General features: G+C 38.0%; 3 protein-coding genes across 3 annotated transcripts; 2 read left to right on the top strand and 1 right to left on the bottom strand.

Moving 5' to 3' along the window:
* The first annotated feature begins 21402 nt into the window (after positions 1-21402).
* On the top strand, positions 21403-29224 carry LOC143555669 (cellulose synthase A catalytic subunit 5 [UDP-forming]-like). The gene is made up of 14 exons (XM_077045211.1): positions 21403-21514; positions 21882-22077; positions 22165-22382; positions 22907-23015; positions 23112-23295; positions 23937-24203; positions 24789-25134; positions 25316-25453; positions 25540-25665; positions 25850-26062; positions 26141-26420; positions 26509-26705; positions 27258-27608; positions 28428-29224. Exons 1-14 carry the CDS (start codon positions 21434-21436, stop codon positions 29007-29009), a joined length of 3288 nt encoding a protein of 1095 aa, XP_076901326.1. The 5' UTR covers positions 21403-21433; the 3' UTR covers positions 29010-29224.
* A 27370-nt stretch (positions 29225-56594) lies between these two features.
* LOC143555585 (large ribosomal subunit protein uL3z-like) lies at positions 56595-58061 on the top strand. The gene is made up of 4 exons (XM_077045133.1): positions 56595-56701; positions 56786-57090; positions 57203-57612; positions 57690-58061. The coding sequence occupies exons 1-4, from the start codon at positions 56662-56664 to the stop codon at positions 57946-57948; spliced, it is 1014 nt and encodes a 337-aa protein (XP_076901248.1). The 5' UTR covers positions 56595-56661; the 3' UTR covers positions 57949-58061.
* Positions 58062-58898: 837 nt separating this feature from the next.
* On the bottom strand, positions 58899-60794 carry LOC143544215 (uncharacterized). Its single transcript, XM_077036385.1, has 8 exons — positions 60672-60794; positions 60438-60518; positions 60181-60269; positions 60001-60075; positions 59813-59874; positions 59621-59718; positions 59410-59520; positions 58899-58967 (listed from the first exon to the last, which is right to left on the bottom strand). The coding sequence occupies exons 1-8, from the start codon at positions 60792-60794 to the stop codon at positions 58899-58901; spliced, it is 708 nt and encodes a 235-aa protein (XP_076892500.1).
* Positions 60795-72089: the final 11295 nt, after the last annotated feature.

The raw sequence follows: 72089 nt of genomic DNA, 5'->3' as shown, positions 1-72089 counted from the left end.
GCATTTCCATTCTCACACCAAAACACCACCACTCACACACACTTAGCATCGAGAAGCGTGCCGACTTCGTAGTGCTTTCCAAGCCCCGAAGTTCTGACGATTTGAGCCTCGATACGCGATAGAAAGTAGAATTGCTGCCCGTACAAACTTAGGCATATAAACTCCAAATACCGCATAAGGTAGGGGTTCTGCCTAAATATTATTTTGTTATTATATTATATGGCTTAGACCATAGTCAGGGGTATAGCCCAAAACCTTGATCATGATTATGTTTATAATAGCTTTATACATGCAAAGGTTATAGTTAAAATAATATTTCTTTATGATTAAGAAACATAAGCTTTTACATATAAGCAGATATAGTAGTTTCTTCACAACTAAGAAATATAAGATTTTATATACCAGGGTTATAGTCAATTCAATGTTTCTTCTTGACGAAGAAACCTATCAATTTATGTTTCTTCATGAAGAAGAAACTCAACACATGATTTGTAAACAAATGAAAAGATTATGAGTCTAAATATTTTATTTAAACAAATGATCAGTCAAGGTTTAAAGCTATAAAAACCAGACTAAAGGTCTGTTGCTGGATCAAGAGACGATCCGAGTATTTATATAAACTTATGTTATTACATACATCAATCAATCATTCACAAGGGTTTTCAAACGAGATCACCACATCATTCAGAAAAGACAATCACAATCACAGGTGAATACGTTAAACCTTTTACAGTCAAATAAACGGGTTGTTTATCTTAAACAGTTAGTCAAATATGAGATTACGTGATCTCTACATTTTTAAGGGATTACGTGATCCCTAAGTCACAAGGTAGAAAATAAAAGCAACTCAGACCAAGTACACATGTGTCTGGATCCAAACATAACTGTCTAGTCTTTCAATCAAGGCTACGTGGCCGCAGGCTAAACAGTCATAACGAAAGTTCTCCAATGGACATTAGTTCTTGGAGAACCATAATTGTGTGTGTATGGCAGTGGCACAAGATCCCAGAAATAAGAGACGTTTCTGCTGAGTTTGATCCAAAACTGTCTTGTCAGTCAAATGTTTTCAGAGTCAACGATTCACCAGTATATCGCTGACTTATTTCCCCCTCATTATAGGAAAGCAAGAATAGCACAGATAGCAAGGGATAGGAGTCACTCTTGGAGATAGATGCTCGCAGATAGAGATGGCTCAGTTTTTAATAAATAAAATATTGTAAACAAGAATAAACAAAGGTTTGTAAATCAAATACTTGAATATTTATTATTCAAGAGGTTTTCAAAATAAATTAAAGACTTCCGCTAATAACCCGCAACTCTGATATATTTTCAAAACAGGTACCAACTACGGGTGTCACGCCTAGGCCCTAAGTCGAGGTGTGACAATGAGCAAAAGGTGAAAGTGACATCTAACAAAACGATTACAAACTACTGATGAAATAATTACAAACAATAGACTAAAGAGAATCCTATGCTAACTACTAATCTTTGCTGAAACAACTAATATTTGACCCATCAGTTGTTAGACTTTGGTTGTTTGGATCTTCAATAGTTTGATCAGTTATTGTGTCTTCAGTTCTTTCATATCAACAGTTTGCAAGATCAGATGTTTGAACCAGTAGTTTACCCAAACTTCATAATGGAGAACAACTGATGTTTGTATCATCAGCTGTTTGGTTTTTGGACATTAGTTCTTTCCAAGGTTCAACAATATTCACCTATGATTTTCCGTTCTGAATGATGTGGTGACCTCGTTTGAAAATCTTTATGAATGAATGATGCTTAACCTATAATAAAATAGGTTCACATAAATAGCCGAATCGTCTCTTGATCCGGCTACAAATCTTTAGTGTGCTTTTGATAGCTTTAAACTTTGGTAGCTTATTTGTTTGAATAAATTATTTAGACCTATAGTCTTTCTGTTTATTTACCAAATCATGTGTTATGTTTCTTCTTTTCTTCTTCAAGAAGAAACATCAATTGACTAAAATAATCCTTGTATGTAAAAGCTTATGTTTCTTAATCATGGAGAAACAATAATTTATCTATAACCTTTGTATATGCAAAGATTAAATTTGACCAAGGTTTGGGTTATACCCCGACTAGGGTTTAAGCCATATAATATACAAAAATAGTAGCTTAAGTGGAACCTCTACTTACACGGTATTTGGAGTTTACACGCCTAAGATTGAACGAACAATACTTCTACTCTATGTCGCGTACTAGAGCTTAAACCGTCAGAACTTCAGGGCTCAGAACTCGTAGCATGCTTTACGATGTCAAGTATGTGCGTGAAAATGGGTTTGGTGTGAGATTTGAAATGAGCCGTGAACCCCCCCCCCCCCCCAATATAGGCTGATTTTGAGCACCTTTGCGTATCGCAGCTGGCTGCTTATCAAGTCATTGCGTAGCGTGATGACTCAGCTTCATCGGATACCGCCACGTGGCTTGATGTCTCGCCACTTGTCACGTCTGCATGGAGGCTAAATGCAAAGTGCGTCATCAAAGTGCCACATTGTGCCTATTGCCCAAGCTCATACCCGTGCCCGTGTGCGTGCACATCGGGTGTTTCGCACCTTGCTAAGGCCACTATGTGTCTTGTCATACAAGAATATTATCTTCTAAAATCGTCTCCTTATAAGGAGCTCACAAGTTTTAAATTCTATCAATGTGGGATAAGTTCTCTCTTTTTTTATACCCATAAAGGATAACTTCACTTTCTTCTTTCTCCAATGTTGGACAACTTTAATTTCTTATTTCACAAAATGCGGGATAAACTCACTTTTTTATTTCCATATTTTCCATCTAATATTATGGGAATATTTTGGTCCCCTATTTTTTTTTTAGTTGTCAAATTTAGACAGGGATTTTTGGGATGATACATGCTTTGAGAAGGATATGGATAAAGAGCATCACTCGAGCCTGTAGTCTTTCCTTTTTCGTTTAGTGTCACCACCACCATTTAGATAAAAGTGATATAAGTTAGCCTGTTTTTGTGCTATCACGACCACAAACTCCCATGTATTTTGGGCTAATTACCTTATTCCAAGCCACAAGAAATATTTGAATTAGGTGAGTTTCCTCTTCAAAGGAAATTTCTTCTTAACCATTCAAGTAGAGCTGTAAGCAAACCGGACGTCCGTTCGACGGGAAGTCTGTTTATGTTCGTCCGTGTAATAAACGAAACGGGATGAACAAAAAAAAATCATTCAATAAGCTTAACGGACGAACACAGACATACACCATGTTCGTTCAATAGTGTTCGTGAACATGCATTAATGTTTGTCACACCCCTGACCTAAGACGGATTATACATTGTGGTGTAACGTTGATTGTTCAAAAGCTCAATGCACTACTAAAAACAATAATAACTATTTAGTTTATTTTAGTCATCTCAAATACACATTGATTATAAACAAAACAAATAATTACAACAATACTTGTTTGTTTGAATTAATTAAAGGTAAACTAGATCTTCTTTTATCTCGATAATTCTCAAACGCTTGTACCTATAGCATATAAATAAAGAGCGTCAACTACAAATAGTTGTTGAGAATACATAAGTTTTGATATATATAGTATTGTGACAAAAATTACAATCCACATTACTTTGAGGGTTAATTTGCAGGCATATATGAATATGTAAACTGGTAACTTGTATCTAGGTGTGTTAATTGGATCTGATAATGGATTATTTGGTTCGGATTTGAAATTTTTTGGACCCTGTTTGAAATCCGATTTGATCCGAATTAGGGGTGTTCCTATCCGATCCGAATTGATTTCGGATGGATTCGGATCGGATTTTGATAATCCGAAATAATCCGAATAACCCAAAATAAACGGTGTAACAAACATTCAAGCAAATGTCATCATATCATCATCATCGTACTCAGTATATCCCACCAATAGCAAAGCTATAGTAGGGTCTGAGGAGGGTAAGATGTAGACAGCCTTACCTCTACCCCATAAGGATAGAGAGGCTGCTTCCGGTGAGACCCCCGGCTCGATAGTAGTTTTGCATCAAGCCTTTGACATAAGGCACATAGCACTCAATCATCGGGACACCGGCTGATCGGTGCATGTACCCTTGTCTTTCGGCTATCAACGCCACTACATGATGCCTGATTAACCGTCCGTCACTTTTAACGTTATTTTCACGAGATTAGTAAAATAACGTCAAAATTAGTGCAATTTCACTTTTGCCCACCCGAGGGTTCACACATATATACATCATATGTGCGCACCGCAAGCAGGGCTACATTCAAGCAAATGTCTAACAAATAAAAATACAAAACTGAAAAATAAAATAAAACATACACAAAGAAAGGTCAAACTTTAAACAAAAGTCGAAATAAATCCATGATCCATCATAATTCTAATATTTAAAACATATACTATTAAATAAAACTTCAAAATAATTAATTCACGTGTTATTTATTCGGATTATTTAGATATCCGAATAATCCGAACTATCAAAAAAAAATTTTTGAAATCCGTATCTGAATTCGATCCAAATTAGTTATTCGGATATTCGGATCGATCCGATCCAAATATCTGAATAAGACTTCTGATCGGATTATTCGGTTTTCGGTTAAGGTTCGGATTTCGATTTTTTTAGAATTCCATATTTCCTGAACACCCCTACTTGTATCACTTGAATATCAAACATGGACCATTTTTGCTTTGGTACAAAGCCAGATTACCAAGGTAGCAACTCAACACTTATATGAGGATGAGGCTTCAACCAAATTTTAACACATAAGCACATAATCATGAGTCATAAACACATATAATAAAAATAATCGTGCATAAACATTGAATTGAATTGTATTTGAATATACGCAACATGAGTACTTTAATAATTATACACATGCTACCCCCAAATATGTAAATGCGGAAAAAAGGGTATGCATACTCACCTTGATAAGAAATGAGTAAAGATACGAAAGTAAAAAATAAATACTTGAAATAAGCGAGCCATCACGACCAAACTCAACAAAACAACCCTAACAATAAATATATAAATAAAAGAATAAATAAAACAAGGACTAAAATAAACACATCTAGAGTATGGTTAAGACAATGGGGTTTATTTTCTAGAGTTTAGAAACATATATATTTTGTTTAAATTAACTATTTTACTCTTTTAGTTAAAATTTATGGATTTAAGTGTAAAAATAAAGATTTAATTATTTTATTAAATTAATTTATTTAACATGTTTGGATAAGTTAAAATAAGCGGTAAAGTGGAAAAAACGAGTTTATATGAGTGTTCAGTTCGTGTTCGGTTCGAATGTCGATATTGAAACAGATTCGGTTGTGACATAACCATAAGATAATATTAATGATAAAAAAAATAAAAAGATCGAAAACTTAAGCGAGTGTGGTTTAATAAATACAAAAAACCCAAACTATCATAGCATAAACCCTAGAAGAAAGTTTTATCCAATTAGATATGAAAATACCCCAATATATTGAAATTGGATGAGGGCTTTCAATCCAATTATGTTTAATAACTAAAAATTAACAAAACTTACCCAGAAAATCATTTAGAAATAGGTTGAACACAAACAGTTAACTTTTGAAAATCAACGAGCCAAGAACTCTTGAATTAAACAAAACATAGTGTATTATGAGTAAATTGATATGTGGTATTGATTGAGCATAGAGTAAGGGTCGTTTAAATATATTAGAGAAGCTTAGAAAACAAAATTCTCGGGTTTTTGGGTTCGGAAATTGAAGGATGTCACAACCTCCATCCGTTTACGTCCGGTATCGTCCATCTAGTTCAGCTTGTTTTTGCCATGTGTAGTATTTTGTGATTAATATGTTTTTATTTATTTGTTTTTCTACCAGATTACCCTAGTATATAAACCGAAACAAACCCTACTATGTTAAATGTTAGGTATTTTTGGATATCATGTGGTGTAATTCTGAATTTGTGGGTGAACTTGTGTGGATTTATGATTATTCTTTGTGAATTAATATGTAATCATTTATGTTTGTTTGTTTGTTAAAGTCGCTTTATGTTTGTTTGTCTGTTAATGTTCATTAGTGTTCTTTAGTGTTTGTTTGCCCGTTCGTTTGTCCGTTAGCGTCTGTTAGCGACCGTTTACAATACTAACAAATGGACACGGACAAACTCAATTCCTTAATGAACGGACACGAATTTTCATTTGATAGAGTGTTCGTGAACCATCCGTTTGTCCGAAAAACACTTAACGGACTAACATGGACAAGGTCTCGCCGGTTTGGTTTGGTTTGGTCCATTTACAGTCCTACTTTCAAGTTTGTCAATAACTATTTTCGGAGCTTTAAATAGTGATAGAAAGTAAGTTGGAAGACATTTAGGGTCTGTTTGGTATAGGGTAATGAAATAAACGAGAGAATGGAATGGACAATAGAATGGAATGGATAAAAGAATGAAATGAATCATTACCATTTCATTGTCTTGTTTGGTTACTACGTAGGAATGAAATGAATCATAACTTTGTTATTATTTTTTTTATTAAATAGTAAGCTATACACACATAATATTTTTATCATTAATGGAACGGAAATAACATGATACGATATAATAATAAAAATATAATAATTATTATAATTTAATAATAGTTATACTATAATAAGATAATAATAATTGTTGATCATTTTTCATTCCATTCCTTGAAGGAATGAAAGAAAAACCACCATTTACTAAGGAATCAAAAATGCTATATAAGGAAGGAATTGCATTCCTTAGGAATGATTCATTCCATTGATGAATGACAACCAAACTTGTTTTATTTCATTCCTTTGGAATGATTTATTCCATTTCACCTATCATTACTTCATACCAAACACTACCTAAAGAACCTCCTTGCACAACGTTAATGTTCCTCCAAATGATAACGTGTTTACTTTCCATATATATAACCTTGCTTGAAATTTATCCGCCATGGTTTCCAGTTTTTGCTAAGCTTCATGTTTAATCCGACCAATAAACTAACGAAAGCAAACAAAAACGAACCGGTTGATAATGAGAATGCTAGCCAATGATTCCACCTGTGCATTTTCCACACCCACCCCGAACACCTTACTTTTCTTGAAATTCACCTCAAGCCTTAATGTTAAAAGGAAACATATCAAGATTCTTGATAAGTTTTGGAAGGTTGAGATGGACCAATCGACCATAAAAAGGACGCCATCTGTATAAAATAAATGTTATAAACCCAACTTGTTATTGGGCATTGATAAACGGTGAATATGTCACGCCCTAACCTACGGCGGATTATGTCGGGACGCGACTATGATTGCTCAAATACATTAAATAAATGAAGTGACAGTAACTAATTCTTTCATTTCAAACCAAAGTACACAAAGCATTCAATACAAGAAAGAAAACAAGTACTAATACATCAGCCAAATAAATAAACAATTGTCTTTTATTATTTTTAAGATAACCTGAAGTTCAAAACTAAATTCTTCTAACTTTCAATCATCCCAAATAGCAACCTGCAATATGCGTAAAAATATATATTTGTCAACAATACATGTAGAATGTGCAACCACGATTTTTGATATAATATACTAGTAATACAAAAATAAACAATTTCATTGCGAATGAGACTTACATCAATTAATCTAAACAAATTATGTTTTTTCACCCGGCATTAGACCAAGTTACTCGGATGGCGTATGATCATACTACGAGGATGATGATGAGATACCAACAACCATTACAATAAACACCTTGTCATTTAGCATATAGCAATTAATCGAGCAGATACATAATACATAATAACTAGAATTGTAGTTGAGGTATTTATAATATAAGTATGGTTTTCATACGCATAAAACCCCCAAAACTAAAGAGGTAAAAAGTGGATGTGATTACTCACCAGTTTATACGAAAATCCCTAAAAATTCAGAACATTAAATTATAATTAAAACTAATAAGAAACGAACCAAAGTTACTGAGAATTATAATGTCTAACTCAATATATAAAGAAACAAGAGATAAGTGAGTGTCGGGTTCGATTGTCAGTATGGGAGCGAAACAGGTCCAACGTGGCCTAAATGAGATAATAAGAACAAAACATAAAAATGTTAGAAGCTAGTTCGGGTCAACTCAATGAGAAATCAAAAAGCCCCAAATTAGTCCAACATAAACCCTAGCGGGTCAAAACAAAATTGAACAACAAAATCTCATCAATCACTAAAATTTATTAAGGGCTTTTGTTTAGGTGATAAAAATGAATAACTTTCATGTTCACATTGAATCGTTGACTCTTGATGGAGCACCAAAATGTTTGCAAAGTGAAATTAGGGTTTGGGTAATGTTAGAGCAGAAGCTAAATGAGGTTTATATAGGAGGAGTTGACTTATGTTCACGAATTCACTAATTTGGAATTTTAGGGCTTCATGATTAAAATTGGGGGAAATCAACCGAAATTATATGCTAATCTTGCAAAATAATCAAGGAATTAAGTCCACAAATCGTCAAAGCTCATGGCTTGGAGGTTAAGGGAGCATTAATGAAGATTTGGGGTGAAAACGGAAGGAATCGGTTGGTTGCTAAGTTGCAGCTGACAGCTTTGCCCGTCGCACGGTGCGACGGACAAGCACAAGTCCCCCACGTAGCGCGGCAGGCCTATGTCGGACGAAACTTGTACTTCGTTGCGCTAAACGATGGTGAAGCCCTTTGCACATCGCGTAGCACGCGGGGAAGGAAACCCAATTTTTGATTTCATTGCAGTTTAGCCCCTGGACTTTGATTAAATGAGATATTAGGCCAAAATAAGCGAGTTTAAGGTTCATTAGCCGATTATACATGACATACAAACACAAAATTAGATAAGCACCATAATTACTCAATAAATACGCGAATTTATTAATGTGAATGATCCGAATAACAAACACGGGTCGTGTATAAAATACAACTACAAGAATCGAAAAAAAAAACCCACATGTTACAAAATAGCAACCCCACTCAGACGATTTTCTTGTGATCATGTGTAATGCGTCCATCACTATGATGAACATAAATGAGTCACCCATAATGAATGTTAAACTCGACAGTTGATAACCTGTTTGCAATGTCGCACATTGGCGGATCTACTTAGGAAATGGGTGGTTCCCCGGAACCACCCGAGTTTTGAAATAACAGTGTATAGTTATATAGAAAATAATAGAGTGAACCACCTTATAAGTAGAAGGGAACCATCTTACTTACATTACAAACAGTTGGTCTAGTGGCTAAGACATTAATTTTGTCAACTGAAGGTCATAGGTTCAATTCCATCAACCTATACTCTTTCTTAAACTTTTTTTTAATGCAACCATTTATGTTTAGCGTTTTATATACAAAATTGTTACAATTATACGACGTGACAGACACCACGCTCTCCCATTGTATTTATATTATGCGTTTTTTAATTTCTAATGGCAGTGTCTTTTTTATTATTATTTTATGGTATTTTTGTTATGTAACGAACTTTGCCCGAACCAGCGAACTGACTCGAAATTTTCATATCCGACTTCGTGAAATTAAAGCATCTAAAAGTAGTGCACCACCTGAAAAAAATTCCTAGATCCGCCACTGATGTCACATGCTCTTGCCGAAGATAAACATCCTACTATCCACTTTCTCTATAGATGAGAGAACCCTCTTTATCTAGTTAAAAAAAAAAAAAAGAAAAAAACACCAATTTAGCATGTAAAACGCCTTCTCGAGACTACTTTAAAATACAAGGCCTTTATATTAAATTGTTTTACCCAAGAACAACTTCATTTATCACCAAAACTTCATCTAAAATGTTACCTGTAATATAGGTTGATTGCTATTCTCTAACCACAAACTTTACAACTCTTTTTTAGTTATTAGCTAAAATTTTAGCAATCACTTTATACAAGCAATCCATTAGGTTAAGGCCTATAATCAAAAAGGTTGGGTGGATCACTTACCTTTGGCACTACGCAAATAAACAAGGAGTTGCAACATATATTGATCTTTCTACTTGCATAAAATTTTCCCAAAATGCAAACAAAGTCATCCTTTAAAGTTTTTAGAAATTTGAAAGCAAACTTGTTAGGTCCCAATCCCAAACGGCTTCCCTGGTTTCATGTTCCACAAACAAAGAAGTAACCGTAGCTAATACCGCCTCGGATAGTTTTTGAATCTATTGTTGAGCAACTTAGGCCTCCATGATACGGGTTCTCCAAATTCTGTTTTGAAGGTGCTAAACACTTCCCTTTTCTTGATGATCGAAATTATTATCCTAGCATCGTTTACTGTCAATCCACCAATTCGACGTATCTTTAAGTTGTTCTTTAAAAATATCATGAAAGGTTGTCGACTTACCAGCATGCTAAGAGATTTTATGAACTGTAACACCTGTGTTGGGATCAAATGGGACATTGGGATTGTGCAAGTCACCATTTGCTGACGTGCTATTTAACTTCTCACCTTCAGTGATAACACCCTTCTGAATTCCCCATCCACGCCCCCAAGCCTTCAAAATAACCCAGTTTTTTATCATCATCATAAAAAAAAGTTTGTCCCAAATTAGGTGCCCAAAAACAGGGTCCTAACCCAGATTGTAAGCACTTGGTTTTTCCATTTAACCTAGGCGTCCACTTTGATTCTCATCCCACACTTAACTAAAATGTCTGCTTTTATCAACAGACTGTCATGATGATTACAGCGGTGAAAAAACTATCCCGAAAGCTTCGCCCAACTTTTCAAAAGTTGGTCCATCCTAAATTTCCAAGGGAACACCCTTTATTAATCCATGCAACCGTTTCCAATGATAAGGACTATCCATTCCATGTCTGCAACGATTTAAACCAATTGGACCATGTTTTCTTACCAAATGTCATCAAAGACTTTCATGTTTCATGGCCTACAACCACATATGGCTCAAAAACTCTTTGTTGAACACGATCAATAACTTTTAATGCTTGTAAGTTGTGCCCTCCGTAAAATTTCATATTTTGCCAATTTAAAATAATGCATATAATAAATTTGACTTATTATTGAGATTTAGCTTGGATATCTATTCATATGACTTCTTACTGCTCACAATATCAATTTTAATGCTTGAACTAACTAATCTTTCATCCATGTAATGAACCACTAATGTGTAGCATCGGATACAATCACTCAATAAAAGTTGTGAGATATAACGTTCTTGCTAAAGCTAGTCAGTAGCTAACCATTAACATATTTAAGTCACGGGTCCTATTTTATAACTCTCCCGATACATCCATTGTAACTCGCTAACTCGTAAGGAATTACCAAAAATATCAGCTTTATATTTTATAATATGACATTGGCATGATGTAAAAAATCATTTAATATGCTACATTTATTGGAAGTTGTTTGAAGATATTCATTGAATATCATCATTCATCACTAGTCATAGTTGGCCATCAGAAAAATTTTTTAAAATAGGAAAGTGGAAGAGTATAAGATGGTTTATAGGAGAGAGAAAGAATGTTGAGTGAATATAGGACATCCGTCATTTGAAATGACGGATGTCAGATTACACATACGGGTTGTCAGTTTTTGTCTGGTGATGTGGCGAGAGCCATGTGTTCCGCCATTTGAAATGACGGATCATGAATATTTTATTAGTGTTCCGTCATTTCAAATGACAGATTTTAGTTGGAAGCTGAACGCCGATCACCTAATATATTTGATTGACATCCGCCATTTCAAATGGCGGATGTGAACAGTAACTTGTACTTCCCCTATGACCCATCTATGTATTGTTTATTATATTTCAATGACATCCGTCATTTGAAATAAAGGATGTGAACAGTAAACCGTACCTCCTATGTCCCACAGATTCCAAGTATTTTATTATATTTCAGTGACATCCGTCATTTCAGATGGCGGATGTCAACAGTAATCCGTACTTGACATGACAACTCCCCTTTAATTTATCTTTTAACAAAAAGGACGGTTTTTTTTTTTAACTGCCAACGGTGCCTGCCAACTATCTAAACAGTGCTCACATAGACTAGCCTTAAATCTACACTTGAATTATTGAAGGACCACAACTATCTCAAGAGTTGTATTATAAATATGGATTTACTCCTTTATCTTTTTTACATTAAAAAAATGACGTTTTTTTTTAAAGTTTCACATCATTTATTAAACACAATGTTTTTTTAAAGTTTTTTTTAAAAGTTTCACATCATTTTAAAAGTTTCATATCTTCAAGATTCTCAACCACCCAAGCATGTGAGCACAGTTGGCATGTTTAAAAAAAACAGAACCCATCCTTTTTGTTCAAAGATTAAGTTATGTTAAAAGATAAAGGGGGAGTTGTCATGTCATACGGATTACTGTTCACATCCGACATTTCAAATGGCGGATGTCACTGATATATAATAAAATACTTAGGCTGAGGGGTGTGGGGCGCTAACCGGGGCGCTAGAGCCCCTCCGCTCGCGCCGGGGCGCTAACCCCACACCACTGGGGCGCGAGCAGGGGCGCGAGCGCGGAAATCCAGGCAGGCGTGAGGCTGGTCGCGGGAGAAGAGAGATAAAAGGTGTCTTGGAGTTCGAAAAAGAGCCGTTGAGTTGTGTGGAATTAATTAAAAAATATATATTAGCTGGAGCCCCTCCACACCAGGGCCAGGGGCTCCAACGGGGGCTCTAACACCCCCCTTATCCAGTTTTTCTCTCTGCCACACGTCATAATATTATTGGCTGGAGCCCCCACTAGAGCCCCCATTAGAGCCCCACACCCCTTAGCCTTAGAATCTGTGGGACATAGGTGGTACGATTTACTGTTCACATCCGCCATTTCAAATGGCGGATGTCACTGAAATATAAATTACATAAGTGGGTCATAGGGGAAGTACGAGTTATTATTCACAACTGCCATTTGAAATGGCGGATGTCAATCAAATATATTAGGTGACCAGTGGTCAGCTTCCAACTGACATCCGTCATTTGAAATGACGGGTCATTAATTAAATATTCATGATCTGCCATTTCAAATAGCGGAACACATGGTTCTCATCCACATCACCAGACATAAACTGACAACCCCTAGCAGATGTCCTATATTCACTCAACATTCTTTCTCTCTCCTGTAAACCATCTTATACTCTTCCACTTTTCTATTTTAAAAATTTTTTCTTGGCCATCACTAGTCATTTAAATTTAATTTAATTGTATTTTTAAACAAAAGCTACACCTCAAGAATTCATGATAACATATTCTTATATAATTCAAGCTACCATTTTGATCTCTCAAAAGGTTATCTACAGGTGAGTCGATCTAAAAATTAAGAGAACGAAATAGATCATTGCTACCAAGTACCAAGATGATCATACTCACGAAGATTGACCCACTTAAGGAAAAATAGCATGCTCGGTTGTAACAAAAGAACACTAGCAGTGTGAGTGATTATGGACAATAGGTTACTTTTATGAGTTTATCATCCATAACATAACAGTCATATAGTAAATTATGTTGGTAACATACAGTATATACTTTCATGCTAGTAGTTAAGAAACACATGATATTTTTTATAAAAGCATGAAAGTTCAAATCTAAATTTACAAAAGATATAAAGGATCATATTCCAAGTTAATATGGTGGTGTGTTAACATGTAGTGCAGATACAGGAATTAATGGCATGATGCCAGCCAAGCTATTGACAAGAATCCGTCCGCACATGTTTTCTTATTTTTTAATAAATAATAATTGCATTTTGTTTTGTCACCGTTTTCTTTATAACCAAAGATTATCCCACCCCCTATCTCCAAACCAAAAATTACACTAAAACTTACTTTATTTTCTCTCTCCATTTCAATTAAATAATACTTTTTATACCTTTTATCATTACCTTTTCACTTTCCTTCACTCACAACCACTTTCAAAATATATTAAAAAATTATATGGGATGAACAGTAACTTTTCAAATATACAGAAAAATCATTACTTTTTCTAAAATATAAAAACTCTTCACTCACAACACCTTGAATCACTCTCTAAATTATAAAAACACCCCTCACATAATATGAGGGGTTGGATGAGAATGCGCTTAGAACATTCTTAAGAGCCTTCTCATTCAGTTCTCTATCCCTATATCCATATATATCATATAATTACAATAAAAAATACTATATTTCTCTCTTGTTTAATTAAATAATATTTTTTATACCTTTTTCATTACAGTTTTGTCTCTCCACCCTATAATTTACAAAAAAAATCACTACCTTTTTCCTAAATTTACAAAAAATCACTACATTTTCTCTCTCCACCATATAATTTACACTCACAACTCCACCCTATAATTTACAAACCCTCCTTACATAATTTTAAGGGATGGGTTGAGAATGCTCTAAAATATATATGTAAATAAATTATTTTAAAAATATTAAACACTCCATGGCCATAGTCATAACTCATAAGTCATGACATGTGGTTTACTTGCTCTTCTATCACCTCACATGCTTCTTCCTGAAATACTTTTGTTATTTTCCTTTTCAAGACAAATTACCTATTATATTATTATTTTTCTAAAAGTTTAATTAATTAATAAAAACAACATGATATAATAATTCAAATGATTGATTTAGCATATAAAATTTGGGGCTTTGATCTAAAAGATTCTGAATTTGGATTTTTATATGTATTCTTTTTTCTAGTCTTAAAAAATCTACAGTTTGTCAAAACACTTACGGCCTAGTTGAGATAAAATGTGTAATTTATCCTTTAATAAAAAATATATGTTTATCACATAGAAGCAAGTTTTAAGCTCTAAGTGTTAGGGTATGATGTATGTTGTAAGATTGCGGTTGATAAAAGTTTTTTTTAGATTTAATTGGTGAAAGAATATGCTGTAAGATGTGACCCTACATCCCTTGACACATTTTGACAAATATTCTGTATTAAAACTAACATTGGAGTATGTCGACTAAAAAGACATAGGCCTACACTACTAGAATATATCTTCAAAAGCATATGTTATGCACTATGATTTGCTATGTTGTGTGCTTGCACACACATAAGTGCCTAATTTATGTTAGTAAACATTCTTAAGGTAATTTGACCATTTAATTGTTGTTAATTAATGATAACTTACATGTTAAATAGTGGCATTCTCATATTTATCTTCTTATGCGAGTTTTTTTTTTTTTTTTTTTAATGTTTGAACTATTGATATTCGTTGCTAGAATTCAAGTGTTTTATGTGCTTTTGTTACATAATTATCTTCATTATGCATTCATTTAAAACGCTATCATGTCAACGAATGATTCCTATTAGTAGGATTTTGAACTGTCTCCTTGTAACATATGCATTTGATGTATTATTTCTATCCGTCACATTAGCAAACCAGGTGTCAAGTAGTGGTACCAATTTCTTACAAGACTCGGAAATAATTAGGTTTCAGTTTGTCATACTTAACTCGTTTTATAAATGGGTCATGCTCAGGTTGGCTATTTAATTAATTAAACACGTCGTTTTCGGGTTGAAATGCTTAACTCGTTTGGTTAAGCATGTTAACCAGCTTAACCTGCTTTACCACCCGCAACCCAATTAACATGTTCACAACCTGATGATTATTTGATTGCTAGTCAACCAGTTTCACATACATAGACAAATGAATTAAGCGGGTTATTTTTTGGGTTACACAATTTAAGTGTACAATTTAAACATGGATATGATAGGGTTATTCTTCTGTGGCACACATAAAAATATATGTCATGTTCAGGTTGACCAATTTTGACCCAAGAACCAAAACTTGTCAGTGCAATGTGATTGACTCTAGACTGTCAATTAGGTAAAAGTAAAATAGTTATAGTTAACCGTTATTTGTAGCTAAAAATCTCTCATTTAACTCGGCGTGGAGCTAAATAAGCTTTAATTAAATAATTTGGGAGTCCTTTAAACCTTTATTTCATTTCATAATTGGAAGTATTATTGCTTTATAGACAATGACAATTTCTTTTATTTTTTATTTTATAATAATTGGCTTTAAGATATGTAATCAACAGAAATGATAGGATTCCCATTGATGCACCGACACAAACGATATGGTTTGTAAATATATTTCAATTCTTTCCTGTGTCTAGTTTTTTTCAACATGTTTCTGAATATTACCACTACGGGTAATATTAACAAAATACCCTCCTGTTTTGTCTTATAACAAATGGGTGGATATCATAAATAATTCTACTTTTCTTTTACTGTTTTTGTGTTTGATTTATTAGCATGTAATTAAACTAGGGACGTTAATTCTTTAAGACGATGTGTAGTGGACAAAGGGAGAAGGGCGTCAATCATCAAGGTGGCTCCAACATGGGGTGGTGGCGGCACCATGGGCATATTAAATGGATATGGTATGGGCAGCAGAAGGGAAGGCGCTACTGCAATACTGCTAAAGGGGCGGAAAGGGGGGGTGTGAGTAGGGACGTGGCAGGTGGTGGCAGCGCTCCGATATGGTGTGGTGGTGGCACCATGGTTAGAGCCCACTACACTCGGTCACTGATTAAACCAACAAACCATGTACGGTTTTTAGCATACTAATTAAATCATAATTTAATTAAAAGTGAAAGTTTATAAACCAGTAATTTTGTAAGCAAATGAATTTGAAATTTAGTTATTTCATAGCTATATGTTCAAGCTATAATCAATCGTTTAATTGACATTATTATTGGATTGAAGATGCTAATATTAACTAATAATGTTGTTATATATAAGCATTTCACTTTTAGTAGGAAAAAGTACATATTACACACCAAAGTAGAATGGACAAAATGGTGGGTGGCAGTCCACCTTATGTTGCATCACATATTGTTTGATTGCTTGTAGAAATAGTGACATTTGATAGTTGTCATGATTTAAGAATTCATTTAATAAATAAATTAATTAAAAAAAAGGCAGTAAAAATTAAATCAGTATAATTAATTTATAGAAAAATGTTGCTACATAGATTTTTTTATTCAATTTATACATATCTTGTTACCATGATAGATGCGTTGTAGTAGCTATAACGTAATACACAAATAATTTAAAGCATATTAATTATTTGTAGGCTAACAAATTGAACCTAACACGCCTCATGAATAGAGGTGCACAAATCGGGTTTTTCAAATACCAGAGTTTAGGTATGGAAACTGGTTTGGGTATGGCCGGGTATTGGAAAATTGGATATCGGTAATACTCGTGTCGGGTTTAGGTTCAGGTTCGGGTATTGTCTCTAAAAACCATACCCTATTCATCAGGTTCAGGTCAGGTATTTGAATACCCTATTCTGAGTATTGAAAAACCCTATTTTTGGGTTTTTTTCGTGTATAGATTGGAATTTTTTTAAGGAGTTGAAATTTTTAGAGGTATTTTCGAGTATTTTTTAGGTATTTTTCAGGTAATTTCAGGTACAGATCGTGTATTTGAAAAACCCGGTTTCAGGTGTTGGAAAAACCCGGTTCTGGTTTTCGGGTATTACTGGGTATAAATCGGGCCTGGTTCCGGGTACAGGTTTTGGTACTGAAATACATACCCTATCCGTACCCTACGGGTGGGTCGGGCACGGGTTCAGGTATTAAAAACCCGGGTATAACAAAAACCAGTTCCGGGTATTTTTTCGGGTCTAGATTCGGGTTTTTTGTACACCTCTACTTATGAACATGCATGAGTTTTCACATGTGAGATAAATCATACACGTCTAACACGGATTTTAATTGAAATAATAACAATTACAAACATATATAAAACTAGTTTTAGAGTCCGTGTTACACACGGGATTATTCAAATTATTAAATTACAAGTAAAGCAAATAATTATATGATGTATATGAAAAAATATATTACATCTATGTTTGTATCTATAGTATGTGTACATAAATTGATTTTATTTATATGACAAAATGATTTTTTTTAAAATGAATTTAATAAAAAAATGCATGTGCAAAAACGTACCCGAAAACACTTTTTCTGTCAACTTTTGATCCATAAAAATCAAATTTAGGTTCCACAAAAAACCCGAAACAACCTTTGATAAAAAAAACTAAGAAAGTAAATACGATAAACTTTGTCATATCTGAAAGTGATTGGTATACATTATCCTTACGTTTTATCATATATATATATATATATATATATATATATAGTTTACTAAATTTATTGAAAAGTAAATGGATAGATGTAAAGCATATATTTATAATTTATAAATTTATATGATAATTTACAATAATAATAATAATAATAGATAAATGGATTGATTTTTAAAAAAATGGATCGACTTCAAAGCATATATTTATAATTTAATGATTTAAAAATTATGTTGTAAAATACAAATATATTCGAGTTTTGTTTTTCTCTACAATCTTTAACAATACACATAGTATAATATGTTAATGATAACATTTGAAATTATATTATTTTAAATCTTTGACAAACATGGTTTCTTGTTGATTTTTTGGATTTTATCAAGTATTTTGGAATATATAGTAAAACAATATGTTAATATTTATTTTTATAAAAATATATAAATATAATACAAGTGTAAAAGAAAAGTGAATAATTATTGATTAAGTGCCAATTAAGATTTTAGTTTTGGAGGAAAAAAGTTGTGAGAATTCACCAAAAGATGACAAGTGTTCACAATTATTTTACTTTATTAGAATAGATAGATGATTATGCTTAAATTATAAAATCCACTTATTTATCTTTTGTCTTCTAAAATTTGCCAGAAAATGTTGAATATGTTTAAGTTACAACATATTAATATATTAATTTTTGAGCTTATAGAAAAACAGATTGAACAAATTAACTCACGAACTAGATTGTGTATTCGGCCCGCTAATTAACCAGAACCTGCCAAAACTAAAATGGCGTATAATAGTACTCGCAAATATCTTTTTATATAGAAAAAAATAATAAAATAAAATTCTTCTTGAAGTAAAACTTTATATAAATTCAATTACGAAACTCCATAATAATAATAAGATCTATAAAACTAAAGCACATGGAGTGCACGTGACCCAACTATGACTCAAGCTCTAACTCTTAGGCTGAGGGGTGTGGAGCGCGAGAAAGGGCGCGTGAGCCCATCCGCTCGCGCCCCGAGGCGCGAGAGGGGCGCGAGCGCGGAAATCCAGGCAGGCGGGGATGGGCTAGCGGCTGGGATAACGCGTAAATGGCCTGGGAATGCGTAAATAGAGCCGTTGGGCTCGTTTTTTATTAAAAAAAAAAAATTTCTCTATATAACCAATATCAAACCCAAACCAACACCAATATCACATACCAATATCACATACCACACCCAAAACCCAAAATCACCCCATCTTCCAAACCTTTTTTTAAAAACATGGCTGGAAATTGGTATCCAAACCTAGATTCAGATTACAGTTACGACGATTTATGGTCGGCACCGGACCAACCGATGTTTTATTCGGGGTCGCAACAATCATCCGGCTTTCAACCATCAAACATACAACCGTCTCCTAACTTTGTAGTTCCGGAGACACAAGAACCAGAAGGTGAAGCTGCGGGACAAAGAAGACGCGTCCACCGGAAAAAACAAGTTGCAACGGACGGGTCGGGTTCGTCTTCGACTGGAAGGACGAAACGGAAAACCACTCCGTGGTCATCGGATGAGAAGGAAGCCCTGTGTCGGGCTTGGATAGTCATTTCTGAGGATCGGCGTTGCGGTAATTGTTTTAACGTTTTTAAAAATGATTTTTAATAAAAAAGTTAAATAAAAAAGTTAAATGACTTACAAATTTATTTATGCATTTTGCAGCGGACTACCAAAAGAGCAAGGTCTTTTGGACAAAGGTTAGGGAGACGTTCTATTCGCTCGTTGGGAGTACAGAGCGGAACGCCGATATGATTTCGGGTCGGTGGACCGAAATCAGAAAATTTGTCGGCTTGTTTACTAATCTGTTCAACAGGAACGCCGGTCGTATGAGACCAAGTGGCAGTGACGATTTGGCGGTTTATAATTTCACAGTCGAAGAGTGGAAGCAGGAGTGCCTGCGGAGGTATGGGACGGTGAAGACGTGGGACGGTGTAAAGGTGTGGGAGAGGTTGAGAAGGTGTTCTAAGTGGGTTGAGCTGGTGGCGCCGGACCTTGATGCGGAAGTAGGGCCGAAACGGACTAAAACTAGTTCGTCTGGAGCGTATAGAACTTCAGCCGGGTCGGATTGCCGGGTTGGATTCGACCTAAACGTTGCGGGGGAGGAAACGTCTTCACCGCCGAGGAGGCGGCCATTGGGAAGGGACGCCAGGGGGAAAAAACCGGCTGAGGGGGAAGCCGTAAACATCAACGATCTTGTTGAATCCCTCAATAAATTCAACAAAACCATGGAGGTGGTCTCTAATGACAAAAAGGAAAAAAAAAGAATGAGAGATTTGGACTTCCTTACAAGAGACTTCAGTAACCTAAATCCGGTCGACCAAATGCTGATGGAAAAACAAAAGGAACGTATCCGGAAGAGGTTGATCGAAGAAGACCAAGCCGAAGAATAAGAATAATGTTTTTTTTTAGTACTTTAATTTTATTTTTAGATATTAATGTGTTTTTTTAATTAATGTGTGTTTTTTTAAATAATTTATGAGTTTTTTTAATAATACGTTTTTTTAATACATTTATAAAAAAATAAAAAAAAAACCGCTCGCGCCCCCTCTCGCGCCCCTCCACACCATGTCCCGGGGCGCGAGCACCACAACCAACACCCATCTTATCAAGTTTCTCTCTCTGCCACACGTTATAATATTATTGGCTGGCGCCCCCACTCGCGCCCCCCACACCCCTCAGCCTTATGTATAATGTTTTCTGATTACAGATTACCTATACATACGTACACATACATACATACATACAATATATTATTATTATATTGACACGCATATGCTTCCCGGTAAAACCCCATCGCCGGCGGCTAAACCATACAACCTAACCTTTATTATTAAACCAACCCCACCGACGGTTTCATAATCCAAATTTACCATTTTACCCCTCCAAAACCCACCGTACATGGTGGACCCCACTTTCTCCAATTTACAACTCATCAAAGCAAACCCCTCATACATACAGGTCCCCATCAAAGCGATCTGTGATATATGGATCGTGTATGTATGTGTTCCTTATGTATTAAGCCAGCCACTCTCTTTATCTCTCTCTCAAATTATAAAGTTTTGATTTTTAAGTCTTTTTAACCAAAACCCAACTCCCCAATTGATTATTATTATTAAATCTTTGTGGGTTTTTATTTCCTTGGTTTTTTATTACGTGTGTTTGCTGTTTACATTTCGTTTTCACTAGTATTTTAATGTGGGTTTGGTTTAAGAAACTGAGGGAACAGAGAAACCAACACATAACACAAGTGTAGAGAGAGAAAGCTTTCATCTTTCTTGATGGGGTTTTGCCAAAAGCTTATCTTGTGAAGTGTGTTTCTTGAGGTGAAATCAGTGTGTGAGGTTCAATGGATACAAAAGGAAGGCTTATTGCAGGTTCACACAACCGGAATGAGTTTGTTCTTATCAATGCTGATGAAGTTGGAAGAGTAAGATATTATTATTATTAATTAAAATTTTCAAATACCCATTTTAAATCTTTGATTTCTGAATTGGGTTTTGAATCTTGCTTCAATTTAATGCCAATTATGCAAAATCTTGAATTCTTGAACCTAAATTATTGATCTTTGGTTTCTGGAATCAGTTAAAGCTTGTTTTTTTATATTTATTTCTGTCGGTGGGTTGAACAGTGTGCAAGAATTTACCTTTTTGGATAATAAATACTGTTCATATGTTAGATTTGGGTTGTATATGACACAAATTCAGTAGATTTAGTTTCATGGGTTAGTTGACTTTAGGTTTGACTTCTTGATCTGAAATTTTGATTTTGTTTTTTTGTTTTTTTTTTATTAACAGGTGACTTCTGTAAAAGAATTAAGTGGTCAGATTTGCCAGATTTGTGGTGATGAGATTGAAATAACAGTTGATGGTGAGCCATTTGTTGCTTGCAATGAATGTGCTTTCCCTATATGCAGACCTTGTTATGAATATGAAAGAAGAGAGGGTAATCAAGCTTGCCCTCAATGCAAAACTCGGTTTAAACGGATTAAAGGTAGTGATAAATTACGATTCTTGTGTTCGATTTTTTTTGTTAAAGTCTAAAGATTTTGTGAAAAATAATAAGTTGAATGATGATTAGGGAGTCCCCGGGTTGATGGTGATGAAGATGAGGACGGATTTGATGATTTGGACCATGAATTTGATCTTGCAAATTCTCATGGTGTTTCCGAGGCGGTTCTTTCTTCCCGCCTTAATATCGGGCGGGGTACGTCTAATGCTTCCGGTTTTGCCACCCCTTCAGAGGTGGATGCGGCTGCTCTAAACCCCGAGATCCCGCTTCTTACTTATGGTCAAGAGGTATATTATAAGAACATTCTTCTTATTGTGATTTTAATTATGTGTTATTAGTAGCAATTATAAAATCTATGACCGGATGCGCATACTCTTTAATTAATGACTTTATTTTTGAAAATTGTGAATATTGAATACAAAAACCTCAGGGTCATTGGTCAAATCAAGATTGTGATTTTTCTTATGATTTCAAGTTGTGATGTGTAGTAGTAGAGTTGGAAAATATATGAAAGCGGTGCAATAGTTTTTGAATTTATGATGTTATATTAAAAATTTGACTTTATTTTGAAAATTGTGAGCACCGAGTACAAAAGCGTCATAGGGTCGATGGTCAAATCAGGATTTGTGAGTTTCCTTGTGATTTCATATTGTGAAGTTTAGTAGTATAGCTAGAAAATATATGAAGGCGATGCAAGCGTTTCTCAGTTATGATGTTGTGTTGAAAAGTTTAAGCACCTCTAATAAGTACAAAACCGTCACACGGTCCATTGGTCAAAGTCAAGATTTGTGATTTATTTTGTTTATTATAGGATGATGGGATTTCAGCTGACAAGCATGCATTAATCATCCCACCATTTATGAACCGTGCAAAGCGAGTTCATCCTATGCCATTTTCTGACACTGCTTCATCAGTTTCTTGTAAGTGTTTGGTTTTAGATTAAATATAAAGTTTCAATTTTTCTAGTGTTTCTGGATTAGTTTTCATATGTTTATTGTTGGTTTTTTATGTTTTAGTGCCGCCTCGACCCATGGATCCTAAGAAAGATTTGGCGGTTTATGGGTATGGAACCGTTGCATGGAAAGATAGAATGGAAGAATGGAGAAAAAGGCAAAATGATAAGCTGCAAATGGTTAGGCATCAAGGTGATAGTGGTGGTGGTCAAAATGATGGAGATGTTGATGATCCCGATATGCCAAAGTAAGTGCTTTTTTCCAATATTATTTGATCTTAATCAATACTCGTTAATTTAATTCCCGAGCAACGATAGTTGTTTTAAGGGAAAAAAAACCAAAACTTTTAGCAGATGATGACAAAAGCTTTTGTATTTAACAAGTTACTTGATTTAATCGTATGATTTTGTTTATTAATTAATTTAAGTAATATATTGATTTAGTCATTCAAAGGGATATTTTAGGTATTTTTTTCTGTTAACACTTATAAGTAAACTATGTGAAACAAATGTTTGACCAGGTGCACTAAAGTGTATGATAATATTGCCATATGTTAATCAGATATTTAACAAGTTACTTGATTTCATTCTCGCAATCTTTGATTTTATTAGTTTATCTAGGTAATGTATTGATTTTAGTTTCCAAGATTTAGAATGGCATTTTAGGTATTTTCATTATGCTAAGACACTTTCAAGTAAACAAAGTGAGTCAAATGTTAAGCAGGTGCAATAAAGTGTATTTGATCTTGTCTCACTTTTTGTAGGCACGCATACATACATTCATAAACTCATGTATGTATGTATGCATGCATGTATATGTATATATATTTATGCGTATGCATTAAAGGTATGATTTTCTAGGAATTTATTATTTGTTATGTGTGTATAGGATGGATGAGGGAAGACAACCACTTTCAAGAAAGTTACCAATTCCTTCAAGCAAGATAAATCCATACCGAATGGTGATATTGATTCGTATGGCGATTCTTGGTCTGTTTTTTCACTATAGAATCCTGCACCCTGTTAATGATGCATACGCATTATGGCTCATATCAGTCATTTGTGAGATATGGTTTGCGGTCTCATGGATCTTTGATCAATTCCCAAAATGGTTCCCAATTGAGCGCGAAACCTATCTTGATCGATTGTCACTAAGGTATGTGGTCCCCGCCCCTTTTAAGCTACTTAAAATTTTTGAAAACAAAGCAAAGGTGGAAAGTTAAAACCGACACGGTCAACAACATTTGTGTCAACAATTTTCAACCCTTTTGCCCGCTTCATTTTTAGTTGAGAGTTTTTAAATTTAAATTTGACTCTTTAGAGAAAAATCAAGCCCGAGTTGACCTGTTTAAACTATATCGGTTGAAATTTCCACCTGTATTTTTTGTGAGTTTTGAAAGGTAAAGGTTAAACTGCACTAAATAGAAACAAGCTCTAAACTTTTTTTAGCAACCAACTTTAGATTAGCGATGTAATATAAGGCAGCTTATTACCGGTATTAGCAACTAAACGCATTTCAACTGGGTTTTACTTTTTCGTTGCTGATGTGTCATTGACATATGATGTGGCAGCCATTACATCAAATGTCGCATATGCAAAAAGAAAAAGTTATGTGACTAAAATCTCAAAAAACATATTTTCAGGCTTGAAAATTTTACCTTCTAATTTAAAGTAACACACTAGAATAACAAACTTACATCTGATGCAACATTTGACAACTTTTTATATAATCTTTTTTTAGGTATGAGAAAGAAGGGAAGCCATCCGAATTGGCTCCGGTAGACGTTTTTGTGAGTACGGTGGATCCAATGAAAGAACCGCCGCTAATTACTGCCAACACGGTGTTATCGATTCTGGCGGTGGATTATCCGGTGGACAAGGTGGCTTGCTATGTCTCTGATGATGGTGCCGCCATGCTTACATTTGAAGCTCTCTCAGAAACATCTGAATTTGCAAGAAAGTGGGTCCTGTTTTGCAAAAAGTTTAGCATTGAGCCGCGTGCTCCTGAGTGGTATTTTGCTGAAAAGGTTGATTATCTTAAAGATAAAGTGCATCCATCATTTGTCCGGGAACGCCGTGCTATGAAGGTAAGAATATTATTTGACTTATTGTGTCAAACCTGTTGACTTTAGAACGATTGATTTGCAGAAATGACCTTTGTCCAAATTTGATAATTTCCTTTACAAGGTCAAAAGGTTGACCGTTTGAGCTTGTTTTTTCTTGCATTGATTAATGATGTGTACTAATTATAAACCGTTTGAAACACAGAGAGAGTATGAAGAGTTTAAGGTAAGAATAAACGGGCTTGTTACAATGGCACAAAAGGTTCCGGAAGAAGGATGGACAATGCAAGATGGTACTCCATGGCCCGGAAATGATGTTAGGGATCATCCAGGAATGATCCAGGTAAACATAATATTGAAGTTTGTGGATTTGGATATAAAAAGTTATAAATTAATATTAATGAACCTTTTCCTATTTTATGAAAATAGGTTTTTCTTGGGAATAATGGTGTCCATGACATAGAAGGAAACGAGCTACCACGTCTTGTATATGTTTCTCGTGAAAAGAGGCCTGGATTTGACCACCACAAGAAAGCCGGTGCCATGAATGCTTTGGTATACACTTTTTTCTTAATACATACTACCTACTAAATCGCTTAATTTAAGAAACTAGATATTTATCGAAATAAATGTTTTCTTGTATTATTAATTAACAAATAAATCATTTATCTTTGTTAAATTGGGAAACCTGTTTATATGTACATTTAAAGAAAGCTTCTGACTTTTTGTTTCCTTGAAGATCCGAGTGTCGGCCGTCATTTCAAATGCACCTTATATGCTCAATGTCGATTGTGATCACTACATAAACAACAGTAAAGCACTAAGAGAGGCGATGTGTTTTATGATGGACCCCACATCAGGAAAGAAAATATGCTATGTTCAGTTTCCTCAAAGATTTGATGGTATTGATCGTCATGATAGATACTCGAATCGCAATGTTGTGTTCTTTGATGTACGTACCATCCCTTTGACTTTTCTACCAAACCTTTATATGATGTAAAAATCCTAATATATCCGCTTTTATGTTTAGATTAATATGAAAGGGCTAGATGGAATCCAAGGGCCAATATACGTTGGAACAGGGTGTGTGTTTAGGAGACAAGCATTGTACGGTTATGATGCCCCAACCAAGAAAAAACCACCCGGGAAAACGTGTAATTGCTTGCCTAAATGGGTTTTATGTTGTTGTTGCAAATCGAGAAAAAAGAAAGCCAAAGGAAAGTCAAAGGAGAAGGTACCAAAGAGCAAGAAGAGCAAAGACACCTCGATTCAAATATACGCGCTAGAGCGCGTTGAAGAAGGAATCGAAGGTAAGTAACATATTTAAACGAGGCCCGATTGGAGATTCTTTTATTTTGTTATTATGGAATAATAAAAAGAATTGATTTTTTTATGTAGGAATAGATAGTGAAAAGTCATCACTTATGCCTCAAATAAAGTTTGAGAAAAAATTTGGTCAGTCTCCGGTGTTTATTGCTTCAACACTTTTGGAGGATGGCGGTGTTCCTCTGGGTGCCTCATCAGCATCACTGTTGAAAGAGGCCATCCATGTTATAAGTTGTGGTTATGAAGATAAAACCGAATGGGGAAAAGAGGTATGCGAAAACAATTATAAGTTTAAAGTGGCAAAATGGGTGGACCAGGGTCGTTACGTAATGGGTCCAAATGGGCTTTGTCATTTGTTAAAGTCGTATTTTTTTATATGGGGTTGCGCCAAAACATTTTCTTGTCCATTACTTTTAAAGTTTATATAAATAATCAATTTCTTTTACCTGTTAGTTTCTTGATTTTACTCATTTGCACCATTAAGATATAAAACACAACCTAGATCAACCCATTTTCGAAGTTTTTGTGAATAATTAGTGTGTTAAATATTTTTACAATATTAATATATGTTTTGAAAAAAAGTGATTTAGGAGGCTATATGCACTCAGGATATGCTTTAGGTAGCTTTCAAACCGTTGTATCCATTTTTTTATTAGTTATTTTTCTTGATATTTCTCATCTGACCCGTTAGAGATAAACGGGCCAAAATTGCCACCTCTAGAATTTTAATTTTGTAGGTCCCACAAAATGGGGTGTTATCGACTGTCTCAGTATTGTTTATTTTTTTCAAGGCATATAGCTAATATGTATTTGCAAAATAGGTTGGATGGATTTATGGTTCGGTTACTGAGGATATTTTAACAGGCTTCAAGATGCATTGCCACGGTTGGCGTTCTGTTTATTGCATTCCAAAACGGGCTGCATTTAAGGGTTCGGCTCCCATTAATCTTTCGGATCGTCTACACCAAGTTCTTAGGTGGGCCCTTGGGTCAGTTGAAATCTTGTTGAGCCGACATTGTCCGATCTGGTATGGGTATGGGTGCGGTTTGAAACCGTTAGAAAGGTTTTCGTATATAAATTCGGTTGTTTATCCATTGACATCCGTCCCATTGCTTGCTTATTGTACTCTTCCGGCTGTTTGTCTACTCACCGGCAAGTTTATTGTTCCCGAGGTAATAAGTTTTCTTTGTTTTTTGGTCCAATCTTTTGTAATGCGTTGGGTGGGTTGGGTAACCCTTCAAAGACGGTACCTTGCAGTACGGGCTGGAGTGAGTTGACCACTTGACAGTTGACCTGAAACACTTTCTTTCCAGAAATTATTTTAATTCTAAATACATAATCTGTGTCAAATATCATTTAACAAAATAATTTTTTTTATTTTTGTTTATTTTTATTTTACCTGGTTGACCTGAAACACTTTTTTATCCAAAAAAAAAAAGATTAATTTTAAATATATAACTAGTAACAAATATTAGCAAACCAATATTGTTTCAATAAGCGAATGAATCAAGAAGTCTATGTTTTGTATGCACCGGGCGACTTTGGTGGTACTTCATACTTCATAGTACGGACCGGATCGAGTTGTTCCCAAACACTTTCTTTAAAACAAAAAACTTTATTCCAAATACATAATTAGTGTTGAATATTGCTAAAAAATAATATTATTTTAAAAATACTAAATTTTTTAGCTTTCTTTGGTTGGCCTGCTAGAGATAATTCAACTCATAGGCTGGATCAAGTTGGCCCAATTTGTTTAAAAAAAAATAATTCTAAATACATTATTAGTGTCAAATATGGTTAACAAAATGATATTATTTCAGAACTACTATACTATTATTTTTCATTTAGTTTTTTTTTCCTAATTTTCCCTCTTTGATCCGTTATAGATAACGTCAATCCGAATAGACTAATAAGTAAATGAATCAATCTTATAACCGTCACATATTATTAAAAAAATAGAGCCTCATGGGATTGTTAAATGTCATCTGCAGATAAGCAACTATGCCAGTATTCTTTTCATGCTCATGTTTTTATCCATTGCGGTTACAAGTATTCTAGAAATCCAATGGGGCCGTGTTGGTATCGACGATTTATGGAGAAACGAGCAGTTTTGGGTGATCGGCGGCGTTTCCGCTCATCTTTTTGCACTCTTTCAAGGTCTTCTAAAAGTCTTAGCAGGGGTCAATACAAACTTTACGGTCACATCAAAGGGTGGTGATGATGGTGAATTTTCAGAGCTTTATCTCTTCAAATGGACCACCCTTTTACTCCCACCGTTAACCCTTTTAATCATAAACATAATCGGCGTGATTGTCGGGATATCTGACGCAATTAGCAACGGGTACGAGTCGTGGGGCCCGCTTTTCGGTCGGTTGTTCTTCGCCATATGGGTGATTTTACATCTTTACCCTTTCCTAAAAGGTATGATGGGGAAACAAAACAGCGTTCCCACCATTCTCATTGTGTGGTCCATTTTGTTGGCATCGATTTTCTCGCTCTTGTGGGTCCGAATCAACCCGTTTTTGGATCGGGGCGGGATCGTGTTAGAGGTTTGCGGGCTGGATTGTGATTGAAGATACGACGATCGAGGAATAAACACGAAACAGAGGGAAAATCCGGATATTTGTCGGTGAATATATGTAGATAAAAAGGGTTGCTTTTTAAAATCTTTTTCATTGATTCTTTTGAAATTTGGTAATTTTTGTGGGTTGTGAAGGATAGACTTTTTAAGAAAGATCTGTAATCCCAGGAAAAACATAAAGTTTAGTTATTGCGGTGTAATTTAATATTTTATGAATTAGGACTTGTTCTTGAATCTTTATTTGGTCTACATTCATCATTTAGCTGTGATTTTAATCAATTTAATCCACCTGACAACATAGTACTGACAATTTGATGGTTTGAGCGGAATTTTTTTTATTTATTTTTCAACTAGTGTTTTACCCGGCGCAACCACGCTAACCCAAGCTTCATTGGTCCCAAGCATTGAGACGGTAAGTCTAAGAGAACTCGGTCGGTTTTGGTTTTGGTGCATTATTGCACTAGAACTAAAACAAAAAAATCATAAAAATTGAGGTGGACCAATGGTCGACTATTGCCAATCCCGAACGTTGAGGCGGTGAATCTACGTTACTAAACATATTCGGTCGGTTTCCGTCACATTCGTTACGATACTGGAATGAAAACAAAAATATTCCGAACGTTGAGGCGGTGAATCTACGATTCTACGCATGTTCGGTCGGTTCCATCACATTCGTTACGGTACCGGAATGAAAACAAAAATAAAGCGGCATTCGGTTGATTTTTATTATATTTGTTACGTACCAGAACTTAAAAAAACAAAAAAAAAACAAATAAAGTGGCCACACATGATTGGTGCCACATGGACTAATAAGGATCCAGCGGCACCAAACCGTGTAATTGTTATATACAATATCACTGTTGGTGTTTACTGAATTTTTAGAAAGTAAATTACACTTTTCGTACATCAGTGTATCAAAAATTGCATTTTTGTTGTAGGAATGAGTTCGGTACCGATACTGAAAATCCCCAAATACGTGTATCGCTAGCGAAAATATTTGGTACGGTACAGGTTAGCGGTATTTTCTGTATGTCTTTATTCGGTCATGATTCATCTTTTAGCTGTGAGTTTGTATATCATTGAATTTTTACATAGTAAATTACATTTTTCGTACACTCAGGGTATCAAAAATTGCATCTTTTGCCGTCTGTCTCTATTAAGGATAGTAATAATCATTCTTTATGTTTAGTGTTTGTCATGATATCATCTTTTCCATTTAAAGTTTTACTTTTCTTTAAGATGACTGTTTTACTTTGAAGCTAAGATTTTAATTATATTTATTTGGTAAGATAATTATTTTACTCAATAAAACGTGTAATTTTCGTCATTATTTACTATCCTTTCTTTTTGTTTCTTTAATTTATTTTCTTTACTTTTTTTTTGAATAATGGTTTTAAATAATCCCAACTGCCCTGTTGATATAACAATCCCAACTTTAAAGTTTTTTGTTACCGGTCCTAATTAAAAGGGTATTTGTTTTTAACGGACTGCGACTCGGATACTAACTCCATTAGTGATTTGCTGACGTAAACCTTCTTCTCCGGCCGCATCACCCAGGAAACCTGTAACTCGCCTCTATTCTCCCTAATATCATTACATCGTCTCCCTCCCTCTTCAAAATAAGAAAATGAAGCAGATTTCATCTTCTTCTTTGGCCAATCCCTAGATACCAAACCCGATCTTTGTGACATTTGAGCCAAAACAAGGTACACCTCAGTACGTATTTACCGATTAAGCAAATAAACGCCTTTTGCGTAACAAACGAACGATTAACCGAACGGGTCGGGTTATGACCCAGATATCTCGGGAGGCCATCTATAAGTGATATACGATCTATACAAGCTAAAATATTAGTAATATGGCCCTAGTTCGATAGCAAACAAGTTAAACGAAAACATGCTCGTTTAACTACCCGCTATAGATTTAAACGCGAAAGATAGTTATAAACCAAGCATTGTATCATCCGATAAGCCGAAAAAGACTTACCAAACACTTATTTGAAATGTTTCAAGCGATCCATGAAAATATTTTTGATTTTTACAAACATATAGTATGTTTTTATAATTTTACACAAAACTAGCCGAAAAACACTCGTTTTCGCGCTGTTTAACGCACCCGATAAGTTTTTCGCGCCAAAAACCGAACCCGAACTAAATTTGGACTGGGCTTTTCGTATTTGGGCTTGAGAAATCAGAAACTTGGGCCAAAATGGGCCCATATGACTTTCGATCGGACCAGCCCACCCCACCCCCCATTTTTTTTATAAAACTTGTTTTGCAAGCTTGTTTATTCATTCTTGTTTATAAAAGTTGAGGTCCAAGCAGCTGCAACCTGATTTTTCCAGAATCCTTCAAACCCTAAGGTAAGGAGCTTAAATAAGTAACTTTTGTACTTGTTTAACCTTGATTAATACTATAAAAACATGTCTTGATTACTAAAAATCCTTCCTAACCATGTAAAAGTCCTAAAAATGGTACATAAACATGTTTTAATCATCCACATGGTAAGGAACCTATTTTGATAGATATTTTGGCCATAAACACGGATTAAAGGGTTGAAACGGCGTTTTTACGGTTCAAAAGTTTGTTTTTGTGCACTAGCCGAAACCCTAAGTTAAAGGGTTGTTCTATTGATGAAACCTGCTTGGTTTGTGATATAGGACTTGTACCTAGCTTGCATAGAAGCACAAGAACCTGAAAACTTGATTAAAAAGTCGGAAACGAGCCAAACTCGCAAAGGTAATGCCGAAACACTCGCTTACGGGCTATTTAGGTTAAGGTTGTGATGTGCATATTATTAGGCCTTAAAATTTTTCAGGGACATCAGGGACCATGTCAATGAGTCCCTGTTCAAATTTGGTAATTTTTCAACCATCCGAGAATATTTGGCGAATTTATTACCGAATTGGGATGTTTATTTGGGAAAAATAGCTAAAATACTTCAAAAATTATGAAATTTTTCTGGAAACTCAGATTTGATTTATTTTGATCACATATGAATTTTGGGATCATTTGGAGAATTTTAAAGGTGTTTTGTTTATATACGTTTGTGTGAATTTTTATAACCGAATTTGGGCCGAAAAGAATATCGCACGAGCTTTTTACATTCTGGAATTGATACAGGTTGATTTGGGACATGATTTTAGCATTCAGGAATTTTTGTGGAATTTTTGGAAATTGTTTGGGGTAAACGGACGATTTTCAGGCGAAATATAGCTGATAAAATGAATTTTTATAAATTAATAAATCAGCAAATAATTCCAAAAATATTTTTATAAAAATATACATATTTTAATTGATAAGTGTTTAAATTTTCATAATTTAATAATTAACGGTTAATTAATTATGCTAATTTAAAGATTAAACAAATTCAGTTTTTATAAAAACCGGCAAGTTCGCGACTAACGAACCAAGAGTGATCAAAAATCATATTTTTGGACTAATTAAGTAAAAACAAACTTTTCTATGAAAAACCTGGACAATCCGGATGGATTGTGCACGTTTCTTCTTAAATCAAACTGAATAAACGGAAACGGGCCCTGTGGCTAATCCGGGACCCCAGTATGTGATCTTTCTTTATAACTTAATCATTTTATTAACCAATACATTTACCCAAGCTTATTTTCCCATAACTGTTTTCTGAACGCGTAAACGAACAACTTGGCCCAGCTAGGAAAACGGGAATCTGAGCCAAGTTCAGTTTTAAGTATTAGACATTGAACAACATCACAACCTAAGCCTATTGCCACTTTCTGGGCGTTCCAGCTACACCCAGATTAGTTATACAGCCCAGTTTAGTATCGAGATTATAATAATATTAAAATATTAATATTATTATAATATTAATTATAGGAACTACTGATAGCGGACCAAACAAACCACGAGCTGATAAAGTACTGATTATCTACTAAACCGTGAGTTTCATGACCCCACTCTTTAAACAGTTTTACGAACTTTTGGGGTGAAAAGCATGTTTGATTACATATACATACCTGAAACATGTATTGATGTGAATTATCTAAGTGCTAACACACGAAAGTCCCCACGAACACAGTGATTAACTTCGAGCCGGTGGCTTGTGAATAGTACTATTGGTTTGACAAACCCAAACGGAGCCGGCATGTATTGCTGAGACTTTACCCCGTTTGCACATGTCCATAATTATACAACACGCCATGTAGTGTTAGACATAGCTACTTGGGGCATGTTGTGGGCGGAAAGGGGTCACAGTGGTTGATTGAGCGTGGGAAATGGATGCACGCAGCACATACAGTCAAGGCTTCACTGTAGCTTAGCATAATTACATCATTTACATACATACATACTTATTTCATGATTACAAGTGTTAACTTGTGAATACTCATTACTGTTTTCTTGAAACTCATGAAACTCACCAACTCTAGTAGTTGACCCGTTTTAAACTGTTTTTCAGGTGTACCTAAATCGGAATGATTTGGTGATCTGTTACTTGCTCAAGGTGTGTGGTTGATACTATGTGAATAGAGGCAAGGGTGTTAGTAGTAAGAACGCATAGTTAACGAACCAGTTTTGTTTGTATCACCTAGACTGTAAAACAATGATAGAACAATGAGTTGTAATATATTGTAAATTAGTTTGTAATGTTTCTTTATAAATAATGTGTTGATACCAGAGGTGTCTGTTACATTCCCGTTTTACGCTTCCGCATTGTGCTAGTCGGGGTGTGACAATCTTATTTTCAAAAATTCGAAATCAATGTTACACAATTTACAAAATAAACATAAGGGCTTTTGTTAAGGGGATCAAAACGAGTCGAATGATGTGTCAGTTACCTTAAATGATGCAAGATTGATGAGGGTGGACTTTGTCAGAGACGCCAACGGTGGCACGCTGGTTAGGTTTTCTGATGAGGGGAGAGAGAGAAAGAGAGAGAGAGAAGGTGTAACGATATTAGGGAGAATGGAGGCGAGTTGCAGGTTTCCGGTAGGTTTCTACGTGATGCGGCAGGAGAAGAAGGTCCACGTCAGCAAATCACTAACGGAGTTAACATCCGTTAGTCGCGGTCCGTTAAAAACAAATACCCCTTTTGTTGGAACCGTTACCAGCCAAGTTTAAAGTCGGGACTGTTATTTACCAATAAGGCATATGTGAGATTATTTAAAACCAATATTCACTTTTTTAGGACGACGACTTTCATGTATTTAGGATATCGTAAACTTATATTTTCTTGATCTGTATTTTTATTTTAGAACTTGTCTAAAATTTAATTAATTAATATGTTTATAAATGTAGTTTTAATAATAGATTTTAATATTGTATTTATTTATTTAATATTTTTGGTAAATAACTAAATTAAGCGAACGGAAATATATATAATGAAATAAAAGTATAAAAGTTGCATTTATTCGGAATAGGTAAAATGATTAATTGATTACTTAAGTCTTAGATAAGTTTAAAAAAATAAAAATTACCAAAAGAAGAAGGAGGGGAAACGAGAAAAGAAAAGAAAACAAAATAGCCATGAATAGTACATTTTATCCTTTAGTCGTAACTCGTAAGGGTAAATTGGTTATTATATAAAAAGTTAACTGAAATTATAACATTGGTTAGTGAAATGATCGAAATTTGTGACAACCCATAAACGTAATCTATGGTAATTAATGGAGATAAACGATGCCACACTCCACTTTCCCAAGGCTTGATGTGGCTAATTGGTACCAAACTTTAAAGCAACGGAAAGTAGTCAAATGGCATAAACAATCGAGTGTCAATGTCTGTTGAAACCTATCCGCATTGAGGTAACGTTTCTAACAGATGCTCTAAAGAGAATGGTGTTAGATTCATATAATAGAAGGTGTATACAAGAATTATCTAAGAGAATTGTAATAGTATTCAAATAAGTTTAGGGTGGTGGTCCTCCTCTACAACATAATACCCCCTTCTCTATATACAGAAGGGGGATTACAATTATTATTTTCTGTATTACAGCATGGTCCCCTTTTGACCCCCCCCCCCCAAGCATTCTTTCCCTCTAATTCTTCTTCTAGCATTTCCCTTCAATTCTCTTCTAGACTTTCCTTCCAATTTAGCCCTTCTAGAATGACCTTTTCCATTTAGCCTTGGGCCTTCTTTCTTGGGCCACAGTCATTCTTCTTACTTAATGGGTCTTAGCCTACCTCAGGAGCCCAATTATGAGGTAGGCTCTTCAAGTCCCCCAGTCCATTGTGCTCGTTATTTATGACGAGTACAGTGTATTCACAACAAGTCTCTATTCTTCCTTTGTCGTGACCTCCTGTGTGATCCACTTTAAACTTCGTTTGACCTTTATATGGACAGGGAGTATCTTTGATACAAAAAGAATATCCATATAACTATTATATACTAGTTTGACTTAGGCCTATGAGCTTTCCCCTAAGCCATTGCTCTCTTTGACTTAGGCCTCATCCATTCCAATAACGTGGCTTGACACATGTGTTGTTCTATTCCTTTCTTTCGGGTTGATACTACCACTTGTTTAGATCGACTGGATAAGTCCTTAACCCCTCTGGAACCTTTGATTTTATTTAGTTACTTTGGGAGGTCTTTTGGTTACTCTCTTTTGGGCTTCCTTTCTTTAGCCACTCTTACTTTGAACCTGTGTTTGCTATTATGCATATTTTGCTTACCACTCGAAGAACCCATTTAAAAGGTAACTGTTTCAAGTCTCCCCAGTCCATTGTGCTCGTTATTTATGACGAGTATAATAGACTTTTATTAGCTTTCCACTATACTTTTATCTTGGCGCTTTCTTTATCCTCCGGAAGTGTCCGCTTATGTTGTTTTCTCTATTTGCCCAGTTTTTGTGTTATCTTAAACGGCTTAACACTTCTCTATATATCTTTTAAAGACATTTGCCCATCGTCGCACCTTTTTCATAAGGTTAGTGCCGTTATCCTTTAGCGATATTACCATCACCTTCACAGTTGCTAAAGTGAGAATGCTATTGTTGGGGTTCCTTTCTAGGGTAGCTTCATTAAGTCTCCCCCGTCTATGATAAGGGTAATGAACCAACTCGGACCTTTCTTTGACTTAAATTATCCCATCCCCCTTTATCTTTCAGCCCATCACCGGGCCTATACCTAAACCGGAGATAGTTTTGAAAAAAACTTCTCGCGCTTCCTCAAAGAAGTTATCACACCTTTCGAATCGCCAGCCTTTCTCATAACTGCCTGCTCCCTTTTCTCACTTTCAAAGTTGCATTTCGTATCTCCTTCTTATCTGGTTGGTAGGATTTTTTGTTAGAGTAACTAGTACTCCCCAAGTATTTTGGTTTCTTCTAAGCTTTCTTGACTTGGACCTCATCATGGGACGGAGACCCATTTTCACAACAGGCTTTACAAGTCCCCTTAGTCCTTATTCTGATAAGGACAAGAGACTAATGTAGTCCTAGCTCATCTATCACATACGGGATAGGTTCATCCTTTTTAAACCCATTCATTGGACCAGTTTCGGACGAGATCCTCTTTTGATATTTTGGCTAAGGTAGACGATACTTAGTTCCCATGATCTTGATCCAATTCTTTTGACAATTTAAATCTACCCCGATAGATATGTTGGACCCAGTAAGGTCGAGGTGGCGAAGTTATGGGATGAGACAAAAATCACGCATCCCTAAACTCATCCCCATACAATGGGCCCAAAACTGGAATTACCTATTCAAGTCCCCCAATCCCTTATGCTAATTATTTATTATTGGGATAAGGGACTTTAAGCGTAAGTTTCTTTGTCACAACCAAGACAAGGTTAAGTTTTCTTTCTTGGACGTACGTAATCTCTTTCTTCTTGTTGAATACCCTGCCAAAGTTGTTAGTAACTGATTAACATGCTCTAATAATGATCATGCTATTCTTGCTTTACCAATATTGGACATAGAAACGAAGGCGTAGACAATTTCCAATGTGATAATAAATGATGAAAATGTATCAAGCTACTAACATTAATCATGATGATCTGAATTATTTCTATATCTTTCTCATGTAAGGTCTTGTCGGTTAGTATGAATAAATCATGTTAAAGATGTGAATGGATATCGTGTTTCGATTCAAGGGTGCATTTAAGCACATTTCGGGCTATATGGTTCTCCTCCTGCTTGGGGGAGGGGGTGTAAGTTCTAAACCTTTTAGAAGGTGCTATTTTCCTCTGGGGAAATTATAATTACCGAGCCTCATGGATGGACTATTTTCCACGGAAGAAATTATAAGTATCGAGCCTCATAGATGGGGCTACTTTCCTTTGTGGAGATTATATGTATTGAGCCTCATAGAGTGGGCTATTTTTGTATATGGATCCAAGCCCCTCAGCCGTGTGACATCTGCCCCGATCCGACCCGACCCAGGTACCCGTTTCTCTGACCCGATCTCTTTCTTTTATGATTTAATATTTATTTATACTTATATTTTACTTTTAATAATAATATATATTTTCCTTCCCGCCTCTTTCTCTCTCTTTCTTTCCGCCGTCCCGTCCCTCTCCTTCTCTCTTTCCGCCTTCTTTTCCCTCTTGTCGCCGTCCCGCCCTTACGCCTTGTTTCCCTCTTTTTCTTCTAACTCTTTGCTTGTTCTTTGTTCCTTCCCGCCTAAGGTTGTCTGCGCAGCTCCACGCGCCAGACCCCTTACAAGGAATCCTGCGTGAAGACCACCTGTTTCAGCGATACGCGAGACGAACTCTTCTCGCAGCGCGCTAAGAATTGTAATTCTTCTCGCAGCGCGCTAAGAACGGTAGTTCTTCCCGCGACGCGCTAAGGATTTGTAGTTCTTCTCGCAGCGCGTTAAGAATCGTAGTTCATCCCTCGACGCGCGAAGAATTATAGTTCTTCCCGCGGCGCGCTAGGAATTTTAGTTCCTCCTGCGGCGCGCTAAGAAATGTGATTCTTCCCGCGGCGCGCTTAGAAATGTAGTTCTTTCCGCGACGCGTTAAGGTTGGTTCCGTCTGCCTTCGCGCTCGCGCTCTCTTGACCTTCTGTGTCTGCCTTCGCTCTCGCGCGTGCGCTCGAGCCTTCTCGCGCTAAACCCTTTGAGTTTTCTTCTGTTTAATCTAGCCGTTGCTTTTGTGTTGTCTTATCTTTTGTGCTGTTGACCTAATCTGCTTTATGTCTGAAAAGCCACTTTTGGCGCAGCATGCGCACCAACCCCATTGGTTGGCAGAAAAAGTGACTGACATTATCTTTTGAGATCTGCTTTTGCCATGCTTGACCAGTACCTTTTTCTGAACTGCCCATGCCTTTTTACTGTTCCCTGTCAGCTTTTTCTCTTTTTCCCTGCTGCCATATCTTTTGATATCTTTTGCTTTTGGAATCTTTTGCTTTTTGAGATCTTTTCCCCTTTTTCTAGGGATTGTGTTCCCTAGGGTTTCTCTATAAATAATAGTATTATTTTTCCTAACACTACACACACAAAACACTTAATCTCTCCTGTTCTCCTTGCTCTCTCTGCCGCCTCCCTCTCTGCCTCCGTCTTCCTCCCTGTTCTGCCCTGCTTTTCCGGTAATATATATTATATATAGTAATTTACTTATTAATTATGCTAACTTATATCAAGACTTAAAACAAATCATTAAAACAATAATCTTATTTATAGGTTAACTTGTGCTTGTTTAAAGTTGGTTCTTGCTTTATCTTACACCGCATCTATTATCAAGTGAGTAATCTCGTACCTAATCCCTCTTTGCTTTTAATGTTTTGGGATGTTCATGTGTTCATACAAACTTAGAGTCTTAAACTGTTTATGAACTTTAGTCGCGCAGTATCCCATGTGTTGAGGACGTAGACTTGGCTGTTTATTTGTATGTGTGGATCATTAACCGTCTTGTCGGTCTATTCCGCAGTTCTCATGGTACCATTAGATGAACACGGGAGAACTATCGTTTATGATTTTCTCTTTTGTTTGCACATGCACAGTTTGTCTTGTTTGTGAGCTCAATTGTGAGCACTGGCAGTCTATGAATCTTAGAGTTGATCCCGATCAGATTACACCCTTGTTGAAAACCAGACATACACGTGTTGCGCGCAGATTTATTGTTATCTATGTATTGTATTAAACTTGATTTCTCACCAACACGCAAGTGTTTGACGTTTATTTTAACACATGTTCAGGTTTGCAGTAGCTGTTTTGGAGCTTGTGGACACATAGGAAGTTTTCTTTATTTTGGACCTAGATTAAAATGTATCAAGACAAGTTTTTGCTGTTCGAATATTATGATTTATAATATATTGATTTATGATGATTTATGTTATCTTGTGTTTACCTTGCGCGTGCGCGAATAAATGTATTTATTAAATATTGACACCCAATAGTGTCACGAGTAATGAAACAATATGTGGCGCCCCGATGTATAATCCGCCTTTGGTCGGGGTGTTACAGATTGGTATCAGAGCTCGTTGACTTTAGGATAGGTGGTTAGACGTAACGGCCTAGAATACCTAAGAGTCCCTTCTCGCGCATGAAAGAAATCTCATGATTGCGCGCTTATTGTTAATTACTCGTTATTTATGAATATGCTCGCGCCTACGCAGTATATGATTTTATGTTTTATTTCGCGATATTTCGATTCTTGTTGAATTTCGATTTTTATTGATTTTACTTACATATTCGTTTGTTGGATTTGAAAATCCGAAAAGTCATGGTGATACATGAATAGTTGATTTTCAATTTCCATTTACGATTATGTTCTGAGATTGGAGACTTGAAAAGTCATGGTGATACATGAATTGTCAACCGCCAATACTCATTTTCTTGTATATTTTATATTGAAGATTGAAAAGTCATGGTGATACATGAATCGTCAATCTCCAATACTCGTTTACTCGTATATTTTAAATTGGGAATTCGGAAAGTCATGGTGATACATGAATTGTCGATTCTTGATTCGAATTTGTTACCTTTATTAAGTCTGCATTTAGGGTCATTTATTTTACTTTAACTTTTGACAGTAACTAACTCCGCGAAACCAAGCTTTTCGAGGTTATACTTTGCGCTATAACCAAGATATTAACTAAAATTAAAATTTTATAGAATGCCTCCGCTATCTCGTCGCCATCTCAAGAAGAAAGAAGCCGCGCGCAGACGCTCGCAGCAACGTTCCCAGGAAATGGCCGCCGCAATAGCCCAAGCTTTGAGCCAAAACAATACCAACACCTCCAGTTATAACATTAAGTCCTTTAACGCAGGTAACCCTCCAAAGTTCACAGGTCTTGAAGGAGCCACCGTGATGCTCCAGTGGCTTGAGAAAATAGAAAACACTTTCATCCACACCCAATGCCCCTCAGACAGACGAACCCTATATGCTTCCAGTGTCCTGGAATCTAGAGCGCTTACATGGTGGAATGGAGTAGCTCATGCGCGTGGCGCAGAAACTGCTTCCAACATGCTCTGGGAGGAATTTAAGGAAATTCTGACACGAGAATTCTGCCCTCCCAACGAAGTTAAGCGCTTGGAGGAAGAATTTTGGAATCTTAAGCAATACAGTGGCGAAGCGCGCGAGTACGCGACGCGTTTCCATGAACTAAGTTTGCTGGTCCCTCACCTTGTTACCCCTTCCCGCCGAGCCATAGAGAAATTCCTTGGGGGTCTCCCCATGGAAATTCAAGATTCTGTATGGGCCAGAAACCCAGTAACCCTCTCTGACGCCATCGAGTTGGCCGCTGTGCTCAGCGACAACCATGTCAGAGCAGGAACCCTGTTCCTGCGGGGAACAGAAAAGACCAAACTCACCAAGACTGCCCCTGAACCAACAGAAACCAAACCTGAACCCTCAAACCGTAACAACCTCAAGCGCAGGCGCAAGGCCTATGCGCTTACCAACCCGCCCATTGTCCAGCAACCCATCTACCAACCTCCAGTTTACGCGCCTAACCCTCTGTCAGCCTACCCAACACCTCCTGTAGCCCACAACTATGCCTTAACCAATCCAGCACTCCCTGCCCCGCCAACTAAGAAACCTTACACAGGAAACCACCCCTTTTGCCCAACCTGTAGACTCCACCACCCACCTCAAGTCCCATGTCGACTTTGTAACCGATGTGGCCGCGCTGGTCACCTTGCAGAAAACTGTAGAGTCCTTCCCGCCAATCCAATTGCGCCAACACCACCAGTCTACCCGCAGAATCCACAACCAACCTACCAAAACCCACGACCCAGGTCGTGCTATAACTGCGGTGATCCCAGTCATTTCCGGAACGCGTGCCCAAGGCTACAAGTTCAGATTACGCAAGCGAATCCGGTGAACCAGATTTCAAACCAAGTAACGCGCGGACGAGCTTTTAACATAACCGCGCACCAAGCGCAAGCGAATAATGACGTAGTTAATGGTACATTTTTGCTTAACGGATATTATGCTTCTATACTTTTTGATACTGGCGCCGATCGAAGTTTTATTTCTCGCGCCTTCGAGCAGAAGCTTGCGCGACCGCGCGATAACTTAAAAGAAGATTTTTCAGTTGAATTGGCTAACGGTGAAACTGTTTTAATTAACTCTGTGATTAAAGATTGCACGCTTAACCTTAACGAAAACGATTTTCTGATCGACCTCATCCCCATGCCTCTTGGAAGCTTTGATGTTATCATTGGTATGGACTGGCTCTCGAAGAATCGCGCCGAAGTTATTTGTGCCAAGAAGATGATTCGCATACCTCGAGAAAATGGTGATCTTCATATCTACGGCGAAAAACCCTCCCGCGGTCTTAAACTTATGTCTTGCGCCGAAGCCCGAAGACTCATGCGGAAAAGGTGTATTGCATTCTTAGCCCATGTGGTTAAACCTGCTGAAGAAAAGAAGAAGCTTCGCGATATCCCCGTTGTGCGTGATTTTCCTGAAGTTTTTCCTGATGATCTTCCTGGTATCCCTCCCGCTCGTGAAGTCGAGTTTCGTATTGATCTTGTCCCTGGTGCTTCCCCCGTAGCTAAATCTCCTTACCGTCTTGCGCCCGCTGAGATGCAAGAATTGGCAAGCCAACTTCAAGAGTTGACTGCTAAAGGATTCATCCGCCCTAGCTCTTCGCCCTGGGGTGCTCCGGTGTTGTTCGTTAAAAAGAAAGATGGATCGTTTCGCATGTGTATTGATTACCGCGAGTTGAACAAACTCACCATTAAAAACCGGTATCCCTTACCGCGTATTGACGACCTCTTTGATCAACTCCAAGGTGCCTCTTGTTTCTCGAAGATTGATCTCCGCTCTGGCTATCACCAGTTGCGCATCCGCGATGAAGATGTTCCGAAGACTGCTTTTCGAACTCGTTATGGCCATTTTGAATTCTTGGTCATGTCCTTCGGTTTAACCAACGCACCAGCCGTTTTCATGGATCTAATGAATCGGGTGTGTAGGCCTTTCTTAGATAAATTCGTGATCGTGTTTATCGATGATGTTCTGGTGTATTCTAAGACCAAGGCCGAGCATGAGCAACATCTCCGATTGGTGTTGCAGAAGCTTAGAGCTGAGCAACTCTATGCTAAGCTTTCCAAGTGTGAATTCTGGTCTGATGAAGTACAGTTTCTTGGTCATGTTGTAAACAAGATGGGTATTCATGTCGACCCATCCAAGATTGAAGCAATCAAGAACTGGATTACGCCATCCTCTCCTTCCGAGATCCGTTCCTTTCTGGGCTTAGCTGGTTATTACCGGCGTTTCATTTCGAACTTCTCAAAGATCGCTTTGCCTTTAACAGCTCTAACGCACAAAGGTAAACCGTATATTTGGGGCTCGAAGCAAGAAGAAGCCTTTCTGACGCTCAAGCGTTTGTTGTGTGAAGCTCCTGTTCTTGCGCTACCTGAGGGTAATGATGATTTTGTCGTGTACTGCGATGCCTCCAACCAAGGTCTCGGTTGTGTTCTTATGCAACGAGGCAAGGTTATCGCTTACGCATCAAGGCAACTTAAGGTTCATGAAAAGAATTATACAACTCACGACCTCGAACTTGGTGCAGTTGTATTTGCCTTGAAGATCTGGAGACACTACCTTTATGGTACTAAGTGCATCCTTTACACTGACCATAAAAGCCTTCAGCATATCTTTGATCAGAAGGAACTTAACATGAGACAACGCCGATGGAACGAACTCATCAGTGATTACGATTGTGAGATCCGGTATCATCCTGGTAAGGCTAATGTGGTAGCCGATGCGCTCAGCCGAAAACCCTGCCAGCTTAACTGTATCTTGCCGCGCACGCAGCTTTACTTTGCGCCGATTCAGAGCAATCTTGAATCACGCATTCGCGACGCGCAGCGCGCATCCATCAGTAATGGTAACCTTCGCGCCGAGTTAGCGTGTGGCGCGGAAGCGCACTTTGTCCCTAATCTGAGTGGAATTCTCTGCTATCTTAATCGCATCTGGATTCCCTTTGATGAGAATCTTCGCGCTGATATCCTGAGTGAAGCGCACAAATCTCGATATTCCGTTCATCCTGGCGCTGATAAGATGTACAAGGATTTGCGCATTACTTATTGGTGGCCCGGTATGAAAAAGGATATTGCTGTGTTCGTAGCTAAATGTCTGACTTGTTCTAAAGTGAAAGCTGAACACCAACGCCCATCTGGTTTGCTCGAACAACCAGAAATTCCTACGTGGAAATGGGAATGTGTAGCGATGGACTTTATTACCAAGTTACCTTTGACAGCAAGCAAACATGATAGCATTTGGGTAATAGTGGATCGTTTGACTAAGTCTGCTCACTTTCTGCCCATTCGTGAAAACTACCGTGTTGAGCAACTCGCGCAGCTTTATGTCAAGGAAATTGTCTGCCGCCATGGTACTCCTTTGAGCATTATATCCGATCGCGATGGCCGTTTTATATCCCGCTTTTGGAAATCTCTCCAATCTGCGTTAGGAACTCGCTTGGACATGAGTACGGCATATCATCCTCAGACTGACGGTCAGTCTGAGCGAACTATTCAAACTCTTGAGGATATGCTCCGATCTTGTGTTCTTGATTTTGGAGGTAATTGGGATTCACACCTGCCTTTGATTGAGTTCTCTTATAATAACAGCTATCATTCCAGTATTGGTATGGCCCCATTTGAAGCACTTTACGGTCGTCAGTGCCGCTCCCCGATTTGTTGGAGCGAAGTGGGAGAAGCTCAAATCACAGGACCCGAACTTGTTCAAGAGACAACCGATAAAATCGCCAAGATCCGTGATCATCTGCTGACTGCCAGAAGCCGACAGAAGAGTTACGCAGATCGTAGGCGAAAGCCTCTCGAATTTCAAGTTGGTGATCTTGTTCTCCTCAAAGTGTCGCCTTGGAAAGGTGTTGTCCGCTTTGGGAAGAAAGGTAAGCTTGCTCCTCGTTATGTTGGTCCATTCAAGATTCTCGCGCGTGTAGGAAAAGTTGCCTACAGACTTGACCTACCGCCCGCGCTCAGTAATGTGCATCCAACGTTCCATGTATCCAATCTCAAGAAGTGTTTAGCCGACGAGAACCTTCACATACCACTTGATGAAGTTCAAGTTGACGAATCCATGCATTTCGTTGAGAAGCCTGTTGAGATTATGGATCGCGAGGTTAAGCAAACCAAGCGCAGTCGTATCCCTATCGTGAAAGTTCGCTGGGAGTCCAAGCGCGGAGCCGAGTTTACATGGGAAAGGGAAGATCAAATGAAGATCAAGTACCCGCACCTGTTCTCTGCGCAACCTACTTCGAGATAAATTTCGGGACGAAATTTCTTAAAGTAGGGGAGACTGTGACATATGCCCCGATCCGACCCGACCCAGGTACCCGTTTCTCTGACCCGATCTCTTTCTTTTATGATTTAATATTTATTTATACTTATATTTTACTTTTAATAATAATATATATTTTCCTTCCCGCCTCTTTCTCTCTCTTTCTTTCCGCCGTCCCGTCCCTCTCCTTCTCTCTTTCCGCCTTCTTTTCCCTCTTGTCGCCGTCCCGCCCTTACGCCTTGTTTCCCTCTTTTTCTTCTAACTCTTTGCTTGTTCTTTGTTCCTTCCCGCCTAAGGTTGTCTGCGCAGCTCCACGCGCCAGACCCCTTACAAGGAATCCTGCGTGAAGACCACCTGTTTCAGCGATACGCGAGACGAACTCTTCTCGCAGCGCGCTAAGAATTGTAATTCTTCTCGCAGCGCGCTAAGAACGGTAGTTCTTCCCGCGACGCGCTAAGGATTTGTAGTTCTTCTCGCAGCGCGTTAAGAATCGTAGTTCATCCCTCGACGCGCGAAGAATTATAGTTCTTCCCGCGGCGCGCTAGGAATTTTAGTTCCTCCCGCGGCGCGCTAAGAAATGTGATTCTTCCCGCGGCGCGCTTAGAAATGTAGTTCTTTCCGCGACGCGTTAAGGTTGGTTCCGTCTGCCTTCGCGCTCGCGCTCTCTTGACCTTCTGTGTCTGCCTTCGCTCTCGCGCGTGCGCTCGAGCCTTCTCGCGCTAAACCCTTTGAGTTTTCTTCTGTTTAATCTAGCCGTTGCTTTTGTGTTGTCTTATCTTTTGTGCTGTTGACCTAATCTGCTTTATGTCTGAAAAGCCACTTTTGGCGCAGCATGCGCACCAACCCCATTGGTTGGCAGAAAAAGTGACTGACATTATCTTTTGAGATCTGCTTTTGTCATGCTTGACCAGTACCTTTTTCTGAACTGCCCATGCCTTTTTACTGTTCCCTGTCAGCTTTTTCTCTTTTTCCCTGCTGCCATATCTTTTGATATCTTTTGCTTTTGGAATCTTTTGCTTTTTGAGATCTTTTCCCCTTTTTCTAGGGATTGTGTTCCCTAGGGTTTCTCTATAAATAATAGTATTATTTTTCCTAACACTACACACACAAAACACTTAATCTCTCCTGTTCTCCTTGCCCTCTCTGCCGCCTCCCTCTCTGCCTCCGTCTTCCTCCCTGTTCTGCCCTGCTTTTCCGGTAATATATATTATATATAGTAATTTACTTATTAATTATGCTAACTTATATCAAGACTTAAAACAAATCATTAAAACAATAATCTTATTTATAGGTTAACTTGTGCTTGTTTAAAGTTGGTTCTTGCTTTATCTTACACCGCATCTATTATCAAGTGAGTAATCTCGTACCTAATCCCTCTTTGCTTTTAATGTTTTGGGATGTTCATGTGTTCATACAAACTTAGAGTCTTAAACTGTTTATGAACTTTAGTCGCGCAGTATCCCATGTGTTGAGGACGTAGACTTGGCTGTTTATTTGTATGTGTGGATCATTAACCGTCTTGTCGGTCTATTCCGCAGTTCTCATGGTACCATTAGATGAACACGGGAGAACTATCGTTTATGATTTTCTCTTTTGTTTGCACATGCACAGTTTGTCTTGTTTGTGAGCTCAATTGTGAGCACTGGCAGTCTATGAATCTTAGAGTTGATCCCGATCAGATTACACCCTTGTTGAAAACCAGACATACACGTGTTGCGCGCAGATTTATTGTTATCTATGTATTGTATTAAACTTGATTTCTCACCAACACGCAAGTGTTTGACGTTTATTTTAACACATGTTCAGGTTTGCAGTAGCTGTTTTGGAGCTTGTGGACACATAGGAAGTTTTCTTTATTTTGGACCTAGATTAAAATGTATCAAGACAAGTTTTTGCTGTTCGAATATTATGATTTATAATATATTGATTTATGATGATTTATGTTATCTTGTGTTTACCTTGCGCGTGCGCGAATAAATGTATTTATTAAATATTGACACCCAATAGTGTCACGAGTAATGAAACAATATGTGGCGCCCCGATGTATAATCCGCCTTTGGTCGGGGTGTTACAAGCCGGGCCTTCCTTTCACACTTGTGAAGGAGAATTTATGTCATTTTCCCATTAAGGGGGATTATATGTATTATGCCTCTTAAAGAGGGCTTTATCCCATTTTTAGGGAATTATACGTATTGTGCCTCTTAAAGAGGGCTTTATCCCACATAGGGGGGGGGGGATTATACGCAATGTGCCTCTTAAAGAGGGTTGTATCCCACCTGGGGGAATTATAAGTATTGTGCCTCTTAAAGAGGGCTTTACCCCACCTTGGGGAATTACAAGTGACGATCGACCAATATATTTGTTAGTCATAAATATAAAAGCATATTTAGTTTTAATATATGTTAAAAGTCTTACACATAAAGGATGATGGAAGGGGCTAATGGATAGGGCCAATTCCCTTCTGATAAAAGATAATATGGATACGGACGTTTCTTCCCCATGACAAATTCTGGGAATGTAAAGTGTTGCTACAGGAAGCTTTTTTCCTTCCATAGTGACTTTGTCATTCTTTAGAAAGGGACTCTTCTTCCTCAAAAGGAGAACTCTTGAAACATGAGATGTTGCTGTAGAATGCTTTCCTTCCTTTTGGAATGGACTTTTCCAATACCTTCTTCATTGGAAGGGGACTATTCTTCTTAGAAGTCTCTTTAAGATGGCGATTTCTTTATGAGATATGTCTTCATGCGTAGAAGCTGATGAATGGAGTCCCCCTTGCCTTGACGAAAACCCATGACACAATGATGTAATGTCAAATTAATCCCCCAGCTCCATGTTGGTGTAGGGAGGGGGTTCCTTATGAATGGGATTTACCTTTCACATGTGTCATCCCCTGGACAGGGATTTCTCTTCTTTGTAGAAAACTCTTGTAGTATGGTATGTTGTTGATGTAGCAAGGAGATTTGATAGAAAGCGGTCCCTTTAAACATTCCATCCTTTGGAGGGGGATTCTTCTTCAGAAGAAGAAATTCTTGTAATGAAAAAGTTGTTGTAGAAGGTTTTCCTTCCTCACGAAAGGGGCTTCTTGAACACATTGTCCAATGGAAGGGGATTGTTCTTCACTAGAGGAAAATCTTGCAATATGCGATGTTGCTGTATAAGGCTCCCCTTCCTCCTGGGAGGAACTTTTTAAATACTTCCTTCAATGGAAAGGGATTATTTTTCTTGAAAAAGAAAATCTGGAAGGGTTGTTTTCCTTTGCAGAGAACTCTTGCCCAAATGATATTTTTTCTTCCTGGACGGAATTTTTAAACACCTCATCCCTTGGAAAGAGAATCTTCTTCTTTGAAAAAGATTCGTGTAATATGACAAGGGGCTTCAGTCTGGATTGTCTGGGAGGAGTTTTTATAATAAAGGGATAGTTTTGGAAGGAGCATCATTATGAATGGATTGTCTTGAAAGGAGGCTTCCTTCTTGGGAGGGGTTTCGTTTTAACTTGTTTTTCTTGGAAGGGAATTTGTTATGACATGTTTAGTAAGGGACCTCGATCTGGGGAGATGGTTTAGTAAGGGACCTTGTACTGAAGGAATTATTATGCAAGAGGCTTTGTTCTAGAGAGATTGTTTAGTAAAGGGCTTCATTCAGGAGAGATGGTTTAGTAAGGGACCTTTTTATGAAGGTATTGCTTAGTATGGGGCTTCATTCCGAAGGAATTATTCAGTAAGGAGCTTTGTTTTGAAGAAATTGTTTAGCGGGGACTTCATTCTGAAGGAATTATTCAGTAAAGGGCTTTGTTTTGAAGCAATTGTTTAGTAGGGGCTTCATTATGAAGGAATTATTCAGTAAGGGACTTTGTTTTGAAGGTACTGTTTAGTATGGGGCTTCATTCCGAAGGAATTATTCAATAAGGAGCTTTGTTTTGAAGAAATTGTTTAGTAGGGGGCTTCACTCTGAAGGAATTATTCAGTAAGGGGCTTTGTTCTAAAGAAATTGTTTAGTAGGGGGCTTCACTCTAAAGGAATTATTCAGTAAGAAACTTTTTTCAGAAGGGCCTTCATATTAAAGTAATGGCCCAGGACACCCCTAGGAAGGGGCTCGCATTCAAACTTTTATAATGTTTAGAATACAAATAAAGTTCAATGATGTATGGGGGAAGTAAAGGTTGTCCAAAAGATGTATGTTTGTGAGTTATGTCACATCAACTTTTAAAAGGAAAACTTCCCATCACCCTTCCTTGTTAAACGTAAAGTTTGTGTTTGAAGAGTAAAAGCATACATGCCTCCCCCATGTGACCATGTCTCCTTTTTTGCAACATGTTAATATTAAGTCAATATTTTACAGAAGTGACTTTCCAACCTTTTATAATAACAAAGACTTTACAAAGTAAGTAAATGTAGGATTTGACCTCACTTTTATTTCCTTCTTTATTCTTTAACTTTTTATTTTCAGATTTATTTTATTTCCATATAGAAATTCATACTTTGGATCTGGCGAAACGTCAAGATTTAATGACGGTATACAACAATTCTTATAACATATATGGTGTTCTAAAGTAAGGTAAACAAGATGAAGAGAACAAACATATTACTTTCGTTAGGAGTGGAGATACCGGCTAGGCGTCTCCGGCGTCACCGTAATAAAAACCTTTCAGCAATACCGGCAAGGCTTCGCCGTCCCTTTGGACGGAGTTCCACTAGAAGACTTACTGTCCTAAACTAAATAGGCTTGAACATGAGCGGATGGGGGCTCCAAACTGAGTTGAAATGGCGCAAACCTGGGTAGAATAGGCTCAAATCGAGCTTCTTCACTACCCCATTTCTATTAAACATATGTAGATGTAAATATCATGTAGACACTTGAAGTTTTATTCCTACTCTTGCTCTTTGACGCTTGCTAAGCGTCTCTGTGAGTTCGTATGAACTCCGAGATTATCTTTGGCCTTTCGGTCGTAATGTCTTCAACCTCTATATCGTCTTCATTTTCGAACAAAACTGGTCCATCGGTGTTCTTTATATCTTCCCGGTATGGATGTGCACTTGTGGACACTATGGACTTAGCGACGGTGCTGGTTCCGATGGAACCGTGGGTGGCGGTTGCGGTGGCCTATCGCCGGAGTGGTTGAAATTAGTAAAAGAAAACAATCAAGTGTCTTGTTGGTTGAAAGCAGTCGTCGTATCCGACTTTTCAAGACCCGCCGGAGAAGATTTCAGGATCCTTAACTTCACGGAATATTCTGAAAAGTCAGGGAAAAGATTCCGGCGACGGACTTAACACTGGAGAACCTGAACTTGGTTGGTGCTTGTTTACCGAAATAGTGGATGGAGAAAACCAAGACCTTTTGTCGGCGAGACAACGGCGGCGGCGGCGGATTTGATCGACCATTCTTTTAGAGGCTGTTAGTGGAAACCTTTTGTCGAAGCTTAAGGCCTCACAGAAGGCGCCAATGTTAAAACCTATTCCCCATTGGGGTAACGTTTCTAACGGGTGCTCTAAAGAGAATGGTGTTAGATTCATATTATAGAAGGTGCATATAAGAATTATCTAAGAGAATTGTAATAGTATTTAAATGAGTTTAGGGTGGTGGTCCTCCTCTACAACATGATACCCAATTCTCTATATATAGAAGGGGGATTACAATTATTATTTCTTGTATTACAACATGGTCCCCCTTTTAAGTTCCCACCTAAACATCCTTCTCCTCCGATTCTACTTCTAGCATTTCCCTCCAATTCTCTTCTAGGCTTTCCCTCCAATTTAGCCCTTCTATAATGATCTTTTCCCCTTTAGCCTTGGGCCTTCTTTCTTAGGCCACAGTCATTCTTCTTACTTAATGGGTCTTAGCCCACATCAGGAGCCCAATTATGAGGTAGGCTCTTCAATGTCTATGTCGGATTAAGAACATTCATAATAGTACTAAACCATAGCAAGTCACACAAAATGAAACATGTCTTGTTGTCGCAACCATTGATACATATATTATCTAAACATCAAGAAATGGTCTTCTCAAATAAGAGAGCCCTCATAGTAAAATGGGAAGTTAAGTTACAAGAGGTTAAGTTAAGCATCCCAAACATGCAAAATGCAAATAGTTTAAGTTAAGCTTGTTAGCTTGTTAATGATTTTCACGTCAAGGGGTTCCCTGTGTTAAATATTAATGGGCCACTAATCATACTTGATTAAAAGTTGCTTTATGGTTGAGTTTGAACATGGATGCAACCTAACAATGCCCTTCTACTAAAATCTCCATAAATGGAAACTACTAAGAGATTTGGCCCCCGCTTCGTGACAGGAAACCCGTTTAGTGGTGCTTGCTATAACAAATGAAATAGAAAATGGTGTTAAGATTTGTAAGGCTTCGTTTCATGACTTGTACACTGGTTCTCAACTTGCAAAATAGGACACTTATAACGAAATGTAGTAAAAAATACAAAAGGAAAATGAAAACAAGAAGAAAAAAAAACAGCACATATACATGTGTGATTCGATGAGTTGTACATTAACTCGCTATGTCCGTTTATAAAAAGATATAAATGGAAGAGAAAATGTATAACTCATAGCGAGATATGGCCGAAAGGATCTACTCGTTATTACAAATGAAAGAAAAACCCCAAAAACATCGTCGTGATGAATGGGTGTCAAAACGTGTTTAATTTATTATTGATGTGGTAAGAATCCAGTCGATATCAGTTAAGTCTGTTATGATATCGAACCTGTTTATAGCTGATGGAAGAGAAAACTAAATAAAAATAAGGGATATTTGTTTTTAATACTCTCAACTTTCACTAATTGGTAGATAACACCACCAACTAACGATTTGCCTCTTACCCCCCCCCCCCCCAACTTGTAACTTGTTTTCTTCTATCACTCCCGAACTTAACGGACCTCCGTTAGTTTTTTTGCTAGCGTGCCATGTTTTTATTGATGTGGCATTTTTTTTAGAAAGTTATGTGTCCATGCCTCCACTTCATCTTCTTCATAATACCCTAACATCTAATCCCAATACTACCCAACCGGCCATCTCCATTACCACCACCACCACCACCCACCTATATCACCACGACCAATCAGTTAGTTTCCATGGCTGCAACTAGGATATCTGTGACATTCGTCAATTTCGGGTCTTGTTTGTATTCGTTTTTGTATTTGTTTATTATGTAAATTGACCCGATTTGTAAACCGAAGCTTATGTTATAATCAAAATGATGAATTTATGTTACAATATTGTTTCACACTTGTTGGGTCTTGAAAACATCCTACCTTTATTTTTATTTTTATTTATTTATTTATTATTTTTATTTTTTTTTTGTTTTGTGTTTTTGTCTTGATCCATTTTGCATGAAACTCTTGTGTCTCACACCCATATTTGACCACCAACATTACCCTATATATACACCACCTTTCCTCTTCATTTTCCCTTGCTACAACTCCAAAAAAAAAAAAAACTTTCTCAAATATCAAAGATTCAAAGTTATCTTCTTAAGTGTTCTTGAAGGTTTTTAGTCTTTCATCTTAATTAGTTTATGTAGCCTTATTAATACTTGTTTATGGTTGTGCAACATATATATAATATACACCCCTTGTTTACCTTTGGTAGTTACTTCTCCGATTCCGGTCGGTGAGGTTTCGGACCTCATAAGGCAAGGCTTCATGGAAGACTTCGTGTCCTTGATATATATACATCTATATAACTTGTTCATACATATTAATCTTGCTTATTTTAGTTTGTTGGTCATGTTACAAGTTCCATGGTTATGGGTTTTTAAGAGTCTATGCTTCGGTTTAACCGTAAATAGCTCTAAACCGTAAACCGAACTTTGTTACTAGTTTTGTTAAATAATTGTTTAAACATGCTTATTGTTAGATCTAAGTTTCTAAAATCATTTTTACAAATTTTATGGTTATGGGTTTGTAGAATCTTACCTCGGTCTTAACCCGAAACACGATCCGAACCGAAAACCGAACTTTTGTTTAAAGACTTTATTGTTAACTTTTGGTTGTAAAACTTAAAGTATTTTTTTATTTGTACATTATTATACAAGTTCTTTAGTGGTTGGACATGTGGAAACCAAACCGATTCTTACTCGCTTAAGACACAAAAGTGTGTTTTTTTTAGCCATCAAGACTTGTATATTTCTTTAAAAATAGTTACAAATTGATTTTTAAATATTTTCTTAAGTACTTGGAAATGTTGGATCCAACTTGATCTCATAACAAAGTTTGGACCGACAAAACTGAACACTCGCTTAACGTGCGTTGTTAGTTCTAAAACAATGGAACTACATACTTGGTTAAGTCTTATTAAATTTTATTGAGTTATCTCATAACATTCAATATTTTGGAAAGTTGACTTTGGGTTTGACCAATTATCAAGACCTGAACTGACAACCCGAACACTCGATAAAAAAAACAAACCGTTTTAGTATATTTATTCCAAAGGGATTTGCATTCTTGCATTTTACCCATCTTATTACTTAACATAGGTTGAGTAAATATTAAGGTTAGATACTTTAACCCGGTTTCGAGCAAACTTACATTTTTAAAGGGTTGGAATTATAAATTCTTAAATAGTTACATTTTAAACCTTGAACTTTAATTATTTACATTTCTCAACATTTATTTTGTTTAAAGACCTTCAAGACGACCTTTCTAAATTCAATACTTCTTTTCTTTTTAGGCATTGTCCGTTAAACTCGTCGTTCCGACAAATCTCCAAATTATCATCTTTCAAGTTTACTACTTGAAGGTGAGTACTTCATAGCCCATTTTCCATCTTTTATTTTGGGGGTGACATTTCATACTTATTCAACAAAATGTTTTATATTTGAATCTTAAACCACAAACGTAGTTGTAAACTTTACCTAAATAATTGCTCGATTTGGTGTTCTATGCTTATATGCCTATGTGTTTATCGCTTTTGGTTGGTGGAACTATAAAATCCTAGACTATTTGGCATCCCCTTATAGCAAGGTGTCATTAACGTAATGCAATTAACGATAACTATAAAATCCTAGACTATTTGGCATCCCCTTATAGCTAGGTGTCGCCAATGTGTTTAGCGATATCTATTTATCCAAATTACCACTTTTATTTATCGTTTCGTATGCAAGTTTTGTGGCTATCTTTATTATATACTAATATGATTAAACTTATGAATTGCTCACCAACTTTTGTGTTGACAAACTTTATTTTATGAAATGTTACAGGTTTGCATCTTGGTTGATTTATGATTGTGAAGAAAACGACATCAAAGACCTTAGGATATTAGTAAAAATGAACAATATCAAATTTGCCATATTTTGTGATATCTTGTTTATGGTTATTTTATGGATAATTGTTATGTGACATTTTCGATGTTGTGAAATGAAATGAGTTTATTAAATACTGTCACTTTAATTAGTGTCATGTGCTTATGGACAATCGTTACACCTCGGCATGTTCCGCCGCCTTTGGTCGGGGTGTGACACATCGATAGACTCGGAATCCTTCATCTTCGCTCCTTCAAATTCGGTTATTAGGGTATGTAGACGTGCTTCTACAACCCTCTCCACTCCAACATACGGGCTTTAATGGCATTCTAAATCTCTTTAGCCGTTTCGTATTGGGCAACTTGCATAATTTGGTCTTCCGGTATGGATTGAAAGAAAATAGCGATGGCTGCACCATTCTTCTTCTCGTCCGTACTTCCCAGCTCAATAACATTCCATAATACGTGGTACCGGAACACCGCTTTGATACGGACATCCCACATGGTGTAATTTGTTTTGGCTAGCATCGATTGTAAAGAAATAGTGGTCTGATTACTCGACTGGCTTGTCATGGTTCGTCTCCGACTATAGGTTTGCCAGAATCTTGAATCGATGATTGCTTTGTGATCTTTAAAGCCAAAATTGAAAGCTCACTCCGTCGGTCTTTAATAACAAGTGGTGATGGATTAATTGTTGATTCTTAGAAAAACAATTAATCTATGGTTGGGTGGGTGGTGGTGATGGTTGTGGTGGAGGTGGGTGGTGATGGAAGTTAGAGTCTTGTGAGTGAAAAAGGATGAAGATGAAGTTCATGGTTTATTGGTGGGGCCTATTTTATTTATTTAGTAATTTCTTATTTAACAAAAATGCCACGTCATGTCAGAAATGGCACATCATTAAAAACATGCCACGTCAGTGAAAAAAACTAACGGAGTTAGGATCCGTTAAGTTCGGGAGTGCCAGAAGAAAACAAGTTACAATATGGGAGTGGTAGGAGACAAATAGTTAGTTTGGAGTGTTATCGACCAATGAGTGAAAGTTTGAAGTATTAAAAATCAATATCCCTTTTAAAGATGTGATAAGTTTTATTTTTAAATAACGAACATAACGTATTAAAGATAAATCAAATTGAGTTAAAATTAAATAAGTTAAAAACGTATATTATTTAAAGTATAAAGATAAATATCTAAAGTTAAAATTAAATAGGTTAAAGACATACATATTATTATAAAGAATAAAGGTTAAAAAGGTAAATCATTTAAAGTATAAAATGTTCAGATGGACCAATCATAGTATGTCACTATTCACACAAGTTACAAATGTTATAGTACTGGGATGTAAGGTCTCGGTTTGTCATAAGGCTGGTTATTGTGTGGCTGTATGTTAAAATTTGTAAGGCTCGGTATCACTATCAACGACATGTACACGGTTATACCTATGCGTCCAAATTGGCCCAAATGAATCAATTGAAAGTGATTCTATTTTAGGATCTTCTAATGACTTCATTGTAGAAACCAAATGGTTTGGGAAGAACATGTTTGACCCAGCGTTTGTAAAACAGTAGAAGGAGTTGAACACCCGGTCTGGAGGTTTAGAAAAAGAGTAATTGTGTTTTTAGATAAAAGTAGAGGTGCACAAATCGGTTAACCGGTTAATTTTTTAACTGTTTTTTTTTTTTTGCGGGAAAAAACCGGTTAGACCGGTTAATCGGGTTTGGTACTAACCGGTTTTAATAAAATAATAAAAAAATTGATTAATCGGTCGGCGAATAACCGGTTATCAATAAAATAATAATAAAAAAAATTGGTTAATCAGTTTTAAAATCAATAATATAAACCGGTTACTAATCGACAGTTAGAACCGGTTAGACTTTCGGTTAACTGGTTTTTGTGTGGGTTTAGCTTTGAGGAGGAATAAATAATATATCTGGAGTGGGCCATTTAGATTTGAATTGGGTTTTAGTATTTGTTTTCAACGCCGCACAGCTTTCTCGGAGCACTTGTTCAGGTTTATTCTGAATCGAAATGCTTAATTATTAAAGGTTAATAATGAATGATATTTTGCAATTGTTTATAGGTAGGTAAGTGATGCCGTGTTTGTTTGATTCAACAAATCTGTGAATGGTCTTTACGGTTATAAATTACTGTTTTTGTCATATGATAAACTTTGTTTACAAAATTTGTAGCTTGTTTTAAAATTGTAATGCATATACATATCACACGCTACACTACAAATAAATGACGTCAAAACTGTTGGTTATAAGCGCTTGGGGTTAATCGGTGATCCGGATTAATTGGAATTAATCTGGATTATTTAGCAATTAATTGGGATTTGTCATTGGCATCTATTCGGGAATTTTACAACCATGCTTATGTGTTTCAAACCAGACAAAACTGTTAAGTTAAAACGGTGAAGCCTGAACTGCTTTGATCCCTAATTGGATGGTTCAGTTGGTTCCAACGTTTGCAGGTCTATTTCTGGCTTCATTTTATATATTAGTTCAAAAATGGGATTGATGATTGTTTAATAATAGGCATAGTTCTCGTTTTTTGGTTCCTTAATATGCTGGTTTTTTGTTTCTTTTGTTTAGGCTGCTAATAGTTTGTTTAATTAAGCTGTGTAAAGTTAACTATTTATTTAGTATTTCTTCACTTTGTTTCTTGCAGTGAAGGCTTTCCCCAAGGATGACCCAACCAAGCCATGCAAGCTCACTGCTTTCTTGGGTTACAAGGCTGGGATGACCCACATCGTCCGAGAGGTCGAGAAGCCTGGATCAAGTAAGCCTTTTTTATACTAAAGAACTTTTTAGTTTTGAGTTTGGTTATAGTATTTGACCCTTTGTGACAAATTTTGAATATTAGAGCTTCACAAGAAGGAGACCTGTGAGGCCGTTACCATCATTGAGACACCTCCAATGGTGGTTGTTGGGGTGGTCGCTTACGTCAAGACGCCACGTGGGCTTCGATCTTTGAACACTGTCTGGGCTCAACATTTGAGTGAAGATGTTAGGAGAAGGTTCTACAAGAACTGGTGCAAGTCCAAGAAGAAGGCGTTTACCAAATACGCCAAGAAGTTTGATTCTGAAGAGGGTAAGAAAGATGTTCAGTCCCAGTTGGAGAAGATGAAGAAGTATGCAACTGTTATTAGGGTTTTGGCTCACACCCAGGTAAAAATGTTATCTTTATTTCTTAAAAGATATAAACTTGTTTAGCTCGTGTGTCGGTTTATATATTTTCAAATAGATTAACTCAACACTTTGTTTGTTTATTTTTACACAGATAAGGAAAATGAAGGGATTGAAGCAGAAGAAGGCGCATTTGATGGAAATCCAAGTGAACGGTGGTACCATTGCTCGAAAGGTTGATTTTGCATACGGGTTTTTTGAAAAGCAAATCCTGATTGATGCGGTTTTCCAAAAGGATGAAATGATTGACATTATTGGTGTAACTAAGGGTAAGGGTTATGAAGGTGTTGTGACCCGTTGGGGTGTGACCCGTTTGCCACGCAAGACTCACAGAGGTTTGCGTAAGGTTGCCTGTATTGGAGCGTGGCATCCTGCTAGGGTGTCGTTTACTGTTGCCCGTGCTGGTCAAAACGGTTACCATCACCGTACTGAGATGAACAAGAAGATTTACAAGCTTGGTAAAACCGGACAAGAATCGCATACTGCTTTAACCGAGTTTGACAGGTTTGTTGTTGAACATATTATAATTTTTAAAAAATGAAATTTTGAAATTGTTGTTATTTAACACATCATTTGAACAGGACCGAAAAGGATATTACTCCAATGGGTGGTTTTCCTCACTATGGTGTTGTGAAGGACGACTACTTGTTGATCAAGGGTTGCTGCGTGGGTCCCAAGAAGAGGGTTGTTACGCTTCGCCAATCGTTGCTTGCGCAGACTTCACGTTTGGCGCTTGAAGAGATCAAACTCAAGTTTATTGACACATCATCGAAGTTCGGTCATGGTCGTTTCCAAACTGCAGAAGAGAAGCTCAAGTTCTACAACCGTGTGAAGGCTTAAAAACGGGTATTTATCTGTTTTTGGGATTGTTTTAGGTAAGTTTTGGTTGTTTGTTTCGAGTACTTGGTATTTTGTTTTAAGACAGACTTGTTTTGGTTTTGCTTGAGCATAAACATCTTTTGGATATGTATTTCAGTATCTTTATTAGACCATTGTTATGATGCCGTGTGTTTTGCAATTTAACCACAATGCTGATCTTTATGGTAGGAGTTTTGTGCTGAAAGTTTAACACCGAATCAAACCCTACATTTACTAGTCGTTTGTTATTATGTATACCGTCCAATTTACGTTCTCGTGGTTTGGTGAGAATTGCCATTTTCATCCAATGGTTTAGAGTCAAGTGGTAAGTGTTTAAAACCACAGTAAACCGTAGACAAGAATTAGTTCTTTGAATGAAAGTGGCAATTTTGGCTAAACCATGGAGGCAAAAATTGAACTTGAAAACTCATAAACCAAACGAGATTAACACCCTTAGGTAGCATTGGCTAGAACGCCTCTTAAAACGGGGGTTAAGTTACCATTTCGTAGAGACATATGTGCTTAACCTTGATGGGTGAATAAAAGCAGTATGAAGGACTGAGAAGGGGTTAAATGAAAAACAGGTTATTGTCTCCAAATCGTTGGTGTTCGGTTTTGTATGTCCATATTTCTTGTTTTTCTTAGAATGATGTTTTATAAGCTTGCATTATGAGTTGAGTGAGCTATTTAGCGGTCTGCACATAAACTAGATTGGTTGTACCTCGTGCATAGAACCGAACTAAAAACGAAAGAATGTACTGCTCTATTATTTCTATAAAAAATGGTATACACCTTCAGAGTTGCTATAAGCAAATGCTATGCTCCCAATAAAAACTAACAAAATAAGCATCCAATCCCAACACATCTGACCCAAAAGACATGACTCATATTCAGGACTTAAGCAAACACTTGGACTGGCTGCACATCAGACCTCAACCCTTGGCTGCCACCACCACGCCCTCGGCCGCTACCTCTTCCACTACAACCACCACGCCCACGTCCTGTACAACATAATTTCAAACTCATTTACATAATCGTGTCTAGATATTACTTTGCATATTTGGCAAGAACGATGGCTAGTTTTCCACCACAAGGTCAACATGGTTAATGATAAGACTGTAAACGAGCCGAGCTAGGTTGGGCTCGGGCTCGTTTATTTTAACGAGCTGAAATGTCGAGTTCGTAAATAGCTCAAGCCAACTCGTTTATTTTTGTATTTTTAAATAATTTTATATTTAAAGAAAAATAAGAATATTTTGACATTCACATAATGCATAGTTAAAAAACTGCAATATTTAAAACTTAAAATAAAAGTTGGGTTTTCATTTTGGCTTATAATTTATATATTTTTTAAGTTTGGGCTTTAATTTAAACATGCCAACGAGCAAGCTGAACGAGCCTAACGAGTGAAATCAATAAAACATTGTTTAGCACAGAGTTTACCTCCATAGTCATTGTAGCCGTTGAATTCGCCATAACCACCACGACTTCTTCCTCTTCCACCTTCCCAACCACCATCTCTTTTGTACTCAATATCTCCATTATAATAATTCCCTAGAGAAAATAGGTAACAATACAACTTTAGCTTTAATTACTCATCACACATGATACTTCTTTTAACCTTTAACCCATAAACAAATTAGTTTTTGGATACATGGCAAATCACACTATTTTTTAAGGCAAAACAGATTATTAACTTATCTCGACCTCTACCCCTTCCACGGCCTCTTCCTCGTATGTTAGGCGAATCATCTTATGCCAACCACAAAAAAATATACATATATGAATTTCCTAGTATATAATTGATTGCACCGAATGGGAGACGTTAAGGTCATAAAATTCTTACCACCTACATACTCATATTCAACTAATGGCTTCACCAGATCAGCTGGAATAGGTGGTTGATACCTGCATTTTGTTAAAAGTAACAAAACAAATATTAATAACCAACCAATGAGTATAAAGCTACAAAATTGTTACTTCAGCTTATAACTTGTTCAAAAATGAAAATTTTGGGGTGGTACGATTGATTACCCGACAGACGATGAATCAAGCTCCTTCTGTGACAATGTAATTGTAATCACTGACACGTGGCGGGTCGTTTCAAGACTACAATCAAAGAAATACAAGTTAAAGTTATTTTCTTGGCGTTAAAATGCTATATAGATTATGAAGATTCACATCATGTGGCTTTGCTATTATTTTGGTACTTACGGGAGGAGGCCTTCTTCTAGTGGTTCCCACATATCTGTTATATCGATAGAACCGATTGATGTAATCTGATGGAGACCAGCAACCCGTCTCTGGTACCACAGACAAAAACGATAATCATGATTCATTAAGCACTACAACACCATATAAATGTTTACCACATTTGGTTATGTTGTTCTGATTACTCAATAACTTTCAAAACGCATATCCAAACACCCGCTCAAAATGATGATGATATTAATATATATGAATATGTAAACCTTGAAGAGTTCCGCAATCATAACGGTTTTGTTGATAGCTCTGCCCATTGCCTTGAGAGAAATCTCATCCGATCCTTTCTCCTATAACAAAATACCAACCTCTTATTCCGTAAACAAGAAATCCAAACACAAAAACACTGTCACATTAGTCAGTTTCAGTAAAGTTACATGAACCATATAACTTTTGCATGCCACCTTAAACGCATCCAAGTATCGAACAATTATAAGCATTACCTGGAAAAGAGTGATGGCATATGTAATGTAGTTGCGCATTCTCCCCTGAGTGGTAACACGAATCTCCTTCTCGTCTATTGAAGCCTCAGTCCGCGGCTTCTCAACCCTCTGGTACCGCTCCATATGATCTGATCTGATCATTCGTTATTCATCACCCACCACCACATAACTACTGTCTCAACAAATCACCTCTCTAAAGATCCATGAAGACCGCCATTTTTATCTCATCTTATTATTATATTTTCATCTTTGTTTAAAAAAAATGTTACTTTTAATACCTAACTAATTTGAGTAAAAGCATTGATTGTTTACAAGAACACGTCAAAGTGTCATCTTTTTATTAGGCTATTTCAGTCTTTTGTTTTATATATATATATATATATAGTTTGGATCAAATACAAATGAAATTAATGTACCAAACGTGAGAATCAAGTAGAGTAATTATATATACAAGTAGAGTAATTATGTAATGTAATTACATAATTACTCTACTTGTATATATAATTACTCTACTTGATTCTCATGTTTAGCACGTTAATTTTATTTGTACGTTAACTTTCCCCTATATATAGGCTTAAGTTCAGGAGAGAAATGAAATTACTGTGAGAAATAAATATGAACCACTAGTTTTATTTTATGTTTTAAATGTTTAAAAATAAATGAAAAACATGTAAATGCAACAATAAATACATTCTCTCTTTTCAATTAATGCAACTAATATAACCATAATAAATCCCTCTTTTTTCAATTAATACAACTAGTATAACCAAAATAAATCCTCTCTAATTAATAAATATCAAAACATAATATTTTTTTTTCAATTGATATACTTAGAAAAATTATTGTTATAAATAATAATAAAAAAATATCATACAAATGTGTTCATTAAATATAAACAATAAATATACAACATACACAAAATTATATAACCTACACTTGTTTTGAGCAATAAAAACATACAACATACAAAAAAGTATACAACTTACATATGTAATTCGACATCAACAATTATATAAACTAGAAAAAGATACACACATCCTATACGTGTGTAGTTTATGTATTTTTTGTGTGTACGTAATATGTTTTTTTATTCTTAGAACAAGTGTATGTTACATGTTTTTGTGTAGATTGTATATTTTTTATTGATATTTAATGCTAACATATGTAAGATAGTTTTTGTGTTATTCATCTTAATGTACCTATGTGTTGATGGAAATTGATATATGAGTTGGAAGAAATTGGTTTTGGATAGAAAAAATATTTAATGTATGAATAAATTGTATTTAAATGTGTAGGATAAAATTTTCGAGCGTAGGTTATATGTTTTTCGTGTGTATGTTATACGTTTTCGTGTGCGTGTGTAGTTTATTGATGCTGAATTTTGTGTGTCGGTTATATGTTTTTCGTATGTAGGTTATATGTTTTCTTATTCTTAGAACAAGTGTAGGTTATATGTTTTTGTTTAGGTTGTGTATTTTTTTGTTGATATTTAATGTAAACACGTGTAAGATAGTTTTTTGTACTATTCATCACAATGTAAATACGTGTTGATGAATATTAATATATTGAGTTGGAAGAAATTGGTTTTGGATAAAAAGAAATTTTAATGTATGAATAAATTGTACTTGTGTAGGATAAAAATTCAAGAGAGAAAAAAATAAGTTATAAAAATAAATGAATTCTTAATATTTTTCAATTATAATAATTTGATTAGTTATTAAATAGATAACTATTATATTTATTAGTTATATTAATTGAATAGATAGCATGCATTAATACTTTCCTCATTTATCTTTAAGCATTTAAAACTTAAATTAAAATTAATGTCCCATATTCATTTCTCACAGTAATTTCATTTCTCTCCTGAACCATCCCCTATATATATATATATATATATATATAATTAAAGAGAATTGGTCACACAAACTTGATACGTTAATATGGCTAAACACCCAAACGTTTATTATTGAGAAACTACACAAAATTCAAAATAGTCTCAAATACCCAAAACGCGGTATTTACAGTCTTAACCTATCAGGCTATCACGTTAGATTACAACTAGGATTGCTATATAATTATCTCTTAAACATCCTAACGTAACTCGTATAGGATGCTAACAATTAAATCTAAACACATTTAATTGTTTATAGTATTTGTCTAATCTTTCCTTGCCTTGCATGCCAAGAAAGATTGTAACCGAAATTCCCAACGTTTTTTTTTCCTTGTTTTTATGTAACCAACCTAACCAACGCCACCGAACATGGGTCGACTAGCTGTTGCAACGAGCGGATTTTAACGACCAAATAAACTTCGTTTTACATTTTTTTCCCCTTGTAAGATATATAATTGCCCTTACCCCTTACTATTAGGGGCGTTTATTAATTTATTTTTGGATCTAGTGTAAGTGTCGTAGCAAGTTCAACTGATAGCGACCGAATTCACACGCATGTGGCAAGTTTGTTACTCGTTAAGATTAATGCTTATGTATTACGATTTAAAAAATAAAGTTGCGAGCGCTTAAAAATCATAATAGAAAGATTGTCACATCGTAACTGGTCACTTTGTCAGGTTGGATCAAAAGCTTAAAACCGTTACACGTTGAATCAAGGTAAGTTCATAATTTAAGCTTGCTTTTATTTGAATGTTTGTTTTTATGTTCAGAATGAATATTGTTTAACATTTAAACGTTGTTAAGTGATAAATATTTGAGGTAATGAAGAAACACTAAGTGAACCCTGGACAGATTATAGATAATCTGGGGGTTAAGTAATGTTTCCCACGGATGAGATCTAACTGAGAAGGCTGTTCTTCAGGAGACCTGCAAAACAAACACCGTAAGCTCGTCACTGAGAAGGGGGGGGGTTCCTCCTTGTGACCACCCTCCGGCGTGAGAATCAGACTAGATTGCTCTGAATATAAGTGTATATTAAGAGATTGCTAGATAACTGGATAGTAGATGATCTTACCATTCCAAGATGTTGGAGTATTTATAGCCGAATGTAGGTTTCCTAGAAGGTACAGCCGGCTGAATAGTATTCCTGTTCTACCAACAGTGGACTATGCACAGGCCATACTGGTTGGTGGATAGGTTACGGCCAACAGTAACAAAGTCGGCTGCACTATTCCACCAACTGTAGATTATGCACGTCCCACCTACTGTGGATTATACGCCGGCCATGCTGGTTGGTGAATAGGTTACGGCCAACAGTAACACTATTCCACCAACTGTAGGCTGCGTACGCCCCGCAGTAAGGGTTGGTGAGTAGGCAGCGGCTAATAGTGAAACAGTACTAGAGGGTGCTCCTCCTCGTACTGTTGTCGGTGAGCTGTCACCCTGTGATTGGCTCATGGGCTGTTCTGGTCAGATTGTCTGTCCTACCCATACCTTGGTAGGTATAGTACAGATCTTTCAGAATCATACGGACTGGCTCATTTTGGCGGGATTGTTCCCGCCTTGCTCATTCCTTCATGTGACTACTGAAGTGTCTATTGTCTTGTGCGTGTAGCCCTGCTGTCTGCGGGTAGCCTTCCCTGATGGCTTGTATCCGCAACTGCGGGAACAGGCGGGGTACTTCACCATTGGGAGGTTTTCCCTGCGTGTACAGCTTGCATACTGCGCGTAAGGTTCTCTGAGCATGGTGGGTCCTGCGGGAGCAGATGGCCCTTGCGCAGACGTCCCTGTTCAAGGTGAGTCTTGCGGGACCAACTGGGCTCTGCTGGGACCTACCTCTTCAAGTCCCCCCAGTCCAATGTTCTTCTCATGAATGTTCAATAAAGTGAGGTGAACTTTTGGACTTTAAGCAAGGGGTTTTGAAAAGGTTTTTAGTTTTAAGGTTCTCCGTGGGGATTCTTCCCGCGGGTTTCCTAATGTCACTTGCAAAAATTCCCGATTTTTTTTGCTTGATCTTTGGGTATGATGCGGGTAGGTATGTAACCTTCTCGCGAGTCAGGAGCGTTGAGTCTTACTTGTATATAGTCTCCATGGGGTCTTGGTGGTTTTCAACATAGTGATCAATTATACTAAGACCACCAATTCCATCACGGAGTTTCAAACAATATAATTCTCGACGTTCCCATTATGCGGGGATGTTACTCCTCTATCCGCAAGCATTGCCCAGAAGATCCTTCTTGGTTTCAATTTTCTGCGGGGCGCTGGGTATGTGAAGGGTTTTGCCTTAACACTACCCGCGCTCGTCTTACGGTTACTTTACTTCCAAGGTATTCTTGGCTTCAATTCCCTGCGGGTGCTAGGTTTGTGAAGGGTTTTGCCTTAACACTGTACCCGCACCCGGCTTATGGTTACTTGGTTGCCAAGGTATTCTTGGCTTCAGTTCCCTGCGGGTGCTAGGTATGTGAAGGGTTTTGCCTTAACACTGTACCCGCACCCGGCTTATGGTTATTTGTTTGCCAAGGTAAGGGGTGTTTTCCTGCTTACTTTTGAATCTTTTTTGAATTTTGAATTTCGAAATTCGAAGAGTTGGTGGAAAGATAGGAACAGTCCAAATATCTGAAACGTCGTGCGACGGTTTCTTCTGACTGTGTCAGGACGTGCAGGAAGTTATGGTGACGTGACAGTACATGGTCATTCCAGACGCTTTTTCAGGCGCGTGGGCGCTGTTTTTCGGGCGCGTGGCCGCGAAATTAATGGTACGCGTCCTGTCAACAGCTGTTGCCAGCCTGCTTTTTGCCACGTGTCATAGTTTCATTGCACCTTCGATTTCTCTATCCTCCGCATTAAATTCATCGCATTAATTGCGATTAGTATATAAAGGGGGAGAGGGTCCTTTGTAATTCACATCTTCACTTCTCTTCATCTCTAAGGCGATTTCTGGTGAATACTCTCTTATTAAATTGAGCATTCCTCCGAAATCGTTTCTTCTTCTGCAATGTCTTCTCATGATGCTGAAGCTGTAGTCGACGATAGGAGTACTGCTGGCGAGTGCCAGTGTGCTCTACCTATCGATCTGTACCAGTATGTTGTCAGGAAATTCATGCTTGAGTCTCTTGAGCCTGAGTTTCCTGAGCCTCATCAGACTGTGTACGATGCCCCCAGTGGCAAGATCGGGGTATATGCTGCATTCTTTGTTTATGGGAACCTTAGGTTCCCATTGACAAAGTTTGTGTACCGTGTCCTGGAGAGGCACGGTGTGCACCTGACCGAGGTGCACCCGATGGCGATTGCCAAGGTTCGGCACTTCGAGTGGGTGTGCCGAATTCTGGGCATTGAGCCCTATGTGGACCGCCTGATGACCTTCTATACTTGGAGGTGCATCCAGGGGTGGTACACCCTGACGACCCGGATCAAGGGTCTGAAGATTTGCGCGACCGAGCGCAGTCTCCGATCGTGGAAGCGGGAGTTCTTCTACATTTCTGCCCGCGCCATCCCCATTGCCATGAAGTTTAAGAAGGGGCAAGCGCTTCCGAGCCTTCACGCTTCCAGCTACCAGGAGGCGGAATGGTTCGCGAAGATATCCCTTGTCCAATCTCCGGTTTACCGGTTTCCGGAGTCCGGGATGGTAATGTTGGGGATGAGCCGGGTATGGAAGGAGGCGTCTCGGTTCCCCATCCTTCTCGAATACGATTTGAATTCTATTCCTTACGGTATGTCTTGTCTTTTTTGCTGATTTGAGTTTGTCTTCTAACTGTTTCTTTTCTTTCAGAGGGGAACAATTTGGAGTCGCTCCTGTACCCGCGGGAAGCTGACGGTCCCGTGCGGGTGGGTACTCGTGCTCTAGACGAGAACGAGTTGCCCATCTTGGAGCAAACAGCGGATCGGTTTGTGGAGGTCTATCCGCTGGGCCACGAGATCCTGAGCCACCGGCGGCCAGGTAAGGCGTTATTCTATCCTCCCCCTCTCAATGCTGTACCCGCTGCTGGAATTCCTGACATCCTGTCTTCTTCTGAGGAATCCGCAGATGGTCCTCCGTTGGTGCGGAAGAAGAGGGCTGCCGGTGGGAAAGGGAAGGAGAAGGTAGCCTCCACGGCCGATCCAGTGGTCTTATCTGACAGTAAGTCAGATAATGAAGAGGTGGCGGGGAACCCCGGTGGCGAGAAGACCACTGTTCCGGAGGCTATGACTGCTACCTCCGGAGTACCAATGGCGACGACGGTAGCCGGCGTCAAGAGACCGGCTCCATCGGATTCGTCCCCGCCCGTCCGTACGTTCAAGCTCAAGAAAACCCGTAAGTACAAACATTCTTCTTATCTTTGTAGTTTTCACTTTATAAATTTATTTGACACTTATCTTCTTGTGCAGGCGTGGATGTTGACGCATTCCAGGGTGGAGCGCAGGGGAGTACCTCTCCGCCGATGACGGTAGGCTCGGTCAGCCTACCTGAGGCGACGACCCAGGCGCCTGCGGCTGCTTCCGCTGGATCAGTTGCTCACCCCTTTGAGCCGACTGTTCCAGCCGAGATGACGTCACCGCCGGTGGTAAGTGCGATTTTTACAGCATCTTTCACCGAGCCGGCGGTTACGATTGCTGCAGATTCTGCGGCGGCGACCCCGACGGCGACCACGGCGGCCACTACTATGCCTCCGCCACCGGCAACGACGGCCGGCCCATCAGGTACGCGCAGGGCTTCTCGCCAACCTTTGCCACCTTCCCATCTGCCCGACCTTTTGGATGGATTTCCCTTAGGTTCAGGCGATGGGTTCGGTGGCTATCGGCCTGTGATCGACCCTACAGGTGCGTAGGGTTCTTTTGGCTTTTATATTTTTTTCTTCATCTTTTCCTAACTGCTTTGTTTCTTTTGCAGTGTCGGATTCCAATGAAGTGTATGTTCCGCGATGGAACATCCGCCGAGGAACAACCCTTCGTACCCCTGTGGAGTGCGTGGAATGGGCTCGCCACGCTGCTCCCCATGGTGCGTTGGGGGAAGCCATGGCTAGCTACCAGGAGGGTAGGCTAACCAATGAGCTTCGGGTTCTCCAGGCCCGGATGCAGCCGCGCGTCGAGCTGCTTTGTCGTGAAAACGACAAGTTGAAAGCAGCTCGCGCCAAGGACGTATCTCAAGCGCGGGCTCTTCGGGAGGAGAACCAACAACTGTCCGCAGCTGCTGCGGAGAAGGAGAAGGCCATCAAGGCCCTTGAGGTCGAGGTTCAAGCGCGACTCGAGGCCCGCTCCAAGGCTGCCCAAGCTGTTAACGAACAGCTTCGGCTAGCTAAGGAGACTGCGAGGAACGCGACCGAGAGGGCCACCAAGGCTGAAGCCGTTGCTGAGCCTTTACGCATGGAGAACGAGGAGCTCAAGGCCAAATTAGAGGCTCTCCAACGTGCTCATGATGCCTTGGCAATGGAAGATGCCAAGAAGCTCCAGGAGATCTTGGACCAGAGGGGTGTGCTTGACCACACTGAGCGGAAGCTTAAGGGCGTCGAAGAGGCTGCCGCAAAGGAAGTGCTACTTGCCAACCTTAACAAAAGCGAAGCTGAACGCGCCTGCACCCAAGCTCAAGCCGCCCTTACAGAAGCTCTGGTTGCCAAGGAATGGCTTCTTCGAGAAGCGTTGTCTCAGGTATGTTTATCTTTACGTCTTCACGCTTTCCTTTGTTCATAGAAAAGGTTTTGACACTTGTATTTTTTTTTTTATTTTTTTTTTTATTTTTATTTGTAGGTTGTGCGTCGGGTCTTCTCAGAGACTACCTATGATGATGCCATGAGCGCAGCCCTCAACGCTTCTCATGAGGATGGGGAAAAGGCTGGCTTCCTGCTTGGTCTAGGGTTCGTTGAGAGAGGCTTCCCGCCTTCCAACTTCCCTTTGTTCGATGTGGATACCGAAGCTGCATATGACCAAGCGGTGAACCAATATGCCGCCTTTCCGCATCCGGTGGTGGAGAAGGTGAAGGAAGTCGCTGCTGCTGATGATGGACTTGCTATCCTCAAGGCTTTCCTTGAACCGCCACGCTCTACTGATGGGGCGGGTCCAAGGGGAAGTGGTCCTGAAGCTTGATTCTGAAGATCCCTTCCCGCTGCTAGGATAAACTTTGTATAGATTCTTTGTAGGCGGGTAGTTACCCGGCCATTATTGTAACGAACAATTATGAAATATAAATCTTTGTGCGGCTAAGACCGCTTCTTTCATTGGATTCCTTGCTTTATATGACTTGCATACTTTAAATTAGCAATTTTCCAAGTGTTTTAGGATAGGTTGAAGTTTTACTTCCTTGTTCGTGATTGTGCGGGTAAGACCGTCACTTGCACTTACAAGGATGGCTAAACTTTACTTACATCTGACCTGCGTGTAGGTTTTCCTTATCCTTTTTTAGTATAAGTTAACCTTTGAACGTGGTAGATGATAGGTTGAAGTTTTGCTTCCTTGTTCGTGATTGTGCGGGTAAGACCGTCACTTGCACTTACAAGGATGGCTAAACTTTACTTACATCTGACCTGCGTGTAGGTTTTCCTTCTCCTTTTTTAGGATAAGTTAACCTTTGAACGTGGTAGATGATAGGTTGAAGTTTTGCTTCCTTGTTCGTGATTGTGCGGGTAAGACCGTCACTTGCACTTACAAGGATGGCTAAACTTTACTTACATCTGACCTGCGTGTAGGTTATCCTTATTTTTAGCGTTGTTTATGCGGGTTTTGCCGCCTTCCACACGCAACTACTTCACACATTGATGCGGTGAATACCGGCACATGTGAAGTTCATAAGTTAAAGGTAAGGCTATCAACACATTGTGAAAGGAGAATCATTTCCATTAGAAGTGGCTCTAGGCCTTTTCTTTACAAGTTTGGAATTGATCTACATATAACATTTGCGTAATTGAGCTCCATTCCATGTTCTTGGGATGGGGGTACCATCGAGCCTTTCAAGCCGGTATGCGCCTTTTCCCAGGACTTCTTTGATAATGTATGGCCCTTCCCAGACCGGGGCCAGTTTTCCTGGGCGCTCTTGGTTTGAAGCCTCGTTGTTACGCAGTATGTAGTCTCCTATACTGAAGTTGCAGAGTTTTACCCGCGTGTTGTAGTACTTTTGCATTTGTCGTTTGTAGTTCTCTTCACGCACTGCGGCTAAGTCTCTGCGTTCCTCGGTTAGCATAAGATCCAACCGTCTTTCCGCATCATTGTCTTCTGGCTGACTCAAGACCCTTGGTGAGGGTAGACCAATTTCGACCGGGACCATGGCTTCAGTGCCATAAGTGAGGCTGAACGGGGTTTCTCCCGTACTGGCCTTTTTCAGCGTTCTGTTTGCCCAAAGGACGTGCGGAAGCTCGTCCACCCAGCCGGATCTGTGTTCCGATAGTCTCTTCTTGATGCCTTCGACGATGCTCTTATTTGCTCTTTCCACCTCACCATTACCTTGCGGGTGTGCCACTGAGGTAAAGGTGTGGGTGATTTGAAGTTCTTTTAGCCACTGTTGTAGCTTCTTGTCAGCAAAGTTGGTGCCATTATCGCTCACCAAATTCTGTGGAAGTCCAAAACGACAAATAATAAATTCCCAAATAAATTTTTTGATATGTTTCGCGGTTGTTTGGGCTAAAGGTTTTGCTTCTATCCACTTGGTGAAGTAGTCGATGGCTACCACTAGGAACTGAACATTTCCTGCTGCTGTAGGAAATGGGCCTGTCACATCGATGGCCCATTTCTGAAATGGCCATGAAGAAGTGACTGGAACAAGTTCATTCTTCGGGCGGTGCGTGTTGGGTGCGTAAAGCTGGCAAGACCTGCATTTTCTGATGTATGCCAGTGCATCCGTATGCATCCCCGGCCAAAAGTATCCCGCGTTGTTTAGCTTGGCTACAACAGCGCGGGGACCTGCGTGTACTCCACAGATGCCTTCGTGTACCTCCCTTAGGAGGTAGTCAGCATCTTGGTTGTCCACGCATCTTAAGAGTGGGCCAAGAAAGTTACGTCTGTAAAGGATGTCATTGACGAGTTGATAATTCAGTGCTTTACAGCGTAGTTTTCTTGCCTGTGTTTTTGACTCTGGTAGTGTTCCTGCTGCAAGGTAATTTATTATTGGTGTCATCCACGTTTCTGTACCGGTTTGGATGACACAAATTTCCTTGTGCGGGACTGATGGTGTTTCGAGGAGTTCAATGCGGATGTCCTTTCCCAAGTGGGTGAAGGCTAGTGATGCAAGCTTGCTTAACGCATCCGCAGATTTGTTTTCGCTGCGCTTGACGTGTATGACTTTACAATCATTAAAATCACGCATAAGGGTTTTTGCCTGGGCGAGGTACAGGGCCATTGTGTCGTTTACAGCCGTGTACGTCCCATTTATTTGGTTGGCCACCAGCATGGAATCCACGTGGGCTTCCAAATTTTTCACTCCCATCTTATGCGCAATTCTCAATCCGGCCAAGAATGCTTCGTATTCGGCTTCGTTATTCGTACTTGGAAAATCCAACCGAATAGCGTAAGTATATTCTTGGCCTGCTGGGTTGGTTAATTTTAACCCTGCGCCTGAACCCTTGTTATTGGCTGCTCCATCAGTGTAGAGTCGCCAGACATCATTGATGTCCTGTGCTGGGGAGGGTTGAGCCTCCTCCTGGCACTCTTTCTCCCGCGAAGCGGGGACTTCTGCAATAAAATCGGCCAGGACCTGGCCTTTGATGGCTGGTCTTGACTTGTACTTAATTGCATATTCTCCCAATTCAATTGCCCATTTGGCTAGACGTCCCGATAATTCGGGTTTGCCTAGAACGTTTGAGAGTTTGAAGTTGGTGAGAATGGTGATTGGGTGGCCCTGGAAATATCGTCTTAACCTGCGTGAAGCGTGTATAAGTGCTAAGACCAATTTCTCGATGGTAGAGTACCGGGTTTCTACGTCTGTTAGTACACGGCTAACATAATAGATTGGCATCTGGATGCCTTTTCGTTCTATTAGCAGGACTGCCCCGGTTGCTCTATCTGTTGCGGAAAGGTATAGGATTAACTCCTCTCCCGCTTGTGGTGCTGTAAGTGTTGGGAGTTCGATCAGGCGTGACCGAATCTCCTGAAAAGCTGCTTCCGCTTCTGGTGTCCAGCGGAAGTGCGTTTTCTTTAAGCAGTTTCTCAATGTTGACACGAAAGGAAACGACTTATCAGCATGGTTTGCCAAAAAGCGATTAAGTGCGACTAGTCGTCCATTCAGTGTCTGAGCCTGTTTGATGGTGGTAAGTGATTCCATTTTAACAATGGCTTCGACCTTTTCAGGGTTCGCTCTGAAGCCATCTTTAGTAACAATGACTCCCAAGAACTTCCCTTCTTCCATCCCAAATGAACACTTGCTCGGGTTGAGCTTCATGTTTATCTTTCTGAGCGTGTTGAAAGTTTCTTCAATGTCTTTCAACATCGCTTCTGGCTCGGGGCTTTTGATGACCAAATCATCCATATAGACTTCCAAGTTTCTCCCGATTTGGGCGTGAAACTCTTTGTCCATCAGTCGTTGGTACGTGGACCCTGCATTCTTAAGTCCGAATGGCATCATTTTATAA

This window comes from Bidens hawaiensis, unplaced genomic scaffold (genome assembly GCF_021521415.1).
Source record: "Bidens hawaiensis isolate Kalapana, Puna unplaced genomic scaffold, B.hawaiensis_p1.1 tig00000055_1, whole genome shotgun sequence".
NCBI classification, from domain to species: Eukaryota; Viridiplantae; Streptophyta; class Magnoliopsida; order Asterales; family Asteraceae; genus Bidens; species Bidens hawaiensis.
This window is presented reverse-complemented; position numbering and strand designations above follow the sequence as displayed.

Coding starts and splice junctions, on each gene's coding strand:
- LOC143555669 (XM_077045211.1), top strand. CDS start 21,434: ATGGATACAAAAGGAAGGCTTATTGCAGGTTCACACAACCGGAATGAG. Junction 25,454..25,539: donor ATCATCCAGGAATGATCCAG/GTAAACATAATA, acceptor TTATGAAAATAG/GTTTTTCTTGGGAATAATGG. Junction 25,666..25,849: donor CCGGTGCCATGAATGCTTTG/GTATACACTTTT, acceptor GTTTCCTTGAAG/ATCCGAGTGTCGGCCGTCAT.
- LOC143555585 (XM_077045133.1), top strand. CDS start 56,662: ATGACCCACATCGTCCGAGAGGTCGAGAAGCCTGGATCAA. Junction 57,091..57,202: donor GGGTTTTGGCTCACACCCAG/GTAAAAATGTTA, acceptor ATTTTTACACAG/ATAAGGAAAATGAAGGGATT. Junction 57,613..57,689: donor GCTTTAACCGAGTTTGACAG/GTTTGTTGTTGA, acceptor TCATTTGAACAG/GACCGAAAAGGATATTACTC.
- LOC143544215 (XM_077036385.1), bottom strand. CDS start 60,794: ATGGAGCGGTACCAGAGGGTTGAGAAGCCGCGGACTGAGGCTTCAATA. Junction 60,519..60,671: donor ATGCCATCACTCTTTTCCAG/GTAATGCTTATA, acceptor ATTTTGTTATAG/GAGAAAGGATCGGATGAGAT. Junction 60,270..60,437: donor TGATTGCGGAACTCTTCAAG/GTTTACATATTC, acceptor CTGTGGTACCAG/AGACGGGTTGCTGGTCTCCA.